Below are 72,089 nucleotides of genomic sequence, written 5' to 3'. Positions count from 1 at the left end.
TTCATTCTCTTTGCCTATCTCAGCCTCTTCTTCCATGATAACTTTTCCCCTTCTTTCTTGCAGTCCCACTGCTCTCTCTCTCTCTCTCTCTCTCTGTCTCTCTCTCTCTCTCTCCCTTTGTCTCTGTCTCTCTCTCTCGCTCCCGCTCTCTTTCTTTCCCGCTCCCTCTCTCTTTCTTTCCCTCTCTCTTTCTCTCTCCCCCTCTCTCTCTCCCACTCTCTTTCTCTCTCTCCCTCCATTTCTCTCTCTTTCTTTCCCTCTCTCTCTTGCTCTCTCTACCCCTCTCTCTCTCCCTCTTCTTTCCCTGTCAGTTTCTCGCCCTCTCTCTCTTACTCTCTCTTTCCTTCCCTCTCTCTCGCTCTTTCTCTCTCCCACTCTCTTTCTTTCTTTCTTTCTCTCTCCCTCTCTCTTTCTCTCTCTTCCCCCTCGCTTCTTCCATGATGACTTTTCTCCATCTTTCTTGCTGTCCCACTGTGCTTTGTCTCTCTCCTCCCCTCTCCCTCCCTCTCTCTTTCTTTCACTCTCTCTCTTTCTCTTTCTCTCCCTCTCTCTCCCTTTCTCCCTCTCCCTCTCTTTTTCTCTTTCTCTGTCCCTCTCTCTCTCTCTCTCTCCCTCTCTCTCCCTCTCTTTCTCTCCCTCTCTCTCCCCTCTCTCTTTCATTCCCTCTCTCATTCTGTTTCTCTTTCTCTCTCTCTCTATTTCTCTCTCCCACTCTAGCTTTCTTTCCCCCCTCTCTCTTTCCCTCTCTCTTTCCCTCTCTCTCTCCCTTTCTCTCTCCTCCTCTATCTCTCTCCCTCTCTCTTTCTCTCTCTTTCGTTCCCTCTCGCTCTACTCTCTCTCTCTCCCCCTCTCTCTCTTTCTTTCTTTCTCTATCTCTCTCCCCTCTCTCTCTCTCCCTCCCTCTTCTCTCCATCTCTTTCTATCCCTCTCACTTTTTCTGTCCCTCTCTCTCTCCCTCTCTCTCTCCCTCCCCCTCTCTCTTTCGTTCGCTCTTTCTCTCTCTCTCGCGCACACACACACACTCTTTTTCCCGAGATCCATATATTTATAACCACATCTTAAACTTATGGTGGTGCGGTAGGTGGCACTGCCTCCTTGTGATTGCTCCCTGATGGAAAAAATGCAAAATGTAAAAAATATTCAGTCTCTAATTTGTATTCATGGCTACAAAACCAATGATTGATTTCCAAAATGTGGTAAACCATACATTGCTAACAACCTTTCATGCTTTTCACACAGCATAAAGTGAATATAAACTGCTTTCTTAGCACCACAAAACATATTTTTTTAGGTCTCGCCTAGGCAGCATTAGGGTTAGTAATGCTCATTAAGAAAACATTTATGGTTGTGGATGAAGCAAAATCAGCTAATAATTTTAAGGATGTTGGATCACCAGCATGTGTCAGATAGCTAAGTTAACAGAAAATACAGAACATGAGTAGATAAACTGGTGGAATAATTTTTGGTTATAAATGGAACGTAGACAGATGAGGCAAGGATGAAAAAGCATGTACCAATGACTGGTAACAACAAGCATTTGCAATGCAATATGTCTCACATTTACGCGAGTTTAAGCTATTAGCATTGTAAATGACAATGCGTTTTATTTATATTTCAAAAACCAAAACATAAATAAAAGGCCTTTTTATTTACAATGCCAATAGCTCATGCTCAGGTAAATGCGAGACCTGTTGCATTGCAAATGCTTGTTTGTTTTGAACTGCCACAGACGCCACATTGAAAGCATGCTTGCTTTCTAATAGTAGACTGCACTTGCACAGCACATTCTTGCAGCGGGCCCAGTGGGAGTCGCGCTCGGTGTTCAGGCTCCTGGGTCTGCATGGAGTTGCTTTTGTCCCGTTCAGTGGGCTGTGTCTGTCTTTGGTGTCGGGTGCTGTCAGAGCCTTGTTGTAGCCTGGTTGCCTGACAACAGACAGACTCTTCGAGTGACCGAGCATGCAGCTCCTTACAGCCTCCACTCTCCTCCCATCACCCACTTGTGTAGCTTTCCCTTCTCAACCAAGTGCCCAAAAGAAGCGGTGCTTCGTTACTCACGGCTTATTTCAGTCATGGCAGAGGGGTTGGCAGAGTTGCGTAATTCGGTGTGTGCTTTGAATACTGAATCGGCTTTTCACAAACCCTAACTGCCTCCGTGCAGCCAGAAACCCACAGTAACACATTGGTCGGAATTGGATTTTATCGAGTCGACACCAGAGGGGTGATGGCTTTGAGAAAACCATGGTGCTCCCGGCTCATGTGAGAAACTAGCCTCTCAGTTTCTATCACACCCACCATGAGCATCAGCCAATAATAACAGAAGCAAGCATATATTCACTCAGCCGGCATGAGGGTTCAGTGAGTTAAAACCATCCTAGATATAACAGCTAAGGGAATAAACACACTTAAATGTCATATGCAGATGTAGTGACATCAAGTATGATGAGAGGTTAAGCAGATGCTTCAATGTTGTCAGTCTATAGTACTCTCTTTGACAGAGTGAGCAGTAGTGCACAGTTCAGCCATTTGTATTCTAAATTTACTTTACGCGACATGTACTTAAAATCTGCTAGTGGTGGCTGATATTGACTCTTAACAGTCCTGCTCATCTTTCCTTCAGGATGCATGTCTATCTCACACTTTCCTGTACAGATTCTCTGCCGCCTTTTTCTTTCTCCTACCTTGCTTCTTTTCATTCAACTTCACTTTCATCTGGCCCTTGTTCAAGTCCTCTATGCTGTGCGTTTTCCCTCAATGCTCGGTTTCTCCAGGCACCTTTTTCTTCCATATGCTCTTTGAATGTTGAGGCATGGGAGTGAACAGGATTTCAACTTCCCATGCTCTCTGGCCATATGCTTTTTAAATGGGTAGTTGGCCTGTCCTTCATTTGCTTATTTTTTCTTTTATTCTCCTCTTTTAGGTCTTGCCTGAGACAGCGCATGTGCTGTCGCTTGCAAAACATTTTGTTAGCTTAAAGGTGGCTTAGAACCCATCAATTGCTTACAATTGGTTGGCTTAATCATCACTATTATTTCTTATTTCCATGCTTAGTTATTAGGGCATGCTGGTTTTATTTCCTCCTTGTGTGTTTGTCCATCCGGTGTGCAAGACAAAAGGGCTGTTTTCGTTGTTACTGTGCGTGTTCATGATATTTTTCTGAATGTTGTTTATGTTGTATGACAGGCATGTCTATCAATTTTGGCTTTGCACACTCTCTCCCACACTCTTTCCCTCTGTCCGTGTTGCCTGTGCCTCGCTCCTTCCCACCCTCCATCCTTGTGGCTTTTGATCCCTTTCACGCATCTCTGCCTTTGTTACTGCTTCAAACACGCTACACATAGTTGAGAAAGTTTGTTTTCAGAGTACTCATGTCAATTAAATTTTTTGGTCGAGCCTAGGCAGCGCATGCACTGCTCTGCGAGGCATGCTGTATTCAGGTATGAACTTGACACTCTGCTCACTCTCCGCCCATATTTTTCATTGGCTTGTGTCATTGTTCTTTGCAAATGTTGGCTTCTGATTTGTCGATAGGCTTTTTAGTCCCTCCTTAGTACCTCACTGTCTTCTGTTGTTACCTCCCATTAGGATTGGCCTTTTACATGTGTCCTAACTCTGGAGCTTTCATTAGAAGTTTGGAGAACTATTTAGCAATGGCAGGTGCTTCTATGTATTAGCAGCGCATCATGTTCGCTTTATCTTGGCTGCTTCCCCCCCCCCAGCACTTGTGGGATGCTGGCAACGGCAGGCGCTTCTACATAGTAACAGCGTGACATGTACGCTTTCACTGTGGCTGCCCCCCCAGCATTCGCAGTACTCCGGCAATGGCGGCCGCTTCTATGTATTACTAGCGCGCCATGCACAATTTTACAGTGGCAATGCAATAGGTCTTGCATTTGTGAGATTTTGAGCTATTGGCACTTCAAATGACAATGCCTTTTATTTATATGTTGGTTTTTAAAACATAAATAAAAGGCATTGTCATTTACAATGCCAATAGCTTAAACTCTCACAAATGTGAGACCTATTGCATTGTAAATGCCTGCTCCTCTTTCTATGCATGCTGCACACACACATAGAAAGAGGAACACACCTCTTATGATTGTTTTAGTGCAGGAAGGTGTTCCTTCCTGCACAAAAACAATCATACCCGCAACGCAGGCACCCTTGCACCATGGAGCAAGGATGCCTGCGTTGGCACATGGCAACCAATTGTGCACCAGCGCAGGGGAGAGCAAAAGGACCCGTCATATGGTTGTAAATATGACGCATCCCTTTGCTGCCAAAGTAACAAAATGCATTGCAGCCAAATGGCTGCGTTACTTTGTCATAAATAAGGCCCTTTACACGTTGCCTCTAAGTCAAGCCAGGCTGCTCTTGTGTCAAGCTATGTGAGGGTTAAGCATAGTTTAATTTATTGACCTTTGTGGTTCACCCTGACAGGGATTGTGGCTGTTGCTTCAACAGGGTTGACACCCCACTCAACCCATAACCCAATTTCTCACAGATACATTTTGCATGTGAAAACTGATTAATGTTTTCCTTTGTAATACTTTCAAATTCCCCTGATTAATTGGGGTAACAGTAAAAGAATGCCATTTTACTGTTACAATTTCGGACCAGTACCAAGCAATTACAAGTAAAATCTATTTTTTCTAGATAGACTTACCAGCTGGAAAAATCAGGCTGGTCGTTCCATACCTAGTAAAACTTGCTGCGTGGGAAAACCTTCTAACTCTGAATCAGGGAGAGTGTAATTCCAGGCTGTAATTTCTCTCCGCCTCACTCAGAATCAGGCCCTTGGTGTCATGCGAGCAGTTTCACAAAGACTTGGCGCCTGATTTAGATCTTGGAGGATGGGTTACTCCATGATAACGGTGATGGTGATGGATATCCCGTAAGCTGATATATAAATCCCATAGGATATAATGGGATTGATATTTCAGAGGATGGGATCTCCATCCCTATTGTAACAGAGTAACCCGTCCGCCATCTCAATCAGGCCTTGGTGTTTCTAGGCCTCCATGTGTACTTAGAGGCACCCCAGAGCACCTTCAAAAAGAGTACCAATTTTTGTACAGTGGTGAAACTAACACATTTGCCCACAACCCATCCAGTGGCTGCTTTAAGAAGAAGCTAGTTTGAAAAGAAGGGCAGTTTCTTTAGTGGGACGTTCGAGACTATTTTATTAACACTCTCCAGTCTACTTCCCTATCAGTTCTTAGTTCGATTTAGTGCCTTGTTCCTGATTTTTCATCAACTTCTTTTTCCAAATTAAATATTTATCTGTGAAAAAGAATAGTAACGATGTTAAATGTTACATTTCTCTATGTAGACTAGGAATAAAGCCTACTATGGAAAATGCCATGCTTCCTTCTGGTGAGTGAGCATTCTGACATGCATGCAGCACATATCTTGCACCTCACAGCCCAGAGCCTTGGAGCCTCGCAGCCATGAATACCACGGAAGTGGCTGTGAGCGCCCATGCCCCTGGTTTGTCTGTACCCTCAGAGCTGGGAACTGGCTGTGAGTCTGGGATTTAACAGCAGCAGTGAGCTTGTGGGTTGGTTGTGGGTAACAGCAGTAACCCGTCTCAGGTGTGAGAAACAGTCAGTCTTGGCCGATGCCGCACCCCTCCCCCCTCCCCAACCAATAAACACGCAACTCAGACCTTGGGTGGTGCAAATGGCTGCAGTCAATTAGTGGTAAATCAAGACCACATGGTGGGCATAAATCTACACAACATTAACCATTCAATTGTTAATCTCTAACACAGTCACGTGATGATTTCAGCCCTAATTAATTTTTCCTGCTATGAATCACTTGACCCTATCACCTTAAATCACCTTTTTCTAACAGCACTTTCTCGAACCATTCCAGTCCATGTAGTGGCAGAGGTGAAGAACCCCTGGGGCTATGCATTGCGGCCCCTATGCTTCCCTTGCTACCAAATTGTGGCATTTACAGCCCTGCCAAGCCATGCTAGGCTTCTAGTACTGTGTCTATTTTGCCACCAACCCCTTCTTGGCTCTTCTCTATGCCCTTTAGTGTCCTTGCAGTGAGGCATCCTAAGACACCTTTCTGGCTTCCTTTTTCTCTGCAAACCTACCATCTGTCCTACTGCGTTATTGTTACCAGTTAAAACTTTTGGAAACATTTTGGAACTCTAAAAATCAAGCCAGGGATTAATTCCTAGGAACATGCAACAAAGGCAATTCTAGATTCTTCTTTGCTACCATCAATAGATTGGCTCATAGCCATGTAAGACTGTCACGAAGTCAAGATGTAACTGAAGATTAATGAATCACATTTTTAGAGGCGTTGTATGATGACAAAAGCACTAGACCCTCCTCTTACAGCTTGCCCCAGGATCTTTGGCTTGACCTTACAGTATCAACAAGCATTAACAAAGCAAATAGTTTGTGCCTATTTAAGAGCTAGTGGCTTTTCAGTTTCCTTTAGCCATGTTGTACAGCAATGAGGCTGCTGTGCCACGTGGCTAAATGCTAGGAAATAAAAGTGCTATGATGCGGCCAGCACTGACTGTGAGGTGCAGTGATCAGTTTTCTTTGAATGGGATCATTCTCTGCTTTCATAAACAAAAGTTTCATTATCTTACATCCATGCTGAAGTTTTCCATGTTGGCCCCGCATGAAGACCCCACCAACAAAACCATGCAGAGAGTGCAGTACCATTTGTATATCTGTAGCATTTTGAAACTTGTTGAACGGTGGGGAACATGGCAGCTGCGTGCTGAAGCAGGCGCGGGTGCCCTGGGGGGGAAATCAACCCCGGGATACGGCATGGACCGCCCTTGGGGAGTTGGGCAGAGTGGTCTGGGGGTCGCGTTGGAAGGAGGCGGCCAGAGAGCTGCGGCTCTGCATGTCAGACAGCGCGAGGACAGGTGGCAGAGGCAACACAAGTCAAGCTGCAGGACAGAGCTCCCCACAGCATCCAGAATCAGAGCCAGAGAGCAGCATTCGGTCTTTCTCATTAGGGGACCTGAGATGGGGAGAGTGGAAGAGAGATAAACTTCAAAAGCGGGTAAAAACTCTTCAGCTCCTGCTGATGGAGAAAGGTGCCTCAGTGGATGGTAGGGATGGAGATAGGCCCTCAAGATATACATTACGCACAAGGAATATTGGGGTTGGTAAGTTGGGGCAGGTACCTGACTTTCCTTCTGTGACTCCTTTAGGTACTGTGCAGGAAGTAAAGGACGTAAGCAAGGGAAAGCAGGGTCACCACAGTGTGGGTGTAGCGAGGGTGTCTTATGCTCCACAAAACAGGAAAACCAGCAACTCTCCTTTTAAAAACTCAGGGGAGAGAGGTAAAAAACTAAGCACCCAACAAATCAAAATAGTACCTTCACTTAAACCTTTTTTTCGGGTTCTACCCAGCCTGCAGAGAGCGGAGAGTTCTGAAGGAGAAAGTTCAGCGAAGAGTACTAGAATGGAGGCACCCACTGTGGCTATGAATGCTATTGAGGGCAACACGATTGGAGTTTCTCCTCAAACGCTGTTGAACGAGGGTGAAATAAGCTGTGGAAGAGCTCAAATGAATACAGTTACAATCCCCATTAGCAACAGGTTTGAAGCATTGGCAATATCAGAACCACCAGAGGAGATAGAAGATCTATATATAAGGACCGACAAGGATGACCAAAGTGGAGGGGTGCCCCTGGGAAATACATAAGATTCACTGACAGTCATTTTACTGGGGTTAAAAATGATGTTAATAGTCGTTTTGCAGTCTCGGAGGCCAATCAGGTTGGTATACAAGTCTCATGCACTGAACAAACACAGAAAGTGGATGAGGTTGCCTCACACACCAAAGATTTGGAAGAGGAAGTAGGATCTATAAGACAGGATGTGACGAATTATGCCACTGAGATCTATAAGCTGGTCAAACAAAATCAAATGCTAAAGGAGGACTTCAAGAGAGTGGAGAATCATTCCCGAATGAATAATTTAGAATTCCTAAATATCCCAGAGGCAGAGGAAGGCACGGATATGAAGGCTTTCATAATCAGTATACTGAAAAATACAGTCCTAAAGGATAGTAAGGACATTAATCTTGAACAAGAGATCCAAAGAGCGCATAGGGAGCCTTTTAGGCGCAAACCTCAAAGGACTAAACCTAGAAAGATTTTGGTAAATTTTCTCTCGTACCCTGTAAAAGAGCCAATCCTTAATGGAGCTTTAAGAGACGGGCCTTATGTAGTCAAGGGGTTCTCTGTCACAATAAGATCTGACATATGTAAAGCTACAGAACAGAGGCAATGTGAGCAAGGTAACAGGATGGAGGATCTGCAAAAGCTGGGGATCAAGGTGCAATTAAAATTTCCTGCATTGCTCCGCATTATGTGCAACAACCAAATGAACAATTATCGAGCAGTTGAGGATGTTGATGCACTAATAGACTCAGTAAAAAAGCAAAAGGAAACCACTAAATTATAAGTGGATGATCACAGTATCGTTGAATGAGGAGATAAGATAATGGAACTTAGATGTGTTATAGTGCGGCAAAATTCATTGTTCAGAATTCTTTTTTTTTTGTTGCTTAACTTCCCCCTAACAGGCAGCCCACAAGGCATATTTATGCCTACAAAGATAGGGAGGGTTTCCCAGGGAAGGGTTAGTGGGAAGGGGAGGTGTGGGGGTGGGGGTGGTGGTGATGGTACATGGGTAGGAAGCAGAGGGGTGAAAAACCAAAAACAAAAAAGTCCTCAGTATCACCTAAAAAGATATCTAAAGTCTACTTGAACAGAATCTGGAACAGGAGGTGGGGAGTGGAGTAGGGGTGGATGGCTAGAGTAGGTAAAGTTATAGTCATCCTAACCTGGAACATGAACGGTCTTAGGTCTTGTGCCAGGCAAAGGGTGGTGTTGAGATATTTGGAGAAAAGCCATGCTCATATCATGATCCTGCAGGAGACACATTTGGTGGCAAGTGAGAGTAAGGAACTATTCCACAGATATTGATGGGTTCAGAGCTTTCTAGCTTCAGATCAAGAACAATGTTGAAAGGGTTTCCAATTCTAATAAGAAGGGGCTCTGGTGTGCAGGTTAGGTACTCTAAAACAGATAGCTCCAGAAAGTGGGTTTTAGCTGGATTGAAATGTGTAGACTTTGAATTTAGTTGTGTTGGGTTTTACGGTCCAAATGAGGATGATCCACAGTATATAGTAGATTTGGAATTAAATTTAGTGGAGGCTACGGTCCTGCTGTGTTTGTGCGGTGATTTTAATATTTTGTTAAACCATATTTTGTAAGGTCAACCGGCTGAATGGTACTCCGACTCCTAGGACAAGACATGCCCTTAAAAATATAATGCAGGACCTAGGGTTGGTGGATGTATGGAGGCATCTAAGAGGGAAGATGAGAGGGTATACTTTCCACAGCAAAAAAATACGGACACTTCTCTAGATTAGATTACTTCTTGGTGGAAAGGGGTTTAGCAGCAAATATAAAAGAGATCATACATCATCCAGCACATATCTCAGACCGTACAGCTATCACCTTGAAATTACAGATTTCGGGAACTAAGCCAAATGTAAGGTGGTGATTAAAGCGTGCTGTCCTCTTAAATGTCAGTTGCTGCACAGTTGGTGGAGAGAGGAGACCGGTAATAAAGAGTTACTTACCTGAATGACGACTCGTCTTTTCATCATGGTGCTTGCCTTAAAAAAAGCTACATCTGAGTATTTTTCAGTAAATACTGGAACAGCCTCCCCAGGAGTAGAATGGGATGTGTTTAAAGCATGCATTTGGGGGGTATTCAAAAGCTTGGGTTGTTCTAAAGGCAGAGAAGAAAGGGCTGACTTGGCAAGAATGGAAAAAGAATTTGTTATTCTTGAGGCTTCTTTACCAGCTTCGAGTGGAGGGAAAGATACGGAGATGTTGTTAAAATGGTTTGCAGAGGCACAACTAAATTATAAAATCAAATTGGATTCCAAGTGTATGGCGAGGTGGCAGGCTGGAAGTATGAGACAGTTTGAGTATGGGGAGAAAGCTGGGGCATTAGTGGCTTGGATGGCCAGGGTAGAAAGATCCAAGAATAGGATTAAGGAACTGGTAGGCGCTCAGGGCAAGGTGATAGACAACTTGGAAGATATGCAGAACCATATGGTCTCTCTTTTTGCCTCACTACATAAGGAAGATACATTTCCAGAGTCCCAAAGACTTAGTGAATGGTTAAGGAGGGGCTTGTCTTCCTGTACTTACTGGAGAAGTAAAAAAGTATATGGACGCCCCGATTACCCAGGAGGAGATTAGAATGGCTACTATCAGTGCCAAGAGTGGGAAGGCAGCTGGCCTGAATGCTATTCCCTCAGAGATCTATAAACTCCTATTAGAGACCTTGTTCAATTTTGTGTATTGGGGAGGACACGGGTATCAGGGTCGTGAAAGGAGGTTACTATAGTCTTGATTTTAAAACCAGCTAAAGACCCTAGGAAGGCAGATTTGTATCATCCGATATCCCTGCTTAATGCTGACTATAAGATCTTTGTCAGTATTTTGGCAGGGAGACTGACTGAATTGGTACCTCAGCTTATACACCTTGACCAGAAGGGATTTGTTCCAGGGAGGCATATCCATAAACTTACCCAGGAACTAATTGGCAGTATAGATCTTGCCACTGCTCGTTCGATTCTATTGGCTGTAGTTACATTGGATGCGGCTAAGGCTTTCGACTGGGTTTGCTGGGGTTACCTGTGGGAAGTTCTGGCGATAATTGGTTTTATCACAACCTTAAAAGCTTTATATGCGCACTCAACAGCTAGGATCCTCCTCAATGGCTTCCTTAAAAGAAGTTTTTCGATCATCAGAGGCACCCCCTCAGGTACTTACAAAAATTAAGTCGCATTGTATGCGGAGGATCCCACAATATTTACTTCGGCACATTTCTAACCATTCCCAGGGTAGAAGTTTTGATGAAACAATATGGGGCATTATCTGGATATCTGGTAAACAATTTAATGCCTGGGGTAATGTCTTGGAATGTTCCGAGTTGGAGGGGGGAAGTACAGGATGAGCTTAGGTGTCTAGGAATAAATATTTTAAAGTCACTAGAGGCAATACACCAGTACAGTTTTGGAAGGGGTAGCAAAGGAGATTGAAGCATTATTAGTCAGATGGAAGAATCTGCCCATGACTATATATGGGAGAGTAAACTTGATTAAAATGGTGATACTTCCCAAATTGATGTTCCTTTTCAATTGTATTCCCTTGACATTTCCAAAAATTGTAATTGACAAGCTGCAGGGAAAAATAGCCAGTTTTGTTTGGGCATCAAAGGGAGCCCGGCTGGCCTGGAAGGAATTGAGGCGTAAGCTTAAAAAGGGTGGACTGGCTTTCCCAGATCTTAAATTATATTGCATGGCTTTTCAGTTTAAAAATTGCAGAGCACTTTTAGGGAAACCTGGGGCCCTAATATGGGGTGGTTTGTTGGAAGAGATGGTAAGGGAGAGGGGCTCTAAAGGCTTCTTGTATAAGTTTGGGGCAAAGAAGTTCTTTAAAAAGGTCAGGCTGAAGATTTCAAAGGCAGCACTTACTCTTTGGCTGGGAGTAAGAAGGATTCTTGGCATGGGTTATTTTTCTAATTTCTCACCAATTTGGGATTCATTACATACGCCTGAGTGTCTCAAAGATGGGCTCAGTCTCCCATTTAGGAGGGCGGGTATCGAAGTATGGGGGGATCTCCTGACAGTACAGGGTATGGTCCCCTGGGAAGTGTTAGTGGAGAAGACTGGCAACTCCATTTCTAGATTCAAGTAACTCCAGCTGTCATCTTGGGTGGCAGCCAATGCGCAGGAGAATGGGGGGATGTGGGAATTCAATTCAAAACTGCGGGATGGGGCCCCCAGTAAAAAGGAAGTCGCCTATTGATATTGGACTTTACTTGATGCCGAAGACAGGAAACTGAAGGCGCCATACTCGGTATGAGAAGGAATTATGCTGATGACTGAGCTACAAACAATTTGGCAACTTTCCTTAAAACTATTGTACCTGGTGGTTAAACCCGCCAATCTGAAAAGGAACCATTTCTTCACCATTAATAGGCTTTACTGGACACCCCAGTAGTTAGCTACGTTTGTGCAAGAACCTATACCAAGATGCTGTAGATGTGGTCTGCTGAGATCAACACATGTTTTTTAAGTGCCCAGAGCTATAGGCCTATTGGCAGGATGTCAAGAAAGCTGTCAATGACATTCTTGTGGCAAATATAACACTGAGTTTAACACTGTTATTGATGGGGGTCGAAGACTGTCCCAGTCAGCTCTTATCGAGAGCCAGAAGGGCCCTTTTGTTCTATTTGATGCTTCTAGCCAGAAGAGAGATCTGTAAGCGCTGGACGAATCCCCTCCCTCCCAAGGGACTTGATTGGCTCCAGGCAGTCAGAAGTATATACAAAATGGATCCTGGCTCTGAAGTAGAAGGGGGCTGTCGTAGCAGGACATGGGTCGATTTTCAAAGACGGTGCAGAATAGCAATGTCTTAAAGAAGTGTTGTATGAATACACCTGCGTGGATCCAGTAACCAGAAAACTGGTAGGACTGGATTGCAGGGCCAGAGTTATAATGCAATCGGCCTGAGGTTGGGACAGGTTGTACGGGAAGGCCTGGTTTTACATACATTGGTGATATAAGAGGACAAAAGAAAAAGCATTTTGAAACATGTTACCATAGCTTTTGGGCATTTTATTTTTTTCTGGAGGAACAGGAGGGGACAACCAACAATAGGGGATTTGTTGTGGGCATTGATAGGGCAAGCAACAATGGGAAAGAGGCTGACTGGACAAGCACCAACAAAGGAGGGTTGTTAGGGGGCAGGGCAAGCAACAATGCAGGTGGGAGAAAAGGGAAAGAAGCACCTCCAAAATCAGCAAGCACTGGAAGGACACAGAACAAGGGAAGCAGTACTTGTGCCATGTTCCGGGTAGGGACAAACACACAAACAGGAAGTGAAGCCAGCATTAGCTGACCAAAGAGTAGCTTGGAAATGAGAGAGATGATGAAGCCAAACAATGGTAAGCAATGGACTGACTCTAACTCCCATGTAAGTAAAAAAAAAATGTTTCACAAGTGACATTGATGTGCTGTCTCAGGCAAGACCTAAATTATAGGGTGTGGAGAGTAAGTGAGAGGGGACAAATTGTCAAAGAGGTGAATGTGCCCGCCAATCATACTGAAGGGCATAAAACAACCAACAGTGCTCTAAAAACATTTAGGGTTGTTAGGGTAAAGACAGGAGAGTGTTTAAGGAAGGGACGGGGATGAGTCCTGCCTGAGTGGAAAAAGGCTTTACCATGCAGTCTTTACCATGCAGGTAAGCATTTGTACCTTTACCATGCAGTGCTTTACCATACAGGTAAGTATTTTTAATAACATTCTTTTTATGTTATAAAAAAGGTTATTTTAGAGTTTAGGTGTGGGTACAGATAAAATAAGGTAAGGGTGACTTTAGCACTCAAGGTGGGTAGAGGTAAAGGGAAGTGAGAGTGAGTTGAGGGTTCGGTGGATAGAGGTAAAGTGAGGTAAGGGTGATATGAGGATTCAGGGTGGGAAGTAGTAAAAGGAGGTGAGGGTGAGTTCACGGTATAGGGTGGATGGCAATAAATAGAGGTGAGGGTGACTTGTGGGTTGAGGAGTTTGAGATAATAGAACGTGAGGGTGACTTGAGGATTGAGGTGTGTAAAGGTAAAGGCAGGTGAGGGTGACTTGATGGTTCAGGGACGGGTAGAGGTAGATTAGGGTGACTTGAGGGTCAGGGATGGGTGGAGGTAAAGGGAGGTGAGGGTGATCTGAGGGTTCAGGGGAGGGAAGAGGTAAATCGAATGGAAGCGAGGATGACTGGAGAAGGTAACTTAAAGGTTCCGGGGTGGGCAGGGATAAAGAGAGGTGAGGGTAATGAGGGTGGAGGGGTAGGTAGTGGTAGAGGGAGCATGTTAGAAATGGGGGTCTCTAGTAGGGAGAGGTAGGTACCTTTGTCCAAATAGGGACCCTTGCTTTTAGTCAGGGTAAGGGGGATACACACTTTAGATAACCCCTGCTCACACCCTGGGTAGCTTGGCACGACAGGCGTATCCCAAAGGCAATGTGTAAAGTATTTGTACTGAAAACACACAGTAATACAGTTATAGCACCACAAATGGACACAACACAGTTTAGGAAAAATAAAGTACCTTTACCTAAACACAACAAGACCAAAACAACAAAAATCCAACATACAGGTAATAGGAAATGACAGCTATTGCAAAAATTAAGCTTGTAGAAAACAAATAGCTCCAACTGGGGCACCTGCGACATTGTGACAGCAATAAATCCAAAGTACAACACCGACCGCGAGGAGCGTGACATCGGGCACGGAGTCACACAGACCACCAAACAAGCTGTACATTATAAATGAAGTCTATGACGATGCACAGCGTCGTGGAGGTGAGGCGTCGGTGCCAAGGTAGAGGCCGGCTCTCTGGCTGCCAAGGGGGAGGCGAGGCATCGTGTCCGCAAGGAGGTAACGTGTGGAATCCAGGACAGGGGGACTCGGTTACGTCGGTGGTGAAGCATCGGTTTCAGTGACGGTGCAAAGTTAGCGAGTTCATGGAGTCTCCCTCTGCAGTTATCGGCGCCGCAATAACAGGATGCAGGCACAGGCAATGGTGGAGTCAGTGCGAGCATTGGCACCGGGAAATGCCGATAACTGCAGGCGTCAGCGGATGTCAAAGAGCTGCGGTGCAGGTTGGGCGGTGCATCATGCACTTCACGAGCAGTGCCCTTAACCTCGGTACAGGTTGCGGCGTCACAGCAGCATCGCGGACAGCGTGAGAGACAGGTTTTCTTACTTCTCTTAGAGTTCTTCCAGCTCCCAACAGCAGGAACAACCTCCAACGACCCAAAACTGAAATAGGCACCCCCTGGCAAGTCAGAACTCTCAGCAATAGAGTTCCGGGGAAATGGGGGGGGAGGAAGTCTTTGTTTCCCTGAGACTCCAGAACATGCGTCCAGCACACCTGGGCCATTGGAGATTCTTCTTCAATCAGGTTCACAGCAAAGTTCCTGTCTTTGTCCTTTCCTTGGTAGAAACAGCAACTTCAGGACAGCCACACTAACCACACAGCAAGGGGGCAGTATTCCTCCTCACAGCTCTTCTCCTTGGCAAAGGTTCCTCTTGAGTCCAGAAGTGATCTAAAGTTCTGGGGTTTAAGGTCTACTACTTACACCCCATTTTGTCTTTGTTCTCTTTGTGCAAGGATCTCTGAGCCCAGTCCAAACCAGTTCTGTTCTCACTGGTGCAATATGACCACAGGGGGTGGAGGAAGCATTGGGCAAGGGAGACAGGCCCTATTCAGGTGCAAGTAAATCTCCTCCCAATACTCCAAATGCAGGCAAGCTCCATTTAGCTCAGTCCTGATTCATTTAGGAAGGGTCAGGCACACTTATAACCCCCCATTGGCTGTCTACAGTGAATGCACATCTCCAGCCCCTGTCGCTCCAAAACCAGACAGCAAATCCACAACCAGGCAGTAGCACACAGAATGGTTAAACAAGAAAATGCCCACTTTTTAAAAGTGGCATTTTCAAACACACTGTTTAAAAACCATCTTTACTAAAAATGTGTTATTAAATTCTGAGTTCAGAGAGCCTAAACTTTATCTGTCTATCTTGTTCAAATGGGAAGTTATACTTGCAAGATGTTTCAAAGTATCTCCCATTCTATTCTATGGGACAGATAGTCTTTCAATAGTGAAAAACGAAATTGGCAGTATTTCACTATCAGGACATGTCTCACACACACCAGTACATGTCCTACCTTTCACATGCACTACAACCCTTCCCATGGGGGTACCTTGGGCCTGCCTTACATGTAAGAAAAGGGAGGTTCAGGCCTGGCAAGTGGGTGTACTTGCCAGGTCGACATGGCAGTTTAAATCTGTGCACACACACTTCAGTGGAAGGTCTGAGATACGTTTTCAGGTTTCCCCATGTGGGTGGAATAATCAGTGCTGTAGGCCCACTAGTAGCATTAGATTTACAGGCCCTAGCACACGCTAGTGTGCTAGGGCCTGTAACTGGGGACTTACCAGTAACTGGGGACTTACCAGTAAATCAAATATGCCAATTAGGGAGAACCAATTGTAGTAACAATTTACAAAGGGAGCACTTGCAGTTTGACACTATTCAGCAGTGGCAAAGTACCCAAAGCACCAGAGCCAGCAAAAACGAAATCCAGCACAGAATCAAAAATACAGGAGGTAGAGGCAAAACGTCAGGGGAAACCACACCAAAGATGACAAGTCTATCAGAGGAGAAGCTGGCTAAAGGGTTTGTGATGGGTAAAGGTAGGGGCGGTAAGGGTGATTTTAGGGTTCTGTGGAGGGTAGAGGTAAAGGGAGGTAAGGGTGAATATAGTTGAGGGTGATTTTAGGTTTTAATGGTGGGTAGAGGTAAAGGGGGGAGAGGGTGATTTTAGGGGTTAGGGGCTGGGTTTAAGTAAAGGTGAAACATAAACCTTTTGAAATCTCTGCATGCTTAATGGTGAATAAAACATCATTTACATTTAGAGGTAACCAACAAATAAGTAAATATGACCAGTGTGATACGGTAATTCAAAAAAGCATATACCGTCTGGCAACTTTCTTACATGAAGAGAATAAGTTAAGAGCTTCATCGCCAATAAAAGCGTCAGGAGGCTGTAATATATGTTTTGGAAATTGCTCACATGCCACAAAGTTTCGTTATTGCTCGTTGTTTGTATTCACTTCTTGTAAATACCGGGCCACGTGAGTTACAACTTTGATGGTTTTTAAGTTGTCTTGTAAGCAAAGCCAAACAAAACAAGCATTTGCAATGCAAATAGGTCTCATATTTGTGAGTTAGAGCTATTGGCTTTGTAAATGGCAATGATTTTTACCTACACGTTTTATTTCTGGAGTGAATGTATGTAGTGTGCAAAATGCTGTGGAAAGGTCCTGCACTTCGTAATTAATATAATGAAAAAGACGCAAAGTGTGGAATGTGTCAACAATTGCTTGGCACGTACCTCATGGGTGAAGTGTCGCCACACATGCACACCGTGGTGCTTTACTAATGCAAAACTCATTAATAAAAGTAGTGCTTACAGACTAACCAACGCAATCGGGATCGAGCATGTGAATCCGAATCCCGGCGTCTCTTTCATTTTCTAGACTATTTGACTCACTCTCCTGCATCTTGGTTATCCTCCAAACACTGGGAGGCAATGAAGTTTGCCAAGGGGGCAGGGGCAGGGGGGCTTCGGGGGTTCATGAAAATGTATTCATTGCCTAGTTGTCAAAGGTCGCCCGGTGCTATTAGTTAAAAGTGTGCAGATTTCATTAAGATATTAAGAGTACTTTACTCGCATCTATGAGAAAATCGACATTAACTAAACTAAATGCCAGAATGTGTGTCAGTTTTCACAGTGTTTTAGACAGTACTGGTTGCTTAGTTTCATTGCATTCATTTTTGCATTTATTCTTTTACACAGCTTCCAAAGTAGGTTACCTAACCCCAAAGCCCCGAGTTGTTAAATGACCCATAGAAGGGAGTGTTTAACAGTTGAGCAATGTGTCCAAATGTAATCTTGGTAGTGCCATGGAATGATTAGCCAATGAGGTACTCAATGAGCAGGTATTTAACTACACGCTCAAAACGTATTGTATTGTGGCTGTTGTCTGTTTGTACACAATCACCTCTTTGAATGTGTTTATTAACACAGAGCTCCATCTACCAGACAGTGCTCACAGAGGAGCGACTAAAGCACAGAACAAAATGTATTCATTTATCCTGAGTGTGAAGGTACCCGGAAGGCTTAGGTGCCCGTCTGGAGAGGCTAGGGATCCCAGCGCTTCTACAGACTCTGCCGTGCTCCTCTGCACCAGCAGGGCACAGCTCAGAATCTGCCGCTTCTGCAAAGAATTGGCGAGGGGGGTGAGGCAATGGAGACTGACTTTGTCTGTTTGTCTGCACCAGTCTATTTTCTCTACCATCTACCGGGCTCACTGTCATGTATCTATTCATCTCTCTTTGTTAGAGGTGCGCGAGCCAATAAATTAATTAGCAGGTAGAGCCAGCCGGAGACGAGCCAAGCGTATATGAGCCAGTGGGCGAGCCGTGAAAATGATCAGCAAGTTAATCATACAGTAAACATGATGTAAATGTGCGATAATGTCTCTTCAGAATTTTAAAAAGTGCATTTCTTTAGCGCGTCACCTCAGTACACAAGATTATAGCACTGAATTGAGAGGAAGTTATTAAAAGTGCTTGTTTTAAGCATGAGTTAAAACACTGCCGCTCCTCCCGCCCGACAACAATGCCATTTGTGAACTAAGAGGCGTCACTTGCCATACATACCCCGAATGTTGCCTAGAGTCTTATTATATTTAGAGTAACATTAAAATCTAGTTCAATAAACACGAGAAGTTTTTGTACAGCACGCATCTTGAACTCGCATATTTCAAGGTGGCAATAATAAAGATGAAAACAGAAGTGCCGGCAGGCAAGAAAACACGAACGGGAGTGGGGGGTGTGCGGGGAGGGTGAGAATTCACAGACTGAGGGAGGGGGCGGTGGGATGGGTAGACAGGGAAGAAAATAGTGTTAGGAGTAAAGGGGCCAATAGCTGTGGAAGGATAAAAATGATGAATGAGGAGGGACTAACAAGCCTCAATCGGAAGGCAGCATTTAAGACAAAAGACAATGGGCAGAGAGTGTGCGGAGAGTGGGCGGCGCTTCCACGAAGCTTCCACACTACAGTATATACTGCATGCAGAATGAGTTGGCATGGGAGCTGCTCCCAGCTGGTCAGGCCACCAGTCAGCCATCCAGATGGTTGAGGCTTTACCTATAAGCATAAGCTCAGTTTTGCTAGGATACCAGCTGAGAATCGCGTTTTCTCATCTTCTAGATTTGAACTGATAGGGAACATCAGCTGAGTGTCGTCAGCGTAAGAAAATATTTTGAATTCAAATGGTTCGACAATTTTGGCCAGAGGGGCCATATAAACATTAAAGAGTGTAGGACTTAAGCAAGAGCCCTGAGGGATACCCTTGTCTAGCCAAAATTTCTGAGACAAATACTGTCCTAACATTATGGTCTGCCATCTATCTGACAAAAAGTTTATGAGCCATTTAAGGGCTGAGCCTCGGATGCCACACTAGTGTAGTCTCTCCATAAGCAGTCAATGAGAAATGGTGTTGAATGCTGCGGAGAGATCTAGGAGGATCAGAACCATTGATCCCCCCGCATCCACTACCTGTCTCACAGAATCAGTAACTGCCACGATGGCTGTCTCCCTACTGAAACCTGGACGAAATCCGGATTGTGAGGGGTCTAAGATTATATTAGACTCAAGGTAGGAGCTTAGTTGCCTATTCATTATAGTTTCCAATTGCTTGCCCAACAGGGGTAGCAAAGATATAGGTCTATAGTTGCTAAGCACCTGAGGGTCGGCAGTAGGTTTTTTCAGGATAGGTCGTACATAAGCTTCCTTCCAGACGGAAGGGATGGTACCTGATTGAATCGAGCAATTGAAAATGTTAAGAATTTCCGGCGCACAGCTGGGAGAAAGAAGGGCCATGGTTTTTGGGGGACATAAATCACTAGGTGCACCAGATTTTTCGGACGATAGTAAATTAGTAATCTCGTCAAGAGTAGTTATTTCAAACTGGTCAAGAAAGCAAGCAGATGGTGTTACCAAGTCATCTAGTTCAGTTGTAAATATTCGATTCTGAGGTTCAGTAGTTGGAAAGTTCGCATAGATCAGCGAGATTTTATCATGAAAATAGCTGGCTATTGAGTCACAGAGTTCCTGAGATCCGACTGGTAACTGTTTGCAGGCTTGAGGTGAAACAAAGTCTTTAACTACGTTAAATAGGGCTTTAGAAGAGTTATTGGACTGATCAATTTGATTCAGAATGTAGGTTCGTCTGGCCATTTTTATGTTCTGATGATAGCTAGATAAAGCTAGTTTATAGGCTTGTCTGTCCTTTAAGTTTTAACTACTTCTCCATCGTCTCTCCAGTGTCTTGCAGTTGGATTTGTCCGTTTTCAACTCGACTGTATACCAGGGAGCGGATTGCCGCCACTGGGCTAGGCTATGTTTTATTTGAGGAATAACCAAGTCCAGTGTTGTCACTAACTCAGAGTTAAAACCTTCCAGCAAGCCGGAGACGTCAGAGTCATTGGAGCCATGTTCCCTCGAATGGGGGTGGAACACCTCATTAAAGGATTCCAGCGTAAGTTTATGCCAAGGCCTACGTGATTCCTTCTTCTTCCGTTCCAAGTATCCGATTGGAGTCAAAGCGGACGGAAGTAGATAGGTAAACATGACCATAAAGTGGTCAGTCCATGTTAAAGGATAAGCTGCTAAGATGCTCCATATTAGTGAAAATCAAATCCATGGCGTGACCAGCCCGATGAGTGAGGCCAAGAACCCTTTGAGAGAGACCAATTTGGTTCAGACTAGTGATGAGCTTATTTACCTCTCGGTTAGCGAGATCTTCCCCATGAAAGTTAAAGTCTCCCAACAAGATAAATTTTCGGGAGGCTGAGACCTGCATAGCAATTTGTTCGATCAGGTAGTTGGGAAAATTTGCTCTTGGGCCTGGAGGTCGGTAGATTAGTGCTCCATTCCAGGAGTCCGAGGGGGACATGGTAATTTTAAAAATTCCTAGTTCCAAGCTGTCATTGCCTAATGTGAACATCCACTGCACCTTTAGGTGGTTTTTAAAGGCTATGGCAATGCCTCCCCCGGTTTTGCCCATCTATCTAGATGTATAAATTTGTAGCCCTCTGGAATGGTCAAGTTGATCGATGGATGGTTAGTCGGTGTTAGCCAGGTTTCAGTAATGAAACAAAGCTCGGGGGAGTGGGAGGAAATCATACCCCATATTTCAATTTAGCTAGGGATCGTACATTACACAAAATGTATTTGGGGCTGGTGGAGTCTTGGCCCGGTTTGTTTAATAAGTCATAGGTGCTTGAAATGGCTGAGTTGCTCTGAAAGAGACAGGTTCTAGAGAAAACCGGTCCTTCGAGAACAGTAGGAAACTTAGTTAGGCAACATATATTGGGAGAGTGGTTAGTTAGTTCTCTCATCCCAATTTCACGTAAGGTTTTACTGGAGTAGGTCAGGCAGGTTGTGAGCGAGGTAGCAGTCCTAATTTGGGCAGCGTTTCCTTCCTCCGGACTCGTTCGGGCGCGGACAGGCGCAGACAGGCTTGCCTTTGGCGCGCCAGCAGCGCGCCAGCTGCGCGCGTCCACTGCGCGTGCGCGCTAGCGCTGTCATTTGTAGTGTCAGGGCGAAAACAACTGGCCCCCAAACAGTGTTTACCCCCAAGATGGTGGCTGTGAAAAGTTTCCACGTCTTTCCCCGGTCAGCGCCTAATCGGCTGAGAGGGTGAGTGCGTGATTAGCAAGCAAAGCACAATTAATAATAACAAGGTGCAAGTTTTAAAAAACCAAGTTAAGTGCTGGCAGAAAGCTTTAGAGAGATTCCCGGCTTCCGCCATAGGAATCGCTAGGTGAGGGCGCATGCGCGCTAGCGCTGTCTTTTGTAGTGTCAGGGCGAAAACAACTGGCCCGCAAACAGTGTTTACCCCCAAGATGGCGGCTTTGAAAAGTTTCTGCGTCTTTCCCCGGTCAGCGCCTAATCGGCTGAGAGGGTGAGTGCGTGATTAGCAACCAAAGCACAATTAAAAATAACAAGGTGCAAGTTTTTAAAAAACCAAGCTAAGTGCTGGCAGAAAGCTTTAGAGAGATTCCCGGATTCCGCCTCAGGAATCGCTAGGTCCAAAGGGGAGAAACTCTTGTAAACTATTATTAAAGCAAAAAATTCACATCTACATCCAAAGGCCGGCATTCGCTGGTGCTTTGCCGGCATTCTGCGACTTCTGCACCACTCTTTCTCATCTCCTTGCTCCCCTCCCCTTCTCTGCCTGTCTGGGGGCAGGTCCTGAGCTCAAGCTGGCACAGGCTCAGGCCACTTCGAAAGCGCTGTCAACTCCTGTGGTCCCTGCTTGAACCCTCTGCCGCAACAGAGTAAATAGTGGTACAGCTGCACAGGGCAGAGTTAGAGCAGAGAGGAGCGACAGTGGACGGTCTTTTGGAACTACAGGGCCTAAGCCCTAGAGCAAGTTAAGACTTAGAGCAGGGGAGCAAGGGATCAAGCAGGTCTGGTGCTCTGGCCTGGTGCTCTGGCACTCTTCATCACTCTCTGTTCCTCAGCTCCTGTTCGGCATTCCCAGGAATAGAAGCGTTTGGAGCGCGGAAGCCCCTCTGCCGAGCTCCTCCTGCTGAGCCCCTGCCGAGCCCTAGCTAGAGTGCTAGAGTGCTGTAATCTATCCGCAATCTATCGGATCCAGGCGGCCCAATGAGGTCAGGAAGAACGAGAGAGGTCATGCCACCCAAAACAAGGGGGAGGAAGGAAAAGAAACAAAATCTTAGCGCTCAGAACAACACTCAGCATAACGCCGAACAAAATCTCATCATAACTGAGCAGGACCAAAGTGAGACAATAGCATTGATTGCGACTTACCAGCGCCACATGCTCCCACCAACCCAAAATCTACACTAAATTCAATTTCCTAAGGGATGCAGGGTCAGTTCGTTATTCTAGTAATGCAACCCTCAAAGGCCTGCAAAAGCCTCTTGTCCCTAGACAAAAGCGGGGCAGCACAGCAAAAAGCCCAGCAACCCGAAATCAAACATCAACCACCAATACTACCGCCAACACATCCCGTGCGGGCAAAAGAGACAGGCAGCACATCTCCAGCGGCTACTGTAGGAATTCCTGGCAACTTTGGATGCTGCCTAACAAAAACCAGTCGACAGGGTAGTTCTCAGAGGACTCCCAACTGTAGAAGACAAGCCCCAAAAAACAGCTGTTCCACCATTTCAACTTGATGCCAGGGATGGAGACTGAGCTACCAAAAAAACCAAGGATTAGAGCGAAGCCAACGCAGACTCAAGGAGAGAAGATGGGGAACAAATCAGTGAAATCAACTCTAGCCCCATAACCAACTTGATGACAAAATGCTACAGCCCCACAACCAACATGATGATAAGAAGTTATAGCGACCCCATCAAAATAACAGATCGAGCAAGCATAAAATCATCACCAACCCCACAACCCCCAGTTCAACCCCTAGTTCAAGGTAGTCCACTTAACCAACAAGGAGGAGCATGTGCAGGGACACTGGACCCAAACTAAAAAGAGGAAGGAAGGGCGACCATATCCTATTTAAATAGACAAGAATGGGAAGATATGCTTGTCACCTATACTCCAGATCAGGAACAGGAACAAAGGGGGCACTCTCCCGAGGAGTTTCCTCGGGACTCACTCTCAGCAGCACAAAATAAAAAAGCGCAAAGGAGAATGTGCAAAGAAAGGAAGAAAACAATGGCACTTGGACCTAGCTACTAAATACAATACAACTGGCCGTCGAAGCACTGCGATATCAGTCAGAAAAGATGGCGATACAATTAACATTATTGAACACACTGGCAGTCTTCACTGCAGGCATCGACGAAAAACTGGGAAATCTGAACGGCCAGATAATAAGAGCGCAATCAAACACACACCTTAGCTGCAACTGTGACCAGGTTGTTGACAAACTATCCACCCTGCCCTCAATGCTAAGTGGCCTGATAAAGGACATCAAATGCGTACCAGCAGGAAACTCATGGAGGGAATAATCAACAGCCAAACAACAAGCAACACGCATAAAGGCAACCCTGAGGTGGATATTGAGAAGACGGGAATGCCCGGTGACGGAGGGCTACCAAAACTCAATGCCAAGCAACGTCACCAACTGAAAAGGAAAGTACGCAACCAAAAGCTCCATACAAACGTAACAAAATAACTCCCCATCTTTTCAGGCCCACAGAACAAATATGACACTAACTCCGGAGACGCAAGCTTTATAAATCAGGCACAATTACTTCCAACCACCTTCAAACAACCAATGGAAGAGGGAGCGGCCCCAAAACAGCCATTAGTAACTAGGGCACATGCGGAAACAAGAAAAGAAAATGGACAAGGATCCCCACTAAGGGCCAATATAGAACAGAAAGAAGTGAAAAGACAAGAAATCACAACCACTCCCCCAATAACAAAACCTGACAGAGGTTACAACCAACAGCTAACACACTGCCAAGATTTGAGGGGAGAAACAAGGGGCCCATATAGCGAACCTGCTCTCCTTCAGCAGTCAAGCGGAGAGGCGTGCAACTCTGGGGCCCCAAGGCTGACCAAAATAAAGCAAAAAGTCACCAATATGAGCACAAACACCGTACCCAGAAGAGAAGCCTGTGGAACGATAGACAGGCTACATCAGGAGTCATTGCTCAGAGAACTTAAAAGGCCTATCACACCAACTAATGTTGGCCCCAGTAGGAAGCTACCGGAAAAAGGGGCACAGGATGGGGGGCAAGAACTAGAACTAAAATAAACATCCCTCATGTTTACAACACCTAAAGCAAACTCAAGGAACTTTATGGAAGAAGGATTAAGCAACCAAGCGGAAATACAGCTTGAAAAAGCTATCAGCTCCATATTACCAACTGGTCCGATGGCCACAGTAAATCCACAGCCGCCGGCAACACAAATAGCAAGAACTAGACAACAAGAAACAGAGGTCTTGGTCTTTTCTCCTCTATATACCTCAAAGGGCCACCAGGATTCCCTAAATCAAGGAAATATCCTAAAACTAACGAAGTCCATTCCAACTTTTGCTGGCATAAGCTCAAAGGATCTACTCTCTGTAGAGTTCCTACATCCTGCTAATCCTCAAAGACCAGAGGCAACAAAGACAACTTGGACCACAAACAAAATCGCAGGCACAACCTTAGCTGAACTGGGAATATTCTTAAACTGGGGCATAGACATTGCCCCTTTCGAAAAACCAGCCTACCCATTTCCATTACTGAGCAATGCTAGCCTAGTAACAAAAAAACATCAAGTACATCCAAACTGCGTACTTAGAGGCGCGCGGGGAAGATCGCAACAACGGAGTATCAGCAGCCAGAGGGACCGACCAGAACTACTGCCGAGGGTAGTCCCCTTTTCAAATCAAGGTCTCCCCAAGGAAGCACTATCCCGCAAAATAATTATACGCACAGAGGAGAATTGACGCAACTCACAAGATAAAGCCTACAGTAGGGCAAAGGAACCTCCCCTCAGACTATGCTCGTGAAATATCAATGGCTTGGATCAAAAATAGAGGACCCTGATTTCTTGAATTTAGTTACAACCTTCGTCATAATCCTGGTGCAAGAAACTTGGCTTATGGATCCACAGCACATTGAGGGTTACATATGTTTCGCCACACCAGCAACAAGGACCGGCAGATTTGGCCACTGCTCTGGCGGGCTGACCACCTACGTTTCTACGACGAGCATAGCCTCAGTAACCCTTATGGACAAGATGTCAAATGCAACACTAACAGTCACAATTAGTATCACCGTCGATGAAGAAGAAACGGAGGTGTGCATAATTAACTTGTACGTCCATCCTAAACGCAAAGCGAAAGACTCGACTAACCTTACAGACCAACTGGCAAAGTATGCCACAGAGATGGAAAACCCTACGTTCATCTTGACAGGGGACCTAAACCACTGTCTCATCGGCTCGGCATATGGGGAGGAGGTATTGGCTCTAACTAGAATCCACAATATTCCCACACAATGCGTCTGTACTGCTCGATTTTCCCGGCCTTCTTGTGTTGTAGAGCGATTAATATGACTTCAGTCTCTTTCCATCCAAGTCTAAGGACTAGAGTAGTGAATAGAGCCTATTTATTGGACACTTTGACACGATCCTGTGCTCCTCCCCATAGATCAGGGCTTACATACATAGCCTAGGGGATAGATTCGTTAGTATTAAGGATAACCTGCCCTATAGTGAGGGTATTTCATGGAGCCGTGCTGAATCCAGGCCTGGTAGGCCTTAAACGGGAGAGACTCCATCTTTCTTTCCGCTCCGGCAGCTTGGAAAGTTTCTAGGTCGAGGGTGATGTTTTAGTTATGAGGTGTTGTTCGCTTGGAGAGAACCAGTTCAGGCCGGCCCTTATCGAAGGATTGTATTTTTCTTCATGCCGAAGACACTACATCAGGCCGGCCGGCTGGGAACGTGTCCTTGGTACGGGGAGGTACAAGAATTTGGTGGGCGGCAGGTTACGGGCTGGAATTTTCCATGAGAAAATGCACCTCTATATTAGTGAAAGTCTGAGGCAGATACTGGCACTTGCTTCTAGTCCATAGGCGGCACCTGGCCGTTAGCAGAAAAGCTACTACTTATTTCAGGGAAGACAGATGATGAACTTGAACCTAAAGAGGAGAGAGTAGCCGATGAGGAAGAGGTTCCAGTGACTCGGAGAGGGAGAAGGGAGTAGATCCGCGACTGCGGAGGTGTGACTTCCAGGCGAAGCCGAGGCACAGACGAGAAGGGAACCTAGATGACCATTGAGCACAGGCTACATACGACTAAGGTGATGTCGACCCCTTTTTATTGAAGTGTATAACTTAACCTTTTACTTTCCTTGCAGGTTGTATATATGATGTATTCTGTGAGTGTGCATGTAGCAATTAAATAAAGTATTTAGCTTGTTGTGAGTCAGCATGTGTCGTGTATCCTTGTATAGGAGGATAGCCTATTCTTCTAGTCAGATTCAACTTGACATGAACAGATGTTAATCCTGATCAGGTAAGTGGTAACTGAAAGAGGGAGAAAAGAGCCCCTCGAACCAAAGAACAGGTTGTGCTCAACTAATAGTCTTTGTGTGATCTGATACATGGTAACCCTGATTCCCCTGTCGTGTATTCTGGTAATAATAGGATGAGCTCGTGCTAAGGCTGCCGTCTGGGTAGGAAGTCCTGGGTCTGTCTGAGACCGCGAGGCTGAGGCTGCCGTCTGGGTAGGAAGTCCTGGGTCTGTCTGAGACCGCGAGGCTGAGGCTGCCGTCTGGGTAGGAAGTCCTGGGTCTGTCTGAGACCGCGAGGCTGAGGCTGCCGTCTGGGTAGGAAGTCCTGGGTCTGTCTGAGACCGCGAGGCTGAGGCTGCCGTCTGGGTAGGAAGTCCTGGGTCTGTCTGAGACCGCGAGGCTGAGGCTGCCGTCTGGGTAGAAAGTCCTGGGTCTGTCTGAGACCGCGAGGCTGAGGCTGCCGTCTGGGTAGGAAGTCCTGGGTCTGTCTGAGACCGCGAGGCTGAGACTGCCGTCTGGGTAGGAAGTCCTGGGTCTGTCTGAGACCGCGAGGCTAAGGCTGCCGTCTGGGTAGGAAGTCCTGGGTCTGTCTGAGACCGCGAGGCTGAGGCTGCCGTCTGGGTAGGAAGTCCTGGGTCTGTTTGAGATCGCGAGACTGTGAGGTCTTGATATATATATATATATATATATATATATATATAATAGGAATTCCCTGTCCCTAGGTGGTACATATATATGTGGTTATTTAGGTGTAAAAAGACCCTAGGGAGGGGGTAACGTTCTGGTTTGGGTTAGAAAGGCTCCGTTGAGCGGGTTCCACCTGATCCGAAAACCCAAGCAGAACATTTGGCGTCACGAACTGTTTACGAAACCTGTGTGCGTTTTGTTTGTCTTATGTTTGCTTTCGGTGTGTGCGTGGTTTTCTTTGCATTCTTTTTTATATATTTGCGTGTATAGTTTTTTTTTCCTCTCTCTCTTTCTCTCTTCCTTTCTTTTCTCTGCGTTTCTTTTTCTTTCTTTTTTCGCGATGTTTTCTAAGAAATCTAAATCTACTCTTAAATTGTCCGTTGATATTCCCGGATGGGATTCAACGCCTTATGGAGCCTTAGCCCGTGAGTGGGCTGACTCTACTGGTCTGAGTGAAAATTGGAACTCTTCTTTGGAGTCGGCGGAACCGGCTGACGTGATTACTTGTTTGCAGACGGCACCTGTATTGAAGGGTGAGGAGGTTCCCGCTTTAGGGCGCAGAGGTTGGGTTATTCTGTCTGCGTATCGGATTCTGCATGAGAGATTGTTGAAATTACAGATCTCTCTTAAGGATGTGGAGGCACACTTTGTTGAGATTCAGAATTCTAATACTCTACTGCGATGTCAAAATAAGTTGCTTTCTGACAAACTTGACACTTACCAAACGGTTGCCGAAAGGGCGGCTGTGCGAATTGCTCGTTATAAGTACAAGAACAGGCGTGGTCGAGTCTCGACGCGTAAGGTGCGTCTGGTCGTGGTGAAAGCTGGACTAGATTGGAATCCTGATGAATGGGATGGTAATATCTGGGACTCGAGTACCTCTTGTTCCTCGGGTGAGGAGTCTGTTGCGCACGAGTTTTCTCGTTCCCGTCATGAATGTAAGTCTGCTTCTCGCACCTCTGATGGTGCACCCCGTGATTATGCTCGTTCTTCGGGCGGGATCGATGCTTCTTACACTGATTGTCCCTCTACTAGTACTGCTTGGGCTCCTTGTGAAGCTCGTCCCGTGGTCTCTGCGCATCCGGTTTTTCGTCGGAAGTTGCAGCAATCTCCTAATGCTCCGCAGGGTGTTTCTTTGGACTGTTTAGAAGATTTTACTCAACAAGAAATTAGTGATATTTTGCAGCGCTTTCGGCAGCGGACTGGTGAGGCCTTGCTCACATGGATGGTGCGCCTTTATGAACTGGGCGCTGCCGGTATTATGCTGGATACTGGCGACTGTTTGAAATTTTGTTCTTTGAGTTTGGATTCTACTGTGCAAGATCATTTTCGTAACTATAATGGTGGTGGTCAAATTTCTTTGCTCCAATTGGCAACTGAGGGTTGTAATTTGAAGTATCCTACTGAATCTGACTGGCCTGTCAATGACAAGCCGTGGTATACCTTGCGTGATGCTGCGCAACGTCTTAAGGAGGAAGTGATGAAAACGGCTATTTTTCTGGGCACTGCTGACAGGTTGCTTGATGGGATGTTGACTTCTTCTGTGCGGAATCGTATCATTCGCTCTTCTCCTGTCGCCTACAAGCAGGTCATGATGACTTTGTTGATTAACCAGACTGGTAATGTGCTATCTACGGTGTTGGAATCGGTGCGCCAACTCGGTGAGTTGGGTGACTGGTTTAAACCTGAACGTCAGCCCCGGTCTGACACTCGTACTCCTGGTGAATATAAATTTACTAGACGTGATATCTTTACTGGTCTTTTGGCTGATGGTGTACGTCGGGAGGACATTGATGGTGAGACTACTGCTCATTTGTGGGAGTTGTTTCGCAAACGGGGCTTGGATCGGAAGGAGGGTGCCCGGCGTGTTCGAACGACTGAGTGTGATCGTGGTTGTTCTGATGGTAGCGGTGATGACGATCGCCGTGGGCGTTCTGGTCGTCGTGATGATCGGTGTCCTGTACGTGATCTGTCCCCCCGTCGAGAGCGGGACAGGGAGAGAGAGGGGGAAAAGGAAAGGGGGAGAAATGATCATGCTTACAGCAGGCGTAGAGATGATAGGGATCAATCTCCTGAGTTGAGGAGGAGAGAGAATCGTCACAGCTTGGTTGATCGTAACCCACGGTATAATACTGAAGACTTGAATCCGTTCCGTACGGGGAATGGATATGAACAGGAGGTACCGATACCTAAGAAACGTGAGAGTCTTTATCCTGATTTGTCCTGGTACACAGAATGCAGTAAGAATGACTAGGAAATAGGTCAAGCTCCGGTACACAGATGGGCTCATAGAGATAATAGACCCTATGTAGATATTGATATTTATTGGAGACATCGTAATATCCAAAGGGCCCGAGCATTAGTTGATACAGGAGCGGAGGCCACTCTTATTCATGGAAAATCAAAGAAGTTTACAGGGCAGCCTTTTACTATTACCGGATTAGGAGGAAAAGAAACCCCTGCAGTTCAAACTTTGCTTGAAATGAGAATAGGTAGAATCCCTAGAAAGGAATATTCTGTATTAGTGGTGCCACTCTTAGAATTCATAATTGGAATTGATATTTTGAAGGGAATGACGTTGCATCTTGATGATGGGTGTTACCAATTTGGGACGACGCATTATATCTCGTCCAGACCTATACGGGTTGGTCGTTTAAGGATGCCCCCCATACAAGTTCCCCAGGCGACCAAAGTGGTTTGTCAGAAGCAGTATCGTATTCCGGGTGGTCACGAAGAGATTAGTACCACCATTCAGGAGTTGGTTGATGCAGGTGTTATAACTCCAGTTACTTCTGCTTGGAATAATCCTGTTTGGCCGGTGCGTAAGAGTGATAATTCTTGGCGCATGACTGTTGATTATCGAGAATTGAACAAACACACGCCCTCTTTGACTGTTGCAGTACCGGATGTTATTACCCTGATTGAAAGAATCCAAACACATCCAGGTACATGGTATGCGTCCATCGATATTGCTAATGCTTTCTTTTCTATTCCAATTGCCCCTGAGTGTCAGGAACAGTTCAGTTTTACGTGGAACGGGCGTCAGATGACGTTTAGAAGTCTTCCTCAGGGCTATGTGCATAGTCCTACGATTTGTCACCGGCTGGTGGCAGAACATTTGGCTGAGGTACCAGTTCATCCCAAAATTCAGATATGTCATTATATTGATGATGTTTTGATCCAAGGCGAAACACAAGAGGATGTTCAGACACAATTAGATAGAGTCATTGAGTGTCTGCGTGAGAAAGGTTGGGAGATCAATCCGGATAAATTACAAGGTCCGTCCCAAGCTGTAAAATTTTTAGGTATTAATTGGCATGAGGGACTCCGCGAGGTGATCCCTCAAGTTAAACAGAAGATTCTTGATTTTTCGGTTCCGAGGAATAGGAAGGAAGCCCAGAGCTTCATTGGCTTATTTGGTTTTTGGCGCCAGCATATTCCTCATTTGAGTCAAATATTGGCCCCTTTGTACCGAATTACACGTAAAAAGAATGCATTTGAATGGGATAAGCAACAGCAAGATGCATTTAGTCTGGCGAAAGAGGCAATTCAACATGCTATGGATCTATGGCCTGTACGTGATGGTGATGTGGATTTGAATGTGTCTGTGCAAGGCCCTTATGCAAATTGGAGTTTGTGGCAGAAACAAGGCAGGAGTAAGGTACCGTTAGGTTTTTGGACCAAAAAGCTACCTGATGCTGGTGAGCGTTATACACCCTTTGAGAAACAGCTACTTGCTTGTTATTGGGCTTTGGTGGATACCGAGCAATTGACTTTGGGACATGATATATTCTTGCGTCCTGAAATTACTATTATGCAGTGGGTTCTGAGTTCACCGAAAACTCATCGAATTGGGCATGCTCAAGAGGCGAGCGTGATTAAATGGAAATGGTACATACAAGACAGGGCACGTGTGGGCCCGAAAGGAGTTGCGTCTTTACATGAGCAAGTGGCGCAAGCACCGTCGACTGAGACTGAGAGTGAGTGTTCCGTACCTTTAGAACAGGAGTCTCCTGTTAAGTGGGGTAGACCTTTTGATGATTTGTCCGCTGAGGACAGAAACCATGTTTGGTTCACAGATGGGTCGGCAAAGTTTATTGGGACGACACGGCACTGGAAGGCGGTGTCTTATAATCCGGTCACACAGAAACTGTTGAGCACAACTGGTGAAGGGAAGAGTAGCCAATTTGCCGAGCTTTACGCTGTTTACCAAGTTTTGAAACAAGAATTACCTGGTACATGTCATATTTTTATCGATTCTTGGTCAACTGCCAATGGACTGGCTGTTTGGTTGCCAACTTGGCATTCCCATAATTGGAAGTTACCAAGAATTGTGGGGAAAAGAGTTATGGCAAGAGATTTGGGAGATGCTCCCACAGAGTATTGTTACAATCTTCCATGTGGATGCTCACACTCCAATAGACTCCCTTGACAAATTTTTTCATAACATTGCAGATGAAAAATCTAAAATTGCTGAGGCAGTGGTGGACAGACAAGATCCTGATATTGCGGGATTGGCGAAATGGGCACACCAGAAGGCAGGACACTTTGGAGAGAAGGCCACTAGCAGGTGGGCTGCTGATAGAGGAATTTATATTCCCCTGGATCTAATCAAAAATGTTATTTTACATTGTCCCGTCTGTCAACATATCAGACAGCGTAAGGTACCCCAAATTGTTAGAGGCCATTTACATCGCGGGAAACTGCCCGCTCAAATTTGGCAGATTGATTACATCGGACCCCTTCCCATGAGTAGGAATTGTCAATATGTTTGCACAATTGTCGATACATATAGTGGCTTGCTGGTAGCTCTTCCATGTAAGCAAGCTACCCAATTGAATACCATAAAAACATTAGAATTAATTATGATGTATTATGGTGTGCCATTCCAAATTCAATCTGATAATGCATCCCATTTTCGTGGAAGATTGGTACAAGAATTCTGTGTGGAAAATAATATTGAATGGATATTTCATATACCCTACTACCCGCAGGCCTCGGGCCTGGTGGAGAGATTGAATGGCCTGTTAAAGGACCAATTACGAAAGTTAACAGATGACAAGTATAAAAACTGGCGAGACTTTTTACCACAAGCACTATTGATTCTGAATAATCGTCCTTTTTTAAATGCTGAATCTCCACTTATGCGTTTGTTTCCCCCAAATGTTGAGACTATGCCTAATGTAATCAGTGAAACTGTGATGTATTGGGAAATTACTCCCGGAGCTCTGACTCCATGCAGAGCTACCCCAGGGTCGGCAGGTTTAGACTTGCACGCCATGGATGACACCGTTCTGGAGAGTAAGAATCGGGTCATCATTGCTACTGGTGTTGGTATTCATATACCACCTGGGAATTTTGGATTGATCGCCCCTAGATCGGGGCTGGCTGTAAAAGGCATCCAGGTACTTGGAGGTGTCATCGACAGTGACTATCAGGGAGAGATTAAGGTACTTCTGCTAAATAGCAGTGAGATTGACTTACTGATACACCGCACTGACCGAGTGGCTCAATTACTCATTATGCCTGTTTTCAGTGGCGAGATATTGAAAGGCACTGCCCCAACTTTGCTAACTGTACGTGGCCAGAAAGGCTTTGGCTCTACGGATAACCCTGGGGCCAGGGTTTGGGTGCAATCGCCTAAGAATCCCCCTGAACAAGCAGAGGTTATTGCCACCGGTCAGGACAATACCATTTTGGTTATGAGGCCAGGGAAAGATAGCTGGGAAGCTGTCCCAGCTGATAAATGTTATTTACGAGAATGATTAATGCCTGTATTTGGTTCTTTTTCAGATCATTCTTTGGATTGTTGCTGCAGGATGTGTCGGGACTGGACTCCTTTTGGATTGGTTCGGAGAGAGAGAAGGGATCCCGTCAACCCGGGATGAACTGAGAACCCGAGTGTTGCGTTCCTTCAATGCGTGGGATTCGTCATCGAACTTTTGGACATTACTGGCCAAGAGAGTGACTGATGCCCCTCACTTCTGCTTGACACCGATGAGATCTGTGCATGACATTCTAGCGACTTGTCTAGTTGCTGTCCCCGCCTCACTGGAGACTTTAATTAGTATCTTTAACGTTTCGAAGGCTCGTCCGAATATTATCCTGGGTGATTTTGCTACCCATGTATATTGTCCTTTGTGCACTGAACTGCCGAATGAGCAACTCCCCATCCAGTCCCAAATAATTACGTATAATATCACACGAGGTGACCTATGCTTCTTTCTTACATGTAATCCTAATGCAATTTCTGAATGCCTACGCCTCAAGTTAAGAGGCGCCACTTCATTCACAACTCACGAACGGACTTTGTGTTTTCAGAGGACACCGACCACATGTGTCTCAGTCCAGAACAATATGACTTGCAATAGTTTGGTAGTTACTCCCAGTCACTATCGTGCGATGTTGCTACCTGCCGGATGGCTTTTCTCATGTGGTAACACTTCCTGGCCATATGTCCCTGCAAACATTTCCGGAGGCCCGTGTGCCATTACCAGACTGAGTTTGCTGATGTTCTCATCACATCCAAATGCCAACTCTCGTGTGCTTCGAGATACTATGATGTTACAGGAGGATTGTGACTCATCTTTGCATTTATATTCCAAGTCTGAATATCTTAGCCTAGCTGTTTCAATTATTGGTGTTCCTGCTTTGGCGGTTTATAATGCCAAATCTATTGGGAAAATGGCTTGCTGGATGGTGAAATCTATTAATCATACTTCTACAGTCTTGTCTGACTTGCTATTGGACGCCCAGGGTGAACGTAGGGCCATTTTGCAAAATAGAGCAGCCATTGATTATCTTTTGCTTAAACATGGACATGGTTGCTCAGACTTTGAAGGTCTCTGCTGTTTTAACTTATCTGATCATACACAATCCATTCGTGCACACCTAGATAAGTTGCATGACTTAACGGATGAAGTTAGAAAACACATTGATCAGGGCTGGTTTGACTGGCTCTTTAATTGGTTACCGGACGTGCATATGTTACGCCACACATTAGGTGGCATTTTGATTGCTATCGCTGTTTTGATTTCTATCTGTTGCTTTATTCAGTGTATCCCTTCACTGCTTCACTTCTGTACACTCGGTACTAGACATAGATCAGTTAGTTTTGTTTCATATTATTCTTCCACCGATGTTAGTTCTGTTTAATGGATGTATAATAGACTGAAGTCAAGGGTGAAATGTACTGCTCGATTTTCCCGGCCTTCTTGTGTTGTAGAGCGATTAATATGACTTCAGTCTCTTTCCATCCAAGTCTAAGGACTAGAGTAGTGAATAGAGCCTATTTATTGGACACTTTGACACGATCCTGTGCTCCTCCCCATAGATCAGGGCTTACATACATAGCCTAGGGGATAGATTCGTTAGTATTAAGGATAACCTGCCCTATAGTGAGGGTATTTCATGGAGCCGTGCTGAATCCAGGCCTGGTAGGCCTTAAACGGGAGAGACTCCATCTTTCTTTCCGCTCCGGCAGCTTGGAAAGTTTCTAGGTCGAGGGTGATGTTTTAGTTATGAGGTGTTGTTCGCTTGGAGAGAACCGGTTCAGGCCGGCCCTTATCGAAGGATTGTATTTTTCTTCATGCCGAAGACACTACATCAAGCCGGCCGGCTGGGAACGTGTCCTTGGTACGGGGAGGTACAAGAATTTGGTGGGCGGCAGGTTACGGGCTGGAATTTTCCATGAGAAAATGCACCTTTATATTAGTGAAAGTCTGAGGCAGATACTGGCACTTGCTTCTAGTCCATAGGCGGCACCTGGCCGTTAGCAGAAAAGCTACTACTTATTTCAGGGAAGACAGATGATGAACTTGAACCTAAAGAGGAGAGAGTAGCCGATGAGGAAGAGGTTCCAGTGACTCGGAGAGGGAGAAGGGAGTAGATCCGCGACTGCGGAGGTGTGACTTCCAGGCGAAGCCGAGGCACAGACGAGAAGGGAACCTAGATGACCATTGAGCACAGGCTACATACGACTAAGGTGATGTCGACCCCTTTTTATTGAAGTGTATAACTTAACCTTTTACTTTCCTTGCAGGTTGTATATATGATGTATTCTGTGAGTGTGCATGTAGCAATTAAATAAAGTATTTAGCTTGTTGTGAGTCAGCATGTGTCGTGTATCCTTGTATAGGAGGATAGCCTATTCTTCTAGTCAGATTCAACTTGACATGAACAGATGTTAATCCTGATCAGGTAAGTGGTAACTGAAAGAGGGAGAAAAGAGCCCCTCGAACCAAAGAACAGGTTGTGCTCAACTAATAGTCTTTGTGTGATCTGATACATGGTAACCCTGATTCCCCTGTCGTGTATTCTGGTAATAATAGGATGAGCTCGTGCTAAGGCTGCCGTCTGGGTAGGAAGTCCTGGGTCTGTCTGAGACCGCGAGGCTGAGGCTGCCGTCTGGGTAGGAAGTCCTGGGTCTGTCTGAGACCGCGAGGCTGAGGCTGCCGTCTGGGTAGGAAGTCCTGGGTCTGTCTGAGACCGCGAGGCTGAGGCTGCCGTCTGGGTAGGAAGTCCTGGGTCTGTCTGAGACCGCGAGGCTGAGGCTGCCGTCTGGGTAGAAAGTCCTGGGTCTGTCTGAGACCGCGAGGCTGAGGCTGCCGTCTGGGTAGGAAGTCCTGGGTCTGTCTGAGACCGCGAGGCTGAGACTGCCGTCTGGGTAGGAAGTCCTGGGTCTGTCTGAGACCGCGAGGCTAAGGCTGCCGTCTGGGTAGGAAGTCCTGGGTCTGTCTGAGACCGCGAGGCTGAGGCTGCCGTCTGGGTAGGAAGTCCTGGGTCTGTTTGAGATCGCGAGACTGTGAGGTCTTGATATATATATATATATATATATATATATATATATATATATATATATATATATAATAGGAATTCCCTGTCCCTAGGTGGTACATATATATGTGGTTATTTAGGTGTAAAAAGACCCTAGGGAGGGGGTAACGTTCTGGTTTGGGTTAGAAAGGCTCCGTTGAGCGGGTTCCACCTGATCCGAAAACCCAAGCAGAACAGCGTCCCACTGCACGGAAAGAAGAAATGCCGCAGCAGTCGCTTCCTCGATGACCTAGAACATCTAAACCTGCAAGCACTAAACGGAAGATTTCTGGAAGACTCACCCCCAGTCGAATCCTTTTATTCTGCAACGACAAGCTCCACGCTGGATTACACCTTTGTAAGTCTTGCGCTGTTCCCATACATCCTTGGGTTAAGAATGGGGGATAAGGGCGATAGTGACCATCGCCCTCAGGAAATTCAACTAACACCCACCGCACCTAGATCAATTAGGCCAGATGTGACCTTGGGGCCTATTTACACTTCAAATCTAAAAAGGATCAAATGTACGACAAATAATTCAAACTCGCAGGCAGAAGCTGCAATTCAACTTTTTAACTTGCAAGCTTCCAGCACAGATGATTAAATTGCCTACCGGGGTCATTTTACTGCCATACTACTAGAAAAACGTGCAGATACCTTCCCTACAAAAGACAACACTCAGAAAGAATGCGGAAAAAACAAAATACGGAAAGATCAGAGAGTACAACTCAAGTCACTCAAGAAATAAATAAATTCGACTCTGCGCAAGCTAAGAAGATTCCCAGGGAACACTAGTGCACGAGCTTCCCTGAATGAGCAAAGGGCAGTGCTAAAAGGACTGAAATGGAACATCAAGAGAGACCGCGAGAACGAAATGTGGGCAAAACTTCTACATGACACAAATCGTAACAACAGTGCCCGTTTCTGGAAAACTGTGAACGGGATCATGCACCCACAACATAAGGGCATAGGGTCTCATATTCCGGAAGCAAACTGGATAAAATATCTTACGTATCTCACTTTAATAACCAAACAGAAAACGCAGGAGCCCAAACGGCCAACAGCTGGATCCCAGAGGGTCAAGCTGAAGCAAGTATAATTAAGACAAGGGAGCAGGAGTACCCAGCCACAGGAAACAAACCATCAGGCGCAGAGAGCCACTCGCTGTCACTCTCAATTAAAAAGCAGATCGCCAAAGAGAGGAAAGAAGGAGCCCCGGGACCGAATGGCATCCCACCTGCCCTGTTTAAAGCGAAGAGTGAAGTCTGGCCAGATATCCTTCAACCTCTCTTTCTGGAAATCAGGCTGCTAAACAGAATACCAGAATCCTGGAGGAGCTCCACAATAGTCCCAATTTATAAAAAAGGAGATAAGACCGAGCCCAACAACTATCGTCTAGTAACTCTGATTGACAATGAAGCGAAATATTTTGCGGGCACCATATTAGAGGAGCTAACACTCTGGGCTGAGACGAATCAGATAATACTGCTGAATCAGACCGGCTTTCGCAAAATGGCTAGCACATCCACAAATATCCTCGCAATCTCTCTAATAATCGATGCAGCAAGAACCTCCAAGTTACCTCTACACCTGTGTTATATTGACTTTAGTGCTGCCTTTGACAATGTAGAGAGAGGCAGACTGTGGTGGAAACTAGCGCGATGGAGCTTACCACAGACTATTCTGAACATGATGCTGCTTCCACACACGGACAGCTGGGTGCAGGTGAAACTAGGCAGCGGCACCCATCTCTCCTCAAAAGTCCTCACCACAAAAGAACTGAAACAGGGTTGTGTGCTTGCACCACCCTGTTAAATCTATTCATGGCTGACCTTCCAAAGGCGCTCGATGCTTGTAACTCCCATTCTCCAAGGGTAGGAGGGAAAACCTTAACCAATCTCATGGACGCAGACGACGTAGTTCTGCTTAGTCATACTCACATCGGTCTTCAACACCTACTGACGGAAATGCAGAACTACGCAACAGAAAACAACTTAAGAATAAATCTGAGCAAGACCCGGACAATGTCAATAAACAACAAAAAGAACTTACAGAGGAATTGGTTTCTAGGCGGCACTAAAATCGACCCAGCTAGCGAGTACAAGTATCTAGGAGTCACATTCGACAAGGAAGGGTTGTTCGGGCGCCAGAAAGAGGAAATAAGAAGGAAAGGTCTGCTGATCGCCCTGACGATAAAAAACCTTGCAAACCAATTGATGGGACCGACTCTGACACCGCTCTTGAAGGTAGTCCAGGCCAAACTTCTCCCCTTGATAACTTATGGCTGCGAGGCAATGCAGGGAAGAGACGCTAAGGAGCTGGATAACACGCAGGTCAAAGCTTACAGAACTATGTTCAGTCTTCCGCCCTATACATCACCTGTCCAAATAAGGCTGGAGTTTAGCCTTCAACAACAAGTCTTAGCCAGGTGTGGCGCTTACATCATCTGCTGGTACAAGATAAGAAGTGCCACTACAAACACGCTAAATTACCTGTTGTGGCACGACATAAAACACAGGGAGTTTTCTCAGGCAAGAAGCTACCTTTAGCTAGCTGTGGAATCTACTAAACTTTCTGGACTCTGGGATGCGCAACTCAGCTATCTCAACTTTAAAAATCTAGTCTGGAAAAACATAAAACAAATCTCCTAAGTGGAGGACAAGGCGAGCAAACAGATCTCATGCCTGGATGACCCTTAACTCCTACAAATCACTCGCCCCACAACCATATTTTAACCAGGGCTATCCTAGGGCCAAGAAAATGAACTTCCTAAGGTACAGACTGGGGATCCTTCCATGCACCCAGCATCTACCACCATGGCTGAGGACAAAAGGCCACGACACTTGCAGGCTGTGTAATATCAATAATGGCGACATTTTACATCTAATTTGCCTATGCAAAGAACTGCCCAAGCGCGGCAACAGCTCCTAAATGAACCTCTTAAACAGACAGGTATCCACACTAGGATGCAAGCAGTGCTGGCCTGCTTAAATCCAGCAAACATCCAACTAAACTGCAGATTGGTAAAATTCCTGATGTTGGCCGAACAAAAAATGCAAAAAATACCAAAAAATGCTCCACAAAGCCTGTCGCTGTAAGCTGTCCCACAAACGGTTAAAAGGAATAAGTGGAACCACACTAAGGATGCGCGCCAGTAGCAGACGGATAAAACTTGCAACAAGTCGAGATAATATGAACGATGTGACAAATGGGCAAGCATGGCTGGAGTAAAGAAAATCGGAGACAGCACATCACAGCATCCAGTGAGCTAAAGACTTTCCTTAACAAGTATAATTTAAGTGTGATTTTAAACTGCAATGAATTTTCTACTTTTGGTTTTTAACTGGTTTTAACAGAGATGTCTCTGTAGCAACTGTAAGAACTAAAAAGGCAGTTAAGGCGGATGAATGTATATTGACTGTCTATTTAAAAAAAAAAAAAATTAAAGTGTTAAAATTGCAATGGTTTTAGTTAACTATGCAAAATAAAAAGAAACTAAACTAAACTAGACACTGCCCTTTCTCTTCTATAAGATAGAATGGAACTGGATGTGCCTAAAATGGTGACCTTATCAACAGCGTGAAAAAGCGGGTAGGTTGCTAGTGGCCCAATTTTGGCAAAGGTAATCAAAATATAAACTACTTATGCTATTGGATGACACCAACACACTCATAACACACCCAGTTGACATCACAACCGTGTTTGCAAACTACTTCCAGGATCTATATCACTCTGATTGCCCAGACATGTTTTGTACTTGATAATATTCTCTGATGCCATATACCTACTCATTTTCTCAGCAGAAATGAGGGCACTGCAGGAGGGCAAAATCACAAAGGAGGAAATTGAGGATGTAATCTTTGAGCTCCCTCGTAACAAAGCTTTGGTAGTCAAGGGTCTGCTGATCAAGCTCAGCAAGATGGTACGCGCCTCCGAGGCTTTCTGGAGAAGGGAACTGAGGTCGCCAACCCATTTCGGGAGACAACAGGTGGGTGGGTGCCCAAGTCGGAGTGATCCCGTTATTGCTGCATGTCAGGAACACTCCAGTATTACGGTGCGACGCATGCCGCATACTCACTGGTGACGGACAAAGGGTGACATTTCTCCCCTACATTATTGGTCCGACCGGACAGCGCTCTTACCAAGCTTTTCTTTTTCTTTTCTTTTCTATCTGAGGAACGCCCACCGTCCACGGATCCGGGAAGGGCTCATACCAGAAGGGACAACGTCCGTCGATAAAGACCACTGGACTGAAAGCCATAACCTATCTGTCATTCCCTACAATAAACCACTGGAATCCACCTCTGCAGTCCGTGTTGCTTTAGCCCAGGCCCACAAATCCCAAAGTGCTCTGTTAGGGTGTATTGTGGTCGAGCAGCCTTAGGCTTAACTCGGAGGACTGCAAGACATTGGCAAATACACACAATGATCAATAATTGATACACACAACTCAAGAAGCAGATCCACACAAATTTATAAAACTAGCAAGTATTTTTCTATATGTTTAGGCATCAGAGAAAAATCGTTCAGGTAAGTACTTTTTAAATGATTTTTGTTCACTTTAAAAAGTGGACACTGCTGTTTCTGAGTTCTGCTATTTTATCCTATGGAAGGAAGGACAAGTTCTGAAAGCAGGTCTAGTACAGCAACTTACAAGTCTAATCTCCAGGAGTTAAGGTGAGTGGTGGGCAAGGTCCAAGGCAGCACACGTAGTACACCACCAGTGGCATATGGGTGGGAAATAGCGTTGGGAGCCCAATATGTTTCTATAGAGATCTGTCACTTCGAAAAGAGGTTGTAGGCTCTGGCTGGAAAGCCAGTCGGGGTGAACCAACAGGGGGGTTCGAAGCTTGCGATGCTCGGGGACGTAGGGACATCTGGGGTCCTCTTCCTCGATGGCCCGGGTGCGACGGATGCAGAGGTGTCTTTAGGCATCTGATTTTCTAACTGGGAGCTGTTGCGGTCAAGGGGGCCTGCATGCAGAGGATGCAGGCGATGTAGGGGAGTCCATGAGGGGTGAAACCATGATACACTCAAGCTCTGGAGGGCTGGGGACCTCGTTGAAACTAGTGGTCCACTTCAATTCAGGACAGAGGTGACGGGTGCAGTGGTGGCTTCGGATGTTGGGTTTTGGCGGTTGTGGAGACCTCTGAGTCTATGCTTTTGTAGGTCCTGCAGGATGCAGGGAACATTTCCGCTGCTCTTCTGGAGGTCTTGGTCTTTGTTGAAGGCAGGCAGTTCTCCCAAGATACGGGAGTCAACAGCTGCAAGACAAGTCAACTGTGGCGCAGTTTTCAATGAGAGATGCAGACAGGCCGGCTGGGTTGGTACCAGGTCCCTTGCATCTTCTCTCCTCTCTGCTTTTGTGACTCTTCATTTTCCTCTCTCTTCTTAGGACATCAAGATCTGTGTCTCTGGTGCCGGGGACTCCCTTAAATACTGAATTTAGCATTTATGGGGTGTGCAGGGTAGTAGCCAATTGGCTACTGAGCCTTGGGGTCACTACGCCCCCTATATGACCACTTCCTGTGGGAAGTGGTCATAGCCCAGTCCCAGAATTAGAGTAAGCTATCACAAAGATGGCTGCTTCTGAAAAATCATGTTCACCTCATAGTAGCCCACCTTAGGGGTGGGACTAGCCTGGAGGTAGCACGCCTACCTGACTAGCTAATTTTCCCACTTGTCCAGGTGTCAAAGCGGTCCCGAACAAAGAGGGCAGCTTCCTCTCCTGTGAGGGGGGAGCCAAATTCGCATTCCAAAGGCGGCAGCTCTTTGAAATTTGCTGGCCCATGAAGGCTAATCAGCAGGCCATCCTATGGGAGGGGGTGGACAGGCTTTTGTTCTAGGTCTCGTGAGAGCAAAAGGGTCTCACTCTAGGAGGTCAGAACAGTGCAGCAGGTGGCAGGCTGGCAGAAACCAGTAAGCAAGGACACCAGAGGCTGGTAGGTTTTCAAGGGGCACCTCTGAGGTGCCCTCTGGGTGCATGCATTGGTAAATCTAACACTATCATCAGTGGGGGTTTACCAAAATGAGATGTTTGATACCAAACATCCCTATTTTTAGTGAAGCATCATGTAGCTTGGAAACTCGTTTTCACCAGTGTCCAACACATGTTTTAAAATGACTTCCCTGTCCACTTGCACTGGCAGTAATAGGACTGACCAGCACAGGGGCACAGCTGCTCATGCAGGTATGCCCTCAAGTGAATTTCAGCAGCCTGCCTTAGGGCTGTCAGATATACTGTGGGGGACACTTGCAAATATCACATGCAGTGTTAGGGGACATTGCGCACAGGGATGTGCGAAATTTTGTGTTTTCACTTTTGTCCGCACCAAGACATGCAGCCTGCAATGGCATTCTTGCATGTGCTTGGTGAGGGGTCCCTTAGGGTGGCACAATTTGTGCTGCATCCCAAAGGTCCCATCTTTAGTACCTCAGGCCCTAGGTACCAGGGTACCATTTGCTATGGCCTTACAGAGGGTGCTAAAGTTTTGCCAGTTGGGTGAGCACTTGTACAGTTTTGGGAAAGAGTGCTGGCATTGGGGACCTGTTTAGCATGAACCCAGTACACTGTCAGTCAAAAACACTTCATTTACCAGGTAAAAGGTGGGGGTGACCATGTTAAAAAGGAACCCTTTCCTACAGCCACCTTATGTGTGATCACACATGCTCACACATAGCTAGGCATCTTGCAATGTTTTAAGTTTTGCTTGTTTTTTTCAAAGTATAAGAAGCCATTCCAAGATGACCACCTGTGCACAGGCATGTTGACACATGGGCAGCCATCTTTAATGGTTTGTTATGCTTCAAGAATAAAATGCTTTCCAAAATGGTGACTTATGCATGATGATGTGAGCGCATACATGAGCAGCCATGTTTAACTGATTTTGGCTATAAAGTAAGCCAAGTGGAACAAGCATTGGCAAAGCCAACACGCTGCACCGGCATTTGAAAGATGCAGTCTATTGGGTTTGCCAATGCTTATTGAAGGTTTGTTATTGAAACGAGTGCTTAAAATCTACAACCTGGAATGGTTACATCCACTCATATTGGATGTGGTGCTCACTTGTGATATCTTGCCGAGATTCTGTGAACCTATTTTTGTTTAAAAGTGCGACATATTAAAGGTCCTCTTCCTAAACTCGTGCCAAAGTCGCATTTATCAGGACTAGAACACTTTTGATGTAATCGTTATGCCCTACTTGAACAAAGTTACGTGATCCTGCCAATAATTGCTCCTGCTCAGCGGCCTTAGTCATGTTATCGTCAAAAATTGCCAACTCCTGGAGGCGATTCAGTCAGAGTATGCGAAGCTGTCATGCGTTCCATCTGCTCTCTTGTCCGGCACCGGGATCAGGCCTCGTTGATTCGGAATAACTTGCTAGCGTCCCTAAAGCAAGGGGCTCGTGACATTACTTTTGACGAGCAACTTAAAAGGCATTTCACAAAAAAATCTTCCAAACCCGTCCCTTTCTGCATGAGCTCCTTCCACCGGTGTCTGCTTCCTCCTGTAGCGAAAACGAACCCACACCTGGGTACTCAGGCCGCCATCAATCATCACCAGTGACTGAGAAGCGAGGGTCACTCACTGCTCCGTGCAGCTTTACATAAACAAGTCTTTAAGGGGCATATTATCAAGCCAGGCGATAAAATTATCGCCGCTTTAGCGGCAGGAAACTGCCGCTAAAACGGCGATAATGGGCTTGATTCCAATTGAAGCCCAGGTTAGATGTGAAGGACATCTAACCTGAGCTTCAATTGGAATTCCATGGAGCATATTATCAAGCCCATTATCGCCGTTTTAGCGGCAGTTTCCTGCCGCTAAAGCGGCGATAATTTTATCGCCTGGCTTGATGATATGCCCCATAGTTCGTGAAAGATGGTGACGTGAGGATTTCTGTGATTAAAAGTGCCAGCGAGTTCATTGTGTGCGGGTGTTGCATTAGAAAAGAAGCACGTCTCCTCTGAAACAAGCTATGACATGCGATTTTCACATGATATTGTTCCGAGGAGCATGGCTTCTACCAGCTGTACTTCCGGTGGCTTTCTCTTGAGGATTAATTGTGCCTGATTTATATGACGCATAAAGTAATGAATGCAAGCTATGTAATATCAAATGATTCCCCTTGCTGAGCGTCTGTGAAGCGGGTTGGCCTCTCGAGCTCCCATATCAAGCGCATAGAAGCGGGCGCAGTCACTTGCTGTGCTTTCTCCCGGGCAGACCCACACACAAAGTATCACCGTTGTCAAATAGCGCAATGCCATTGCCCACTGCCCTGATGTCTGCGCAGCGCAACTACAGGCAGAGCGTTGGAGACGTCTTTTCTCCGAAGGTTTTGCACAGAAAAAAGTCTGGTACAGTCTGTGTGTTCTAAAGATTGAGCCTTTTCAGGTTTTGCCGCATTGAAATTCAAACCCAATGATATACAGTCTGTGTGTTTTTACCTGTGCCCTGCTCAGGCCGGTACTTCGACCCGGGCACCACTTGCACCGTGGAAAAAGTTCTTTTTCAGGAGACTTCACTTTTTTTTCTGAGCTGGGGTAGGTATGCTGTCAGGTTGACACTGGGCTGGGCCGCGCCTGCACACTGGAGGGTTCTCCTCAGAAGGGGCGGGACTCGGCACCGAATTCCCCATGGCCATTGGTCGCCCTTCTCAGGTAAGCTGAACCCTCCTGAGATAAAGGACCGGTCCCAGGGGAGGCTCCTTTAAATAGGCAGACATTCCCCTCCTTCCCTTCCCTTTTTTGATGGTCTCTTGTGTTTTCCTTACCTGAGCTACCCTTCTCCGAACTTGCTCCCTTTTCTCGTGACACCTTTCCTCGGGCTTTGTCTCGCTATTTCCTCTTGCGAAGTTCTCCACGCAACTGCGAGGCAAACTGTGCCTTGTTATTTACACTCTTCTGTCTTTACCTGTTCTTTTCCGCTTGACACGCTTTCGACTTTCCCGGCCGACTTCTTTCCTTCGGGTGACCCCCCCCCGAAACTTCTTGGGTGAAGACAGTTTAGAACCTAATGAACGATAGGACACTGCGTCCCCTTGTTGTGCTTCTGCAGACCTTTGGCCTCTTACTGTGGCCACAACACTTGTCCGAGTCTCCGATTTCCTGAATTGGAAAACATCCCGGCGAGCTGGTGTCGCCGGAGGATGAGAAGTTATCTAAGCAGGCGTGACAAAGAGAGAGAGGAAAAACTGTGAATTACAGAGAAAAAATAAGAGATAATTGTAGCAGAGATTCACGCGTGGACGAGGTAAGCAAAGGTGTGGTGTTTACTCGTGGGCGAGCACTGCACCAAAAAGACAGGCACACAGTGGCCCGCCATTGGCAGTTGTTGACTTGCGACTTGTGGCACCAGCAGGTCTCGAATCGATTCTAATCGCAGCTCAACCATATTGTACCAAACCATGTGATCTTTATCAAATCACTAGCTCTCCGTGTAATTTAGCTCTCTGGTGTTCCAAAATAAGTAGCGCTTAGAAACAGATAAAAGACAGCATTCGAAACACGTGCCCATTACCCTCCCAGCACTGCATTAAGCACTCCGCTTGTCTTCACTTTACCTCTCCCTTTACTTTCTTCTGTTTCCGTTCACCCCTAACCCTTAACTGCTGCCATTTACCGCCTTCGTGAAGAGCGGACAGACGGACGTTTCGTGGCCTGGAAAACAATCTCGTGTATGAGGGGAAGGTAAGTGAGCAAACGAGGCAGATATGATCCTTTGTTTAGCAATTAACCATGTATTCATGTATTTTTTCTTCAGTAAATTTGGTAACAGCAGCGTAAACTATTGTGCGCGTTGTCATAAAAATACCGCAAACTACATTAGTCATTTTTATATAGCACATACTGCAACTTGAACTGCCAGTTGTCGATAGAATAAGCGCGTTACCATTACCACACTTCAGTGCACACTGCATCCACCAAGGAGAGATTGCTGGGGCCGCTCCTGTGGGCTTAATACAGACATCAACAACAGGCACTCAATGCAGGGTACCATCTCACCTGCTGAGTGTTACTACTTTATGTATCACGTTCTTCGTGTGACCCCAGGACCCCTTACACAAGTAGGGAAGGAGGAGTGGCTGTGTTGTTTGCTGTTCACTACTATTATCATTTTGATCAATCCTGATTTTAGACATGGTTTAGGAGATTTGTAGGCTGAGTTGAAGAGCGCGTAGGGTGGAAAGATCCGAATGGCAGATTGGCCTGGAGGTTCCCTGTGTGTTCAGAGGGGGTTCACCTTCCTAGGCTCTGGTTTTCATACTGCTAAGGGATGTGAGACGACGAATGTGTCCCACTGCACATGCGCAGTTGTTCCACGCGTTATAAAAGCACATGGCTCATTCAGATCGGATTTTTGCAAGAAATCATAACAAGAACCGCTTTTAGAATCCCCAAAAGAGACGGCACGGGTGCGAATGTGCACTCTCAGTCGGAGCCACGGCCCATCCAGCCTTCCCGTGCTTCCCTGTCTGCCCCTGTGCGGTCTCCAGCTTCGCCATGTTTAGTCAGTGTCATTGTTTCCTTGTATTGTCATCCGGGACTTAATTAATTGAGGACGGTTTTGGCTCCACCAGTTTTTGTGGACCAATCTAGCCTGCATTTACCACAATTCAGGAGAAAATACCCTTTTCAGAACGCACTTCCCTGCATGTGAAAATAAGTACAGCACTGTTTGGAATAGGAAAACGCACACCTGTTATTTGCAGCCCTTCAAATCGGCATTGGAATGCATCAACCGCTACCTAAAGCTTCGTGTGTGTCAACAATTGTCCAGTATCCGCTGTCTGACTGAAATTAACATACGGTTGCTGTAAAGGTGCTCCCCACTTGTAAAGAGTGACACGCCATTTGGAATCCTTAGCGTTGAATCCAGCAGAAATAATGTGATTCTTTTCAATGGAAGTGTTTGGCCGGACACGGAATCTTTATACCCAGGGCATCTAGGGGTGGAGGAGAAGCGCGCCCTCTTGTTCTGAGACTTATATATAAAGGAGGCGGAGTCACAGAGACTTTCCCAGAACTGAGCCCAGGCTGGTGTCTCTTGATCAGAAGTAAAAATCACTTTGTTTCAACTTGTCACCACAAAACGTGCGCGGATCTGCAAATGCACGGGGGTTGATCTTTTTCTAAGCATTCAAAAGTTTCTGGGCCGGGGATAAGGGATTACATTATGTAAATTCCCACAAGAAAAGATTACAGGCTTTGTTCAAACAGAAAGCCGGGACACTTTAGGTGAAAAATATGTTAGCTGCCATGTAACCTAATTTCATGTGTCACACAGCTAGCCGGACATGACTCTCTGCTACCAGTGTACATCAGAGGATTTATCATTGCACTCTTGCTAAAATATGTATTTGCCTTCTGCTCCCATAATGGCACGGGCTCTTAGCTGGAAGGTAGGATTGGTCGAGCTTGCCACACGTGAGATGGACCCACTTGGCAGATGCGGGCCTTGCATGTCTGTGTACGGTTCTTCAGGGATTTAAACATTATTGGAAGGAAGCGTTCTCACCACTGCATGAAACAGTTCATCGAACAGGAGTTCGATGATCGAACAGGCCTTGGCATGGCGTCTACCGAGGCCCGCGTTAGTTAGTGCGTCACTTGCCTTCTCTTTGGAATAGCTAAGACTTCCAAATCTCGCCATTACAGCCACTGACGGAGAGGCCTCTGGGTGTGGTGATGTAGATGTTTAGTGCAATTTGAGGTGTGTTTGCAGCTCGGGTAAACACAGGAAGTGTCTAAAATTATCATACTGTTTAGGAAAAAACATCTGCCTGAAGTGGTGTAGGCAGGGAGATTAGCCAAAAATCACTTGAAGTGACGATTGGAAAACACCACCACTCTGTTCTTCTCATACCCTCTTGTCGGTTACCCCGAACCTAGAGGCCTACCTAGTATCGGACTTTATCCAGGCTGCACTCATACTGTCCAGTGTGAGAAGCTGCCTTTTTCAAACCATGTTCCTTAACGCCCATTTTACACATGTTCTCCTTCTTGTCTGCCCTGATGTACTGCCAGTCATATAGCGTCCACAACAAACATCAACATTTCTGTAAGCCCTGGAAGCAGGCCGGCCTGTGAGGCACCAACAAGAACATGTAAAATCTACCAAAGAGCACTGATAGAAGCAGCATCCTGGAAGGGACTTGTTTACCTGCGAAGGAGAAATTGCTGGATGTGCCCTGTGGGATTGGAACCCGTGCTTCTCAGGCCCACAGTTTTTGAGAAGGCAAATTCAATGCTCTGGACTTTTACAGGGTCGCTGATACCGCTTTACAACTTGTCTGGAGCCCCTGCCAGAAGTGCCGCCTCTACCCTGTGAAATCAAAGCCATCCTGTGGATAAGGCTTTTAAAGGTTCTCGCATCTTGCTCAGTTGTGCCAGCACACTAACTTTGACAAATACTGCAACAGAGCACAGAATTACGAGTGAGTACTGGCTCACTGAAAACATTATAATCCTGTGGAGAGTATCGATTCCTGTCACTTTAAAATAATTAGAAGCTTGCTGAGAAGTGCCAGTGCTGAGCAGCGTGGTACTGCTGGCCCATGAAGAGTATTAAACTGTTGCTGAGAAGTGCAAGTGAACAGCAGTTTAATACTGAGGTCCCAATAAAAGTGTTAGCATCTTTCTGAGAAGAGCAAGTGCAGAGCAGTGTGATACTGTAGTCCCATTAAAAGTGTTAGAATCTTGCTGAGAAGTGTCACTGCTGAGCAGTGTGATAGCGCTGTTCAATTAAAACTGTTAGAATCTTTGTAAGACGTGCCAGTGTGGTAGTGCTGTCCCATCAAAAGTTTTAGAATCTTGCTGAGAAGTGCCAGTGCTGAGCAGTGTGGTACTGTTGGCCCATTAAAAGTGTTACAATCTTGCTAAGAAGTGCCAGTGCTGAGAAGCGTGATACTACTGTCCCATTATAAGTGTTAGAATTTTGCTGAGTAGTGTCATGTTCAGCAGTGTGGTACGGCTGTCCCATAAAAAGTATTTGGATTTTGCTGAGAAGTGCCAGCGCTGAGTAGTGTGGCAGTGATGTCACTTTAAAAGTAACAGAATACTTTTGAGATGTGCCATGATTTCATTTGATAAGTGCCAGTGCCATAACACAAAAGGAATCCTGTAAAGAAGCGCCACCACTGTAGAGTTCATTTGATACCTGCTGATAAAAATCTGCACAGTCCCTTAAAACTATTAGAATAAAGCTGAGAATTGCAGCGGCTGTCCCATGAAAAGTATTAAAATGATCCATAGGCGTGCGTACACTGTCCGACAAAGTGTTCTATTACAGCTGATACAGGCCAGTCCCTCTCATCTGACACACAGGAATCCTTTTGAGAACCGCCAGTACTACTTCATTAAACATGTTAATTGTGCAGAGAAGTTTCTGTAGCTGTCCCAATTCAAGTACGGAAGCCTTAAAGACCATGCTAACAATATCCTACCATAGTTAACTATTTTATGAGATGAGTCAGTTGTGTCCCGTGAACGTCATGATATATTCACGAGAAGTGACACTACTTTACTTTCAAAACCTGTCTCTGAAGCCCTGTTACATCACAGCTCCCTATGTGGGCTACAATCCAGCCACCAACGGACCCCTCAAGAATGAAGGCCAGTATCAGCCACTCATTACTTATCTCAACCACCGACTGACTCTCGATTAAGGTATCATTTCCCTACTGTATATACGGGCCTACATGTCCCAGCATGCAGCGTCTGTTGGCAAAAGATCCAGGAAGCCGTTGAAGGTGACTGCAATGACATCTGGCCGTTTGGGACCAGGACATTATAAATAAACCATCAAACGATCTATACAATCACTCGAGTCCAAGATAAGTGCAACACTGTGCTGCAATGTAATGTTCAATTTCTGGCAAAGTTCCTACCCTTACACGAGCCTTTTACACTGAGTCAGAACTAGAACCTCACATTTTCCTCAAGTCCATGAGGCAGGCAGGGCAGCCAATCAAACAATAAGTGTATGCGAGCCGCAAACATAAAATAGGCCCCCAAACATGTCATAAAATGTCATGTCAAATTCATACGCCTTTTTTTCTTTTTCCTTTTTTTGGCACAAGACTAGAGTGGTATATGTATGGGAAAATATTTAAATTTACTGAAGTGACAAACACAAATTGCAATATTTGGTTGATATTTTTGACTAGTTAAGAATCCACAAATGAAGAATACCTTTCAGAGGGCCATAAAACACTGCAAACAATTGGATGGTAGGTCAAATGATAGGCACTGAACAAGGTACATGGAACCGCTACCTGAGCCTTGAAGAACAGAGATAGATTTTGTGAGAAATCTGGAAGTTGGGCAATTTACAGAAAGGTACATCAGATTCTGGGCCTATGAAAAACAGCATCTGTCAATTCAGTACATCCGCAGAGTTTCTTCTCCCAAATAAAGGTATTTGGATACAAACCATATTGTAATTTGGGTTTTGGTGACGTTTCTGGTCACAGGTGTGAACAAAGGGGGCTTCCTTCAAAGTGGCTCTTGCAAAACCTCAAAATAAAAGCCCGTTTTGATGGTATCAATGACAAATAAGGATACTATTTAGGTCATAAAAGACAAAAACATCAGGCCTCATCACGGGCAGGAAGTGATCAGGGGAACTTTCCACTCACCTGACACAGAATTTCAATGTCAAGATTGCCCTCTTCTGATCAAAATCTCCAGAGATCAAATTAGGAGAAAAGGATGAAAGATGGAACAGTAGAAATATTAATCTCTATTGGATTAGAAAACTATTTACCAAATACCAAATAAACTTCTGGAAAATAGAGTCCCCTAAATATTCATGAGACCATTGGGGCCTGGGATACAGCCTTAGACATATCCCCGGGATAGAATTGAACAGAGCTCTTAAATCAAACTTTTATACAGGATTTACACATCCTGCAAACATTTATGCAAAATCACTTGTATCTCTCTTTGTCTGTCTCCGTTTCCCCTTTTTACCCATCTCTATATGTGTATTATCTGTCTGCCTCTTTTCACTCTACCCCTCTGCCTGTCTCTTTCTTCCTCTGTCCTTATCTCTGTTCACTTCCTCTCATCACAGCTTTCTTGCCTTGTTTACTGTGGTTCGTCCTGCTTTCTCTCTCATTCTCCAACTCCCCCTTTTTTATTTCTTCCCACCTCTTTTTCACTTCCTTGTTATTCTTATTTCTCTGTAACTCCATAGGACCAACACCCTCTTTTTCTCCTTCCATCGCAGCCTCTCCTCCCTCACAACCATTTGCCCCAATGTCATTCATTTTTTTCTTGATTTTTTGGCATGATTAATGGCTTTACACAATTGCATGCTTTACAAACTGATATGTAATTTCTGAAGCTGTCACAAGCTGATAGGTGTCATGCTTCTTTTCTGCTACCTCACTTCTCTTCCGCTCTGTCTCTTACTTAGCTTCTTTCTCCAGCTCCTGCTTTCATCCACTCCTCCATCCCCGTATTTACTCCCTCACATCTCTTTCCACACACACACACACAAACACACACACACACACGCAGCTTCTATTGTACAAGGAGCACAGATAGGTTCATGCAAAATTTACAAGTCTTTTGCGCAATCAAATGTTGCATTTCGCACAGGTTTATAATTGTGAACATTGTGATAAATATCGAAGTGCAACAATTTCCCCAACCAGGCTTACCTTTAATTAATACATTTTAGAATTCACTTTGAAGGTGATATAGGGCCAATTTTCTCATAAACCCCTGCACATGAACACATTTTGTGATCTGGGGCAAATCACCTTTTATGATTGTACCACTATTCAGGGGCGGCTCTAGGCTCATGGTGGCCCTGTGCAGGGAGCGCAGGTAGGGGGCCCCGGAAGAGGGGGTCCGGGCGGGGTGGAGCTCAGGAAGGTGTTTTAATAAAACGTCCAGAAAAGGCGTTAGATGACCAGTAACATGGTAACAGAAAAACGACGTTTACTTTTTGAGTGCTCATCACTTGGATACTTTGTTTTAGAATCTGGGTCTCTGGAGGGACCCCTTTCAACAAGAAAAACACGTTGCGCGTCCGTAAGAGAGTTCGGCCACAAATTAGGATCCCTCCAATCACATAAATCATATTCAGAACACGGGTCTGTAACATGGTCTTGCTCTTTGGCTTCCTTTTCAATACCAGCATCATCCGTCTGTAAACTCTGAACCTCCTTCAGAATGCCAGATGTTGATGGACCGATGAATGATGTTTCAGTTTCTCTGTCTGAGGGTCTTTTGTAATAATCCTCATCCTGAGTTGGTAATTGCTGCATGTTTGTATCAATTTCAGAGTCACCTTGTTCATTTTCATTGGTCTGCTCATGAGTATCATTCTGCTCATGGATATCATAATTTTTTTGTTCTTCTTTATGGTCATCAGCGCCTGTTTTACCTAGTGCATCAGCAGTACTCTGGCCAGAGGATTCTCCATCTTTAGGTTTCCCTTGGGTGATAAAGTTCAGGATTGCTCCTTCCTGTGACACTACGAAAGCCTGCTGAGCCACCTTTCTCTTTCGTTTCGAATAACCAGATTTGTGTACTCGAATTCTCTTCATTTTGCTTGCAATGCAGCGGGCGAGGCTAGCAGTGGGTAGGGAAAAAAAGAAGACAATCAGCAGTGGCGGTTGCTGAAAGATTTTGATGTCATTTTTATTTTCTTGCAAAAACAACAGTTGATCGCCAGAATGCAGAACAATGTCATACATTCACCCCAGTACAGAGATCTGGGCCTAAATCCATCGTTTTTTTTGCTCACCACACCACCCCAGTTCAGACATGGCCATATGCAAATCAACCTTGACCCTGTGCCTCATGGGAACAGTCCAGCCCGAACTGCCAAGCCATGTCTTCCCTGGACTACACAATGAAGGACCAGCATACCTTAATGAACAAGTGAATTTCCAACAACCTACCAGGAAAATATGTTCCAGAACCATCTCCCTAGCAGCCACCCAATGCAGCCGCTGATAAAACAGTGGAGGCCGCTACTTCTCCCACCTGGCAGTGAAGACCTGAAAACCCTCCCCCTGCACCTCAGAGCCTCACCATCGCTCCAGCAGTTCAGGAAGGACCACAAGACCTCGCTGTTCAACCAACCAGCAGCATGATCCAGCAGCATGAATCCCACACCGCCTCGAGACCCTTATGTGTGAAGCAGCTGAGATTTACAAACCCTGACTGCTTGATAGTAATTACCCTTCCCACTACATGTATGACACATTATGAGGACTAGCCACATATGGAAGGTTTATTTGAAGAGTGTTATAAAACTATAGGGTAGATCATGTGACTTGGCATACAAGGTCTGTTTTATCAGTCCACTGAGAACAGTGGAGCCTGGAGAATAGTTCATGATCTATTTGGGAAGTGACCTTAGCAGGAAGAGAGTAAGCTACCTTGAAATCATGGCACACAGAGACCTGTCTCAGTACGTCACTAACTGATCCTGAAGACAGCCTACAGGTAACCAAAGACTCGTCCACTTTACCACATTGTCAAAAGACAAAATACAATATATTTAATTAAGGTTTCTTGTATAGTGCCATATTCCAGCAACCAGTTCTGCTCGCTTTACAGAGCACCTATTAAACAAGGATTACTTACAGTGAGTCCTAAGGCTATGAAAAGGCACTAGAGGTTCACTGAAGCAAAATTTATGTGCAAGGAACATCCAGTCAGGAGACAACTTTCAAGCAGATGTACGAATCACTAGCACAGCGTACCAACGACCCCATGGGCCGTGGCATAAGCAAGGAAAATGGCCCCTTTGGCTGCTGCTCAGGAAGTAGAATATAGCAATTATCAGGGTTCAATGGGCCCCTGAGGGTTTTGGGTCTCAGTACCACTGTACTTGCTGAACCAATGTTAACTATGCCCCTAGTATGGACAGAGAAGGCTGCTTCACCAATTGCAAACTGAGGACTAGTTAAACTAGTTTTCTCTGCTAGTCACATGACAAGCACTGGAATGTAATTAAAGAAATGATCAAGCAGCCAGTCTCCTACCAAGGTCTCTGCAAAAGGGCATTAGATTGAGTTAACATGGGTAGGCACTGCCATCCTATTCCAGGCGTCCATCCATAGGTGCTTGCATTTCATGTCTGCCTCAACACCATATAAACAGACATATCCAAATGCCAAGTACATTCGAACACTCAATGTTTTAAAAGATTTGTGCAGGCAGATCCACTCATTAGATCACAAGTATCAGCTTCATACTCTGTTTTCATGATTGTTGATAAGTAATTGTAATCATTTTAATGAATCCTTAACATTACGTCTAACACCTCGTACCCTGCTCTCCTCTTCCCCCCAATACGACCGTGCCTCCCAAGTTACACCTCCAAAAGTCACCATGCCTCCCCTCAGCCACAAGTAAACACCGCCCCTGCACTCCTGACTCACATTTCCCTCAACATACAGCGCCGATCTGTACCACTCCTTACCCCTGGCGCACAGTGACCACCTCTCCGACCCGCGCCCTCTCAGAGATGAATCGTGAGAGAGAGGCTCTCTCTCACAATTCATCATGCCCTCCCTTCCCATGACCACCAGAATACCTCCAGCTCACCACCTCACATGGCTTACCTCCACCCAGACCCAAAGCACACACCCTCTACAATAACATCCTCACCCAACCTTCCCCACGCCCCCGGCTCCTCACCCCCACGGGCTGGGATACATTCCTATGCCTGATCTGCCCTCCTCACCAGGGCTCCCCACACCCTCGTCCAATGGCTCACCTTCCCTCGGGTTCACTCTGCAGTGGCACACGCTGACCTCCTCACTCCCCCTCCCCATGCCCTGACCCTCGGGCTGCTCACCTCGCAGCTGGCACCAAAGGTTGCACACTGGCATGCTATCCTCTGCAAGGCGGCCTTTCTTGCCCAGGGTCTCTAGGCGCGCCGGTGCATGGCCTCGGCCGGTCTCGGTGCTGCTCGCTGCACGCCGGGCACGGGTGCTGCCACCCCTCCTGCCGCCAGTGATGCATGGTGCTTCTGTAACCCCTTCGCTGCAGGACTCGCGGGCACTGCGCATGCGCGCGCATGCGAGCCTCCGGAGGTGCCAGATCTGGACTATTAAAACAAGCTCGATTCTCCTGGAAAAAAAGTTCTAAACAAGCACAAGACCTACCAGAAGAGCCCGAAACAAGGCCGACCCCACACAAAGACGAGACTGGGTTAGAAAGGAAAAGAGTATAAGAACAACCATTCAGCGTGCATCACATTAGATTTAGCACGCCTCAGTCATTCATGCGCCAAATCCCTGCCAGGGGCTGCCACGAATATGTATTGTATCCGATTCCTCGTGGTGGCCCCTGGGGTTTGGTGGCCCTGTGCAGGTGCACAGCTTGCACATGCCTAAGGCCGCCCCTGCACTATTCCATCGCTACTAACTACCTCCTAATAATCAGGACTGAATATTGAAAATAAAGCGAGTACATTTTATCACCCTCTCTAATTAGCTGAAATCTTTCGGAGTAATGTGTACTTTTAATATCTGAGTTTAAAGTTTTCCAGAATATTCAGCAGGCAAGACATTGAGCAGTCTCGATGAACTTTAAAGATTAAATCTGCCTCTGATATCAATAAATTTCTGCAATCTGTTTTCCTAACCTTCTTTCTGATCAATTCTAGAACCAATTTCACCCTTTAGGGGCTGCAGGCTTCTACTCGGCATTAGTATATACCAGTTATATTGTCTAGTGCTCTCTTCTTCAGGACTCGTAATGTTTGTAGATAAAGAAAATAAAGCAGTGGGAGATGAAGTAATTAAAGAAAGAATGCACAATTCGTCAAGTGGGTAAAAAAAGACACCAGTGGAAGTACAGTCTCTTAGGTCAGAAACCGGTTAAATGGCAACTAGACCACATATCTCCATGCTAGTATTCTCTGAATGTCAGTGCATCTCTTAAATGGGGTGAATGTGGCCCAAATAGCTAAGATACAGAAAAAAAACTATTCATTGGATTGTGGTTGAAATGTAGAGTTTCAACAAGGTGTAATTTGCTGACACGGGTGGGTATCTTTAAACTCTTCATATACAAATGTTTTTTCAATCATCTAGAACGATGCCACCTTGGTTGAAGGTGAACACAAAGGCAATAGGTACATTAATGACTGAGATAAAAAAACATATAACAACGTGAATCTATTACATGATGCAAGCTAATGAACAGCATTGCACAAATGCTCACTGCATTTAATAATAAATGTTAGCAATTTCGATGTCAGGGACAGTATCATAGAAAGTGATATCTGGGACGTCTGGCTTTCTTGTACTCTGACTTGCCAAACAGGATCCCCCAACCCATAAAGAAACGTGGGTGTGAGACATTGGAAAAAACACTGAATTCTGCAAGAGCCCGCCTAAACATGTCAAGAGCAGTTCTGGTATTTCCAACAGGCCCAGACCCATAAAGGAATTTTTGTCAGCCTTCCATGCTGTGCCGAACAGCTTCTGGAATTTACCCATTACGTGCTCAAGGCATGCATGGACTCGACCAAAGAAGCAGCTCACACACAGGAAGGGTGGACTCTGATAAATATTAAAACATGTTTGCACAGTTCCTTTCGTATATTTTTATATTTGTTTATTTCATTGTATTTTATTTAGTTTAGCCCAGGAGCATCTATGTGCTCAGATGTTCTTTGCTCAAAAATTGAACTTGATTTGATTTTGGAAAAGATCATGTTTCTCACTGAGCATGGCATTCCATGGACTCCAATACATCTTGTGGGGATTCTCTGCACATTTTCCTATGTAGATTATCCACAATCCACTACATCGGGAATACAAAGAGCTGAGAATGGTTAGATTAGAATTATCTGAACAGTGAGCCGCAGTGAGACTTTTACAAATATTTAACATATGTTATCGGTGGACACCGTTAGGTTGCAAATGCAAAAAAAGACCTTTATAGTTCAGGACACTGACCTTTCAAAATTTTGCAAAAAGAAATGTGCCCTAATCTGAAAAAGGTGTATCGTCCTTGTCAGAGCACATGTTTTTTTGCTTCCCCTTTAAAATAAACTGAGAGGAAGAGATTTTCAGGCTTAACACATAGTGCAGATATCATTCAACAAATGCCCTGTGTGATGGCGCAAAATACAAAAATACAAAGTTGGACTTAATAGTTTTAGTTAAATTTCGTTCTGAATTCTGTAAGAGTCTGGATGCACTTCTTGCCCCTCCCTTGTCTAAATCGATAGGTAAATATTGGTTCAGTTTCAGCTGCATTTGAGTAATCCATGTGTTCATATGGCAAGAATGGCCCAGTCACGCTTTGACACATTCATCATGCCTGCTAACTCTGAGCTTGACGTCCAGAAACAAACATTATTTGCACTATTCCAGACTTGAGAACAATAAAGAAAAGCATTAACATATATCGTATGCTGACGTTACCATGTGCAAGCCATTCTGTTCTGCTCTATGTACTTTCTCGACTGTGTAGTGGTTTATACCATCGCCTCTGGTAGCTCAGTAGTACTCAAATTGGTGTTTTTTAAACCATGCGTGAAAGATCTGCAAAGCTGAAACATGTTAACACAATATCCACTGGGGAGTGGACTGGGATACCACATCCATACTTGGCTCCAAGCAATGCGCAGCCTTGCGGACACATTACTAACCGTGCCTTTCCAACTGCCCCCATATATAACAACCAGGGGGCTTATTTACAAGCCCCGTTCGCCACTTTTGCGTAATTTTTTAACATGGGAAAAGTGACGTACCAGTGGCACAAGGGGCTTGTAACTATGCCTCCAGATGCGCCTCACGTACACCGCGCGGGAAAGCATGTTGTGCGCTTTACCCAGGAAGTGAGCCGTTGTAGAAGTCGGCACAGTCCATGGAATGGGCAAGAGGGCGCCTGGGATCCTTTCAGGCCATCATCCAGTGCACTGTGCTGTGCACTGCCGCCTGTGCTGTGCACTAGCTATGACCTGTCCACCCTGTTATTCACTTACACTGCTCAATACACCTGAATCCCTTTGGGTGTCACAAAGCTAACATGCATCACAGGACTGGGATTCTCTCGTTCTACCACAGGGGGGCGCTTCCGTGCGGCAGTTACTCAGTAGACACCTCCATTGTAGAGACTGACAAGAGTTGCATTTAGTGCTCCATTGGCTTCTATGGCACTGTCTTTATTTTAAGCACAACTGCACATTCTAGAAGCACCAGCACCACGTTTTGCAGCCACCACTGGACCATAGTCTGTAGCGACAGCCGTGTGTCACTTTCCAACACAAAAACTGCACAGTCCCAAAATAAGGGCCAGCCTGCATGCTAGCACAGGGCAGGGGGAAACCATATCATCTATATGCTGAAATCCAACGAACATGCTCTGTGGAGCTGCGCATAACAACAAAAACACAGTAATTGAACTCTGACTTAACAGGAAAACCAATTCCATAGGAGAAGGTGCAGATGACGAACCAATCCAAAGGGTCACAAGCCAGTACCAATGACTCGTGAACTAAGGAAGAGCTTCACATAACATGTATTTCCATTCTCTATAGTGCATGATAGCATCTTCCCACCCAGCCCCGTTTCCCATTTCTATTCTGAAAATAGTCCCGAGGCCATCGGGGTCCACCCACCATGCCTAGGAAACCAGGCCTGTGTACAATTGTTTTGCGAAACACACAATGGGGCCACAAAATGTGCTGCTAAGATGACAGTTCGCTCTTTGTTCCCTTCCCTGCCTCTGTGTGTGTTCACAGTTCCATCAGCTATTTGTCGTAAGACGCTCAAGAGACACGTCTGCTATTGTGCTTGGTAACAATGACAGGCTAAAGGCAGGCATGTTCGTGAAATACAGCTGCGATAAAACTGGTCCCTCCGTTCTGCTGTCATTCACCATGACAGCAGAACCTGCAGCGATGCATCACCTGGCCTGCTCTGAACTGTGCGCATGCATGCCACGCGCACAGCTGTCAAGCCAATGGGCTCCTTGGAGAGAAGGGAGCGTAATGCGCTTAGTGCATATCGCTGATGAAAATGAATTGCTGCGATACAGACCCACCAATCCGATCTCAGAAGTAGTAATTTACAGAATCACAAAGGAGTAGCACAGATGTTGTGTTTGAAACGTCGTACTATATTACAGTGTTCTTTACAGCATAGTGTCTAATACTTGATATACTGGATTCTCGAATTAAAGAGTTCCTTTTTTTGCTTTTAGGTACATTGTGACAAGATAGAGGCTTCCCAGCACTCCCGCACACGTCATGCCAGTGGTTCAACCCAGCCAATCTCCACACCCTCCACCCCGCCCACCCTGGACCTGGTCAAAAGAGAGATTGATCCATGGCTGTGCTGTCCTTCATTCCACCGGAGTCTGTGTGGTTCCCGGTCAGATTTCAGTGGGGTGAAGAACAGTAAGCATGGGGATACATCAGGAATGGTTGCTACGTCCCAAAGGCAAGACAGAAGATGGTCAGCTCCATGCACAGAACAAAGAGGCTTTCACAAGCAATTGAACCCTTGATTGAAACTAAATCATGTGTATGAGGACAGGCCTTCATAAGTAGCACGATAGTGCATGGTCTCCCAAATGATTTCACATTGCTTTTCCCTCTGTACCCTCTCTAGTCATGCACCCCTCAATTTAATGATCATCGCTTACCATGATCATAATTGCTAAATGCATCGAAATACTGGCCACATTTTCAGGGCATTCTTATGAAAGAATTGGAATGCAGTCAAAGTAAGAAAAAGGCAAAGTAGGTCAAGATGAATCTGAAGGATATGTTAAAAAATCTATCTATTATTGTGTGAAAATGAACAAGTTCATATGGAAAAACGAAGTGTGGGGTCTGGGTGATAATTCCTATAAAAATTGTTAAAAAATGGAGGGCTTCTCAAAAACAAAAATGGCATAAGCCTCAAATGTGTATTTTTCAATTTTTTAATTTCTTTTTTAATAATATACATTAACATTGAACCATACATAATGTGTGATCATTAAAATAAAATGTGTTGAAAAAATGACTAATTTGCTTGATAAAAAGTCTTGCAGCTTCTTCTAGAGTTACGATACATGAGCATGTTGCAAATTGTATTACAACAGTATTGCCCATCTTCTGCTTAAGTGAAATGTGAATGAATGTGGGCTGTGGTATTTCATACAAATCCTGAAAACTTTCTACAAAATATAGCAAAAACGATACATGTCCGGTTAAACTAAGTCTTGTGAAGGGTAACATCTGTAGGGGTGGGCATAACTTGGAGACTTTCACTCCATGTAGTTCTGTGGAGTTACCCCAAAACTCTGTGGGATTTTGCAGAGTTCCGTGAGCGGCAGAGTTGTGATACGTTGCTCTGCTCGCACTGATTTTTAGCACTGGGCGCTTGTCTCGCACTGTAAAATCAGCACGAATGGCACCACGCAATGCACCAGAGGGCGCTGCTTCTTTCTGCCACTCAAGTATATTTTCTACTTGGATGGCAGCTTTCTCACCGTGAGCGGCAGCTTTCTCAATGCGAGCTGTAGCGACTAGCTGTGACTGAACATGTTGAGAAATCTCGCCAGGAGCCAGTATGGCGCTTGGTTTTCTTGCTTGCGCTGAGCTGCACTAAAGAAAAACCCTGTCTCACAGTGGTTGGCAGAGGTTTTCAGAAACTACGTACTCCAAGCAGAGCGTGTAGTGGGCAAAGTTCCACAAACTCTGCTGGAGGAGTGGAGTTTACCGCCCACCCCTAAACATCTGACAATTGAGCAGGGCTCACAGCCAAACAATGTACTGGAAAGTAAAAGGAGAGCCATTAAGGAACTTCCGAAGATGCACATTGCAATACTTTCTAAGCATAGACTCATCACATCATTATTCTTATTCAGTTCCGGGTGTACATCTAAACAAGCATTGGCATAGCCAATAGGTCTCGCTTTTGGGACCTTATAAGTATTTAGTTATGCAGCACAATATCCTTGGTGCAACAACATCAACTGTTGCATGGTTAAACACGTATAAGGTCCCAAAGGCGAGACTTATTGGCCAATGCTTGTTTTCCTTCCAGACACAACGCGTTTGAAAGTCAAATCCCAGCAGACAGTTCACTTTCAGCACACTCTTCGTTTGGCTTCCTAAGCAGTAAGAGAATACACAGAGGCACCACTAATGCGCCCAAACAATCAATCACCGGCAGTTACACCAGACACTGGTCACCAATCAAAGGTCCACCTTCTCCAAAACAAACACTGCAGGCCATGCTTCTCTTTCAGAAAGAACGCTAAGAGCAGCCTTCCTGCCTCTCAAGGGCAATCAAAGCCACTTGCTGTGCTATTGAAAAACAAACACAAAATACAAGCAGCAATTAAAAGCTCAAATGGTACCTTGCAAGCAGAGTTTCAAGTCAGGAAAATTAAACTGGTTGGAAAAAAATTGTGTGGGGTGTGATGGGCCTCGTACAACAAAAAGAAAAAAAGAAAATACAATAAAAAGTCTATGAATTGAGAAATACAACTCTGAAGGGCCACGCAGGCACATGCTTTCATTTTAGTCTTCACTAGAGAGGTGTAAAGATTCAACACTTATTGCAGCTACACAGCTTGTCGTTTTTATCACTCGCTCGTAAAAACGATCGGACAGGATAGTTTGCTCTCTGTGACTCCATGCAGTGTGTGCCAAAAAAGCACATAAAAGATTAGAAGGAATCATGTAAAAGGAGCTGCACGGGCAAAGAAAACTCGAGGACGTTTCACCACAGAGAGGCAGACACCTGGAGGGGGGAAGGGAGGGGGAAAGCTAGAGAAGGGGGCACGAGTCTGACAGGAGCCGTTGAGGGGGCGCCGGGTAGGGGGAAGATGCATGTTTGGAACAGCAATACCCGTGGGGGAGGGGGAATGGCTGAGAAACGGGGCGAACTAGGCACGAGACCTAGGGAGTAAAGAATTATTCCTCAAGAAAAATACATTGCTTTGCAGACACCAGGAAAAGGATTACACCTGTTCAGCACTAAATTTAAAACGACCCATTGCTCATTGAAGGTGGGAACAGGCATGAGTTAATTGCGTGGTTAATTATTACCTCGAGCACGAGTGTGGCTGCAGAAACGCAGGTCCTTGCAGTTCGGTCCTCGAAGGGGCTGCTCTTACCAAGGCTGGGGCGTCGCTACCAATGCTGCAGCAGGTACGATTGCACCAGGGGCCCAGAGGCCTTAGATGTTCACTGTAGCCTGACTATTAAAGAATCTAACTTTCCAAGCAGAGGTGAGGCGGGGCCATTGTCGTTGCTCACACGATTGGCCCATGGCACCCTTGCTGCGCCTATGACTGAAAGCCATTTGTGAGTCGTTGGCAAGAGGCAAGAAAGTGTCAGGTAGAAACAAGAGCAATTCTTATATTCAATTAAAAAAATAACCAGTAGATGGCAGTGTTGTCCAGGTCTTCCAATATGGGGAGAGAGTGAAGTAAAATCGTCACACGGCTCGAGCAGGCACTCTAATATAACTGCCGAAAACAAAGTTATAAAATCGTTCAAGAATTTAAGCCCACATAAAATGTAGAGTGAGATCAAATGAATAGTCCTCAATGGCGTCATGATGAAAATATCAGGAATGTAACACAGTTGTTTCTATGCGTGCAGCCAGAGAAAATAAACAAACGAGAAGGGAGGGGGGAATGCCAGCAACAGAGGAGCCCGCGAAAGTGAAAGTGATCGTGATTACGATCTACGGAGGAAAGACACATGGCGCTGCGCGCGTGCACGTTCACGTGCACTGTAGCTTTAGGCCACGGCAGCACTTTGAAAAAGCCCAGATATAAAATGTCTCTTGAGCCTTTGGCTCGCGAGCCCTAAAAAGGCAACATGTGATATTGCCAAGTGTCAGCCACAAAACTCGAAAGTGTATGGAAGTCAGAAAGTTATACATTTTACCCAACTGTCACTAATTTTCGGGATTTGCAAAGTAGACCCAAGTTCTCTTCAAAGCAATTTGGGAAGTTTAAAAAAAAAAGGTGGTTGAAAAATGTGGAACAAGCATTTGCAATGCAATCAGTCTCGCTTTGGGACCTTATATGTATTTATCTATGCAGCACATTAGCCTGGGTGCTGAAACATCTACTGTTCTTTAACATAGAGGGAAAGTAAGCACTAAACTGCGTGACACACCAGGTATGGGAACACATGGAGAGAAAATTGCCTTTCAGAGGGAAATGGTATAGTCCAAAGCTCTGTTTTTAATATAAAAGCAGGGCCTTCGGTGGTCATATCACTGAAAATACAAGATTTGAAAAAAATATTATTGTCTACGGGTGCTCATGAAAGACAATTTCTATAGACTGGAATCTAGAGAATGCTAAAGCAATTCTGGTATTTTACTGACCTCTGCTGGTCGTTTTCAATCAAGACAGTTAAATAGAGGCAGTTGAACAGAAAAAAAGTCCCTACGCGGAAGCAGACAAGTCCTAGGGTTGATCTCCAGAGGCCACAAAGTACATACACATATAAGTATATACTAAAGTATATATACTAAAGTATATACTAAAGTATATACAAGAGGTCTCGAGTGCTCAACCTAAAAAGGTAAATTCTTGTTCCCCGGAAAGCCATTTAAACCTAATTATAGCAGAAAAACACGCACCAAAATGTGGTTTGCCAAAAAATGCTGTATCAAATCACTGCTTTACAAGGAAAATAGAAAAATCTCTCCTTAAAATATTGTTTGTGCTTCATCCACCATCAAAGTTGGGCACATTCCACCAACTTTGCAACTTGACATAATTTCTACTTTTACACAACTCCAACAATGACATACATTCACGCAGCTATAATTATAAAGGCTAACACACCATCGCTGTAAAAATGTATTTACAGGATGAAGAGACTGCCTGCCTTCCTTCCCACCCCTTTCTTTAAACAGCCCGTCCGCCTGAGATTCAGGTAAAATGTTTCTTGCGCTTTCAAAATATCCCACCACCTGTGCTCTCTGCCATGAAAGTCAGGCACAGGCCTCCATGTATGTAACCACGTATCGGCTGCTTATGCTCAGGTGTAAAGTTCTTGTACATCTACTTTCCCGTATTTATCTACAAGATTTCATATTTTCAAGCTAATTTTTTTTACATTTATGCAACATGTCCAGTATAAGGTGAATAATGGCAGGTATGCGCTTTTATAGGGATCAAAACAGCATAAATGCCCTTCAACGTAATAGCTGGAAGGTGTGCATTTAGAATATATGTATGTGGGAACAGAAAAAAACATACTTTCATCGTTGCTGGCGCAGCGACCATTTTTTGTTTTGTGTCGTTTAGTCTTTTAAGTGCTATTGATGCATGCTTAAGCTAACACTCATTCAATTACAAAGTTTCTATGTAGTCAAAAAGTACATTTTGGAAGTCAGAGGCAGAAATACAGCATCCATGCAAATCTCATATGGCAAGTACTTTGTTCAATAACAGGGCACTAATCACAGCCATGCTTTATGCTTCAGGTCAGATTGTACATCAGCTCATGGTATATGTAGGAAGATCAAACAGCCTTCTAGAAGAAAAACATGAAAGTTTGGCTCTAAGGGAGATGAAAACATTCTTAGATGATGATGAGCAGGATTGCTTCACCCAAAATGGCTTCTTCAAGATACAACAAAGGGGTACTGCAGGTATTGGGTCTGGTGTACATTACGCAAATGGGGTGTTGCCTGTGCAACAATACAAGACACAGTGGTAACATTTCATCAGTGGCGGCTGGTGACATTTGAAAGTGGTGAGGCGTAAAACAATGGGCCTACTGTAATGTTGCGACCGAGCGCAAACCACCTACGGGGGTTCTGGGGGTTCTCCCCGTGAAAAATTTGAAAAAAGAGTGGGAAAATGGTGCATTGTAAAGCCAATTTGAGATAGCAGGAAGGTTAATAAAGCAATTGTGAATCTGTTCTAACAAAGACAGTGAATGGCTCAGCTGTGGTAGAGTTCTTCCTTTTATTTGTTAACTTGCCCACATATAGTCTCATACATTCCCAGTACCATCACTATCTTTTGTCTCCATCTATTCACCTTTCTTGCCATCCGTCCATCCCTCTTTCTCTCCATCACCCATCCATCTTTTCATCTCTCCCGTCCTTCCTTCCATCTCTCCTTTTCTCCCAGATCTCTGCTCCGGACCCTTGAACCTGCCTAGTTATGCTGTGAACTATGTAAAATAAATATTTTGAACAAGAGATCCGCTAGGACACAACACAGCGACTGCCCAAAATGCACAACATGCCAGACTGGGTATCAAGTTCAGGTACAATTTAACACCTACACAGCAGTTTCTTTTGGGGGGCCAGGTAAGAATGGGTTTTAAAAACTGTGGTGACCTTTTAAAAAGCAGTAAAGTTTTGACATCAGCCATAAGTCTGCACTTCGTAAGTCAGGTCTCGTAGTGCACAGTGGCGAGTGCAGAAAGGCGCCATTGTGTGTGTGCACAGACGTGTAGGCCTATGCGTTATTACAAATGCAGCGTAGAACCCAGCAAGTCTTCATTAACAACCACTTTTCAAGACGCTTGAATAATAATAAAAACAAATCTTTTACAGTCACTTTTCTTTTCTTTTCCTCCCACAAGCACAACTAATTAACCCACTCGTTGCCAGGGGAGTACAAGTTTGCCGTATGCGATCTCTTTGTGTTTTTTGTGTTTGGCTAGGCTTTCATCTCAGGGATTCCCTTTATGGCGAAAGGAATCCATACAACCCCACCCCCCTCACTAATTTGCTGATCCCACTACAAGGGAATGATTATCCGTCAGCTTCCTCCCTCCTCCACCCCCTGCAAACACCCTCATACCCAGAGAAGAGATGCACATGGGAAAATCACGTTTTAATCACTTCTGTTTAGGGTCACAGGGTGACAGTATTTTTCTCAACAGAGCTGAGTCTTTCATGTTTCGCAGCGTAACCGCCGCATGCCAACCACTAAAACAGAAGGCCAACTCACACATGAATACATGGTTCAGCACAGGCCCACTTCCCCAGACTGTACATTTCTGTTACCAGGGTTTCCATGTCAAACTTGTAGCGTTTGTGTGAAATATGTACCGGCGACAAATGGCCACAGCATATTGAGTCACGGGGGAGGCGGGAGGCTTTATTTAGGAATACCAAGGAATTGGTAGAAAGTTAAGAAAGTGTGAACAGAAAAGGGCAAGGCACGTGGAAAAAATGAAAATGTGCCTGTTTCTCTTTGAAAAACGGCAACGTTTCACTGTGATGCCGCGAACCTGTAAAGTGCTTCATTTTTGCAGCCTAACCAGACCCCCAAGCTTCAAAACCAATCGTCAGGATAACATACCATGCGCAGTGACAGAGGCTTGAAACACGATTCTCGTACATAATGTTTTTCTGGGCACTGTCGATTGCAGCCAGCATGCATTACGCCTAAACTCGGAGACATGACTGCTGCACTTTCAGATGCCGAGGATGGGGGTCAGTGCACAATTCCAAACAATCCGAAGCTTGCTTGGCAGAGAATTCTTGCTCGTGAGGAATTTAAGCAATTATGCAGCCTTCATCTTAATCTCTGTGCTTCATGTAACTCCCTGCTTCGTTCAGGCTGAACTGGACTAGATGTGAGAAGGTCAGGAAATCACGAGAGGGGTTTTATCCAACACACATGATCACTTTCTAAACCCATCTTGAGAAAATCATCGCTCTCACCCTGCCGGGGGCTGTGGCGCATCTTTGGAGAGCACATGTTATCTTGAAAAGATATAATGTGACCCAGACTTACAACAGAGAGGACATTTCTCCAGCACTGCGAGTAACGAAGTGGTATTTATTTGCATAAATTGATGAATTCACATACTGACTTTTAATTACAGATTAAATTACAGTCGCGGCCAGCATTACGGGCGGGGGGGTGGAAATGGGGTCGTCAGGTGGGGTATGGGGGGAGGCGGGAGGGGTTTAATAATTATTAACTTACTTCAGTTCAAAATATAAATAAAACTTTTAACTTACTGAGCTTCTGGATGGGTCCGACGACTTCAGACTCCCGCCGTCCGGTCCTGCGCTAATTCCTGCAGCTCCTCGTCAACTGGAAAGGCCGCCTCGCTCCTCGTCAACCGGAAAGGCTGCCTCCCTCCACCGATCTCAATGCTGGTGAGGCACTGGGGAGAGCGCCCCAGCCGCGCCATTTTCTCCCGCATAGGGAAAAAGGGAGAGTGGGCGGTCGTGCTAGAGGGCAGGGGGGGAGTGCCTTACCCACTGTTGTGGGTATTGACTGTTTGGTAGGCTCAGGGCCGACGGCCAAACAGTCAGTATCTACAACAGTGGGTAAGCCACTCCCCCCTGCCCTCGAGCAGGACCCGCCCACGCTCCCGCCCCCAACCAAGCACAGAGGCACTTCTGCTTTCTCGCAATGCGAGAAGGCAGAAACATAAATGGTCGTTTTTTTACCATTTATGTTTCTGCCTTTCTCGCACCGCGAGAAAGCAGTGGGGCAACGCCCCAACGCCCTAATGGGGGAGCCGCCACTGCATTTCATGAAAGTCAGGTGAGTAATGGAAGTGACATCATGTGACTATTAACCCCAGTGACATGTAAGGAAGCACATTACACGACCGTTGCCCATTTAGCACTCATGATCAGAGGGAGAATAGGACGTGTAGGCACTGGTATTGTTCTAGACCCTGAGTCACTCACCCACTTATGGAGCGGGTTCCTTTTCTCACAGGGCATGCATACCAAAGGTGAGAAAAACACTTATTGAGGATAGCACTCTGACGGGCATCCTGACTGCCACACTCAAATGTAGGCTATGTCACCTCAGTGGCCCATTTTCGACCTTGCATGTATGAGTGTGTTGGACCTGGCCCTTTTGGCAGGTTCACCCCTAAACTTTTTGCCTGTCTCAGCCTTTTTCCTGTGTAGTGTTGGTGGTTTTTGGCCTCTGTGTACTTTAAAGTGTGTGCGCGCTCTGAGTGCGCGTGGTGAGATTGGCCTGCCCTCCCATAGGAATGCATGGGGGATATGTGTGTCCATGGTAATTCCTGGTGTGGGAGGAGTGCAGGGTCGAGTTTAGTATGTGCAAACTCGTGAGAATAAATGCTGCGCAATGGTGTGCGCAGATTCATTGTGACTGGTGGAGAAGTGCCACTTTTAGAAGTTAGCATTTCTGTGTGCTATTTTTCCTGCCTGCCTGATGTGGAGTGCATGTCTGGCTTGTGATTGACAGGTGCTGTATGGTGTGGGGAATTCCGGGAGCCAGGGTGAGTCAGCCCAGGGGTGAATAGAGAGATCTGCATGCAGATGGGAGGGAGGAGTTGCACCTGGGACCTGAATAGGACTGTGCCTTCCACACACAATGCTGGCTCTGCCCCCTGTGGTGCGTCTGAGCACCTAGTCCCCACCTAACAAAGGAGAGAGGAGCTGAGCAAAACAAAGAGCTCCAAAGCTCCCCCAAACCAGTTGCATCTGGTTTTTCCCTAACCCCTGTGCTGTGCCACAAAGAGGATATGTGTATAAAAGAAGGGGCTGTGACCCCATGAAGGGGTTCTGTTGTGCTTGTGTTCTAAAGAGGACGCTCTGCCAGGAGGAACCACCGCGGGACCCAGTTGCTGTTTCCTGGGGGTCCCTGCGTGCTGGCCTGCCTGGCTGTGCTTTGCTGGGGTCTCCCCAGCACCAAAGATCCTCTGGTTCTGCCTGTCTGGGGACTTTGTGGACACCTAGCACCTGAAAGCGCTCTTGTGCAGACTTTGAGGAGCAGCGCTTCTGTTTTCACTGCAGCAGGGAGCTGCGAGCATTTTGAAAAGGGGATTCTCTCGCTTTTGTGATTGTTTTAATACGGGTGTCCACTCTGCTTATAGCTATTTAAAACAGCGGGAGCCCACCCAGCTGTCGTCCGAGGCGGGTGCCCACCCCGCACTTTTGGAGAAAAGAAATCACGGCCGTGGCCGGGTAAAACAGGAAGTCAGGCTGTGCATTGCCTGACGTGGGGCGGGACTTCCGCTTCCCTGAAGGAAGCCCCGCGCCCACGGAATCACCCGGAAGCCGGCACCAGGAGAGGAGCATGACGTGAGGCCTGAGGGAAGGCCGGCCGGAAGAAGAGTCCAGGCGGGAGCCCACCCCGCACTGGACGGTGCCCAAGGAAGCCTCCGAGTAAGCAGGGCTCCCGTGTGGAGAGGAGAACCCCGCAGCCACAGAGCAGGTTGGAGCAGTGCGTGCTCCCTTACAGCTGTCCCCATCGCCTGCCAGGAGAGCCCCAATGGCGAAGAGGAAGGCCGGAGGGGAGCAGAGAGCATCCCGCCGCGACAGGAGCAGAGAGCATCCCGCCGCGACAGGAGCAGCCTGTCAAAGTCCTGGAGAGTGGGGGCTGAAGGGGAAACCGTGTTAGCCCTCCCCAAGCACTGTGAGAGCCCGGTGAGTAGGGCTCATTGGTGCAGTTGTTAGAGGGGGCGTCGGAGCACATTGCAGGTGCCCGCCCCTCCCTCCTGCCAGTACTAACTTCTTTTGGCGGCACATTGTCTGTCTTTAGAAGTCTCAGGGGGACTTGGGGGCCATTTCAGTTAGAGAGTCCCAGTGTGGACTCCTAGAGCCCCCGCAGTGCCAGTGCTGGTTTGGTATCCTTAGCTGCGCCGCCGTAGCGGGCAGTTGCAACGGGCAAACAGTTTTATTTTCAAGTTGAGAATCCCAGAGAAGGGCTCAGGGGGCACGCTGGGGCCCATGCTCATTTTCACAGCTGCCCAGCAATTAGTGGGCAGCTGCAACATTTAGGCAAATTCATTGCGCACTTTGTGGTCGCTGCTCGTGCAGCCAGCCCTGACATTTGCAGGACATAGGGCCTTTTGAGCCCCTGAGCGAGGCCAGTTGGCCTGGGGCCAGTCCAATGTGTGGTGCCCCCAAATGGGGCACATTGTGTTTACGCTTAGGAGATTTATGCGCAGTGTTCTGGCCTAATGGTGATACCTCATGTGTAATACATTTATGTTTAGGAGGTTAGTGCACACTGTGGGTATGCTAATGTGGTCTATGCTAAGGTGATTCATGCCTGACATGATTTAGGCATCCCATATTTTATGTTACAGGATCCAGTTCTCAGTTCAGTATTCCGCCAGTAGTTACTGGTTGTGCTCTACATTTACTATTTGTGCTACATTTACAATTGGTGATTGTGATGGTTTTGACAGTGGCCCCATTGGCCCTGTCTTGTGTAAATAGTCCCCTGTAAATATTGCCCAGTGCCAGTTGGCACCGTGTACATTATGTGATTATGATCTAATGTGTTTATTATAATACAAAGGCTATTTTTATATATAACCTTTTGTGGAGTTCCTTTTGTGGTGTGCCTGGGGTGTTGCTGCTGTGTGTGTTGTGCAAACACTTTACACATTGCCTTTGGGATAAGCCTGACTGCTCGTGCCAAGCTACCAAGCGGGTGAGCAGGGGTTATCTTGGCGTGTAACTCCCTTGCCCTGATTAGAGTGGTAGTCTCTGCCTGGCTTTGGCGCAAGCCTTAGCCAACCAGAGATCCCATTTCTAACAGAGTGGTACTGCCTGTAGTATAATAGAAATTATGAACTGTGAGGCACTTGCAAACGAAATCGCATCAACGTCAACATGTGTTATTAACACCCATCTCAATGGCACTCACTTTAACAACTTCAGGGAGGATTTGCCTAAAGTACAAGCCCAAGGCGTTCAGATGGTGCATTTGCCCATTGAGCTATCTTTTCAGCGGTACTCTGTTAGTGTGTTGTGCACACAGCATTCACCGTGCAGATGCGTACACTGGACGATCTTGAGGCCTCTGAGACACACACTGGCATCGGTTTCATTGGGACAGGACGTTTACAATAATATTTCTGTGCAAAAATAGGGCGAGGAGGTGGGAAAGCTCCACTGAGAAGGCCTATATAGGTACAAGGCCGGAATAGCCTATTGGGCAATCAAGCAGTGCCCGATGGGCTGGTCTGACAGATCAGTGTGTGGGCCTGTTTTTTTCCGCAGTTTGGGGGCCTGCTTTATGGCCAGCTGGGCCTCTTTTCACTTTTGATTTCCCTGATATTACCACAAACCTTGCATGCAGTGGCCCAGACCTTGCAAAATACCAATACAGCTTGTCATTACAAGCTCAAAACTGACCTTATTTGCAAATGCTGGTTACTTTTTTAGCTGTGTGGTTTGCTAATAAGGCCTGTTGGAATTGGCCCTTTTTTGAAGGTTTACCCCAAACATTTTGCCTTCCTCCTCCTGTCTTTCATGGATGTCATTTGGGATTAGTCAGGGGTCATAGCTGTGACCTATAGATTGCTCCCTGCTACTCCTGCTCTTCCTTTGCGACCCCTGGCCTCATAGGGTGCAAAACCTTTACCTCGTCTGAGGTCAGGGGTCACAAAGGAAGTGCCAGGAGTAGCAGCAAGCACGCTATAGGTCACAGCTGAAACCCCTGACTAATCCAAAATGACGTCCATATTGTTTTTGTTCGCTACAGGACTGTGAGCACTTTATCACAGCTAACCAGTGCTGAAGTGCATGTGCTTCTCCCCTAAACATGATGACATTGGTGATTACTTGATTGTCAAATTTGATTCACTGGTAAGCCCCTTGGAAAGTGGTATACCATGTACCCAGGGCCTGTATTTCAAATGCTACTAGTGGACCTGCTGCACTGACTGTGCCACCCACATCAGCAGCCTTTCAAACCTGCCATTGATGGCCTGTGTGAGCAGTTCACTGCCACTTCGACTTGGCATTTAAAACTCATTGTCAAGCCTTAAACCCCATTGCATGTGAGTCACCCCTAAGGTATGCCCTAAGTGACCCTAAAGGGAGGGTGCCATATAAGTTAAAGGTTGGACATGTACCTGTATGTTTTACATATCCTGATGGTGACAAACACCCACATTCGTTTTTCACTACTGTAAGACCTGCTCCTCTCATAGGT

At 45.8% G+C, this 72,089-nt stretch overlaps 1 long non-coding RNA gene across 1 annotated transcript; it reads left to right on the top strand.

Annotated features, from left to right (window-relative positions):
* The first annotated feature begins 44,965 nt into the window (after positions 1–44,965).
* LOC146870129 (uncharacterized) lies at positions 44,966–60,214 on the top strand. The gene is made up of 2 exons (XR_014969514.1): positions 44,966–45,899; positions 59,406–60,214. It is a non-coding gene; the product is annotated as an uncharacterized LOC146870129 (long non-coding RNA).
* Positions 60,215–72,089: the final 11,875 nt, after the last annotated feature.

The sequence above is a fragment of the Triturus cristatus genome, chromosome 1_1 (assembly GCF_964204655.1).
Source record: "Triturus cristatus chromosome 1_1, aTriCri1.1, whole genome shotgun sequence".
Classification (NCBI taxonomy): Eukaryota; Metazoa; Chordata; class Amphibia; order Caudata; family Salamandridae; genus Triturus; species Triturus cristatus.
This window is presented reverse-complemented; position numbering and strand designations above follow the sequence as displayed.